The following is a 60000-nucleotide window of genomic DNA, read 5'->3' as shown; positions in this document are numbered from 1 at the left end:
ATACAGAGATGATGTGGTCCGAGAGGTGTTTTGAACCGGAGATGCTTTTGACCAATTGTCTCTTAGCAAGGAGGCCCGCGCAACCCTTTCGGCATTTGGAAACGGAATTTTGGATGAATCGCCAGTTCTTGTCATCAGACCACAGTTCTGTTATCGGAGTGAATGAGATAAGGCGATCCTCTTCTACACCAATGATTTCAAGACCTGCTTCTACCGCCTGTCTCTACCACAGCACAACTGATTTACTTGCCTAGCTGGTATAAGGACCTGACATTATAGGTTGGTATGATAATTGGCTTGCTAAGGGAGATTTCGTCTATATCAGCCGCAGCAGACCTCTTCGTTCTCCGTTGCTGCTTGATGTAGTCAGACTAATGATGATTACCACTTCCCTTGGATGAGTTATTATTATTCGGAATGAGTAGCTGCAGGCTGTTTCCAATTTGCCCTATGTCTGCGGTGATACTTGAATGGTGAGTATGCTTTTGGAGGGTAGGGTGCAATTTAAACCTTAGTTGCTGTATGGTGTCATGTCCTTACATGTTGGCCGCTGGTACAAGAAAGAGCTCATCCGTCATTTAACACGTCTTATTTTAAGTCCGCAGGGGTGGCATGCTACCCTCTTTTCACCAACGAACTCTGGTGGGGGAGCCATTTTAGACGCTGACTAGCCGTCTATGAGGCAGGTGGATATGGGTTACAATGTTACTAGTAGCAGGATTACCCCTGACCTGACCTCCATCATTACAGCGGGGCTCCCGCGCGCGAAGCGCGCGTGGGACAGAGCCCCATACTCATGGAATATGGTCAACCTCTTTTCGTTTGGTTGTCACGTGATTGACCGAGCGTACGTACGTACGTACGTACGCGTCTACAGATTGTACGGGTGGGGTTGGGGAGACTATCAAAAGGAAGGGAGGGGTGTCTCAGGCGTGTCTTGGCAAGTCCACATCTTTAATATAGGATTTTAGGACATTCACAATATGGTCAATTGACAGCTGTCAAAACAGGATAGCCACTGACCAGTATCCCATGACCATATCGCGGGCTCATGTGTCAACTCATCGAGGTGACGTGATTTATTTGGAAGCTGTCCGCTGACCAGTTAATTGTTTTACTAGATGGCGAACAATGTTCAATCTCATACTTTTACTAGTTAAACTGATAATGCACACATATTGGACATCAATGTTTTGATCAATTGACAGCTGTCGAAACAGGGTACCTGCTGACCAGTATCACTTTACCGTATCGCGGTATGTTTTTAACTGTCTTTTTCCACTGGATGTGCAAAATGAAATTCAGCTGCTATCAGGAGTCTTCTGTTATTCATGGCTAGTTTGTTTATTGGGTTTTTGGTTGAGGAATACGTCGCTTGTCAAAGTCGGAAATCCGATTTCGGATGGCATCGTTTTCGTTTTGACTTTGCTTGATGCGTAAGAGGATTGCAAAGTCTGAAGCGATACTGGCTTTTCTTGATACCTTTCAGGAGCTGCATCTCGAATGGTAAGCCAGAGAAATTATTGTATTTGATGTTTGTTTTTTGTATCTAATTTAATGAAGTCGAGCGAGGTTTATGCGGGCATTTAGTTATGCACGTTTGTAAGATTTGAGACAATGATCTGACCGAGTATCAGGTTTGATATAAGCTTACAGAACTTTAAAAAGCCTTTAGACAGTTTCTCACCGCAAATAGAAAGAAAACGTTCCAAAGAATATTTCGTTATAATTCTGACCGGAAAAGAAAGCTTTGAGCGATTTTCTTGCCTAGAAAAGCAAACACCGGGAAGCCGGCTTAAAACATAAACTTAAGCTTGAAGCTTGAAGACTCAGGATTTTTAGGGACACTTTAATACTTGTCTTCCTGAATGAAAATTGTTGTCTCTGTAAATGTTTCACTGAATTATATTTCTTTTAATGATTGTTAGTAGTCTCTCTTGTAATTTTAATCGCTGTGCTGATTGTTTTCAGTCGTTCAGTTAACATCGCTTGCAGGAGTACTCAAAATGCCGCGCGTTAAACCATTAAATAAAAAATAAACACAATAAATTCTTTATAATATTGGAGCGTAACTCTGTTAATGTTCATTCAAACACTCGCCACAGCTCGCACTACAAAAGTGAGAACCGGATGGCCGTATAGGTGATTTTGGAAATTTTTTTAACAGTTTATGAAAATTGAATGAGTGCAATTTGTATTGTGAAATACTGCTTTCTGTCCGAGGTCTGCCGGTATGATAAAACCAGTGCCTCATACTACTGTTTCACCTCAGATGTGATGTATAAATGGTATAAAAGGTTGGTTTACACGCACCCAGATTTGTTGACAAGATTTTGCAAAGTAAACTTGTCGAACGCAAAAAAGTTGGCCTGTTTTTTTTTCACTAATTAATCTACGGTGATCAAGAGCCATTATGGCTCTTAAATGTGATCGAAGATGATTACCTGTTTTTGGGTGTACATATGAGGCTATCAACTCGATGTAAGATTTGGTTCACTACTGGGCTGTTTGCAAATTATTTTTCTCTAAAATCAGGTAGCCTTTCCCTCAAAAGTCACATAAATGTGCTCGAAAGTTAACTGAACTGTGGAATTCGAATACAAGTTTATTGTTTAATTTAGATTATAAATTTATTAATGGGAGCCTCGCTTTTAGCCCTGGCTAAATCTATATATTACCATGGTACAAGAGTACAGAGGTCTTTCTTTTCACGTCTTTGTTACCAGTGGTGCATGATGATCTAATATCTTGGATAATGTTCTGTTGTACAAAGTACCCAAATCTTTAAGATAATCAGTACTGTCTCGACTAAGGGCCGAACACATTATGCAAGAATGACTCAGCGTCAGTACTCCTGATTTTCCAAAAAGCTATCTCCTTGACAATAAACGATGGTTTCTCGAATCACAGATCAGAGTAAATGGACCAGAGAAGTGATAATTTACAGTAGGAGTGGTTGATATTAGCTCATTTACATCCCTTGTAATCACTAGATCCAGGATATGGCAGGACACCTGGGTCAGTTTATCGACATGTTGCCGGTTGCAAACCGATGGACTCTAACTAACCCAATAGGCGTGCATGTTTAATATAACTAGGAACAACAATATGAATTTCAAAATCACCAGCAATTAACAATGGTTCAGGTGTCATTATGAATGATTCCAAGTAGGTAGTGAATTCTTCAGAAAACGTGGCTGTTGTAACCGGATCTTTAGAAGAATACGGTATCCTATAAATAATCAAGATCATAAGTTTACAAGATCCACAGTCCACAATCCATTCCCAACATTCAAATGACACTTTCTCGCCAGCATCTACTTTTTGGAGTCAAAAGAGAGTAATTTATTAATAGTGCTGTTCCACCATTAGCGCGGCCCACGCGAGAATGGTTCATCATTTTAAACCCAGGAGGTGATTCTCTGATCCGATGACCAATATCATGCTGAGAAAACCAGTTCTCAGTCACTGCGAAAATATCCGTTTTCATAATACATGCATAACACAGAAAATCAGGCCACTTGTTCCTGAGAGATTGTACATTCGCACAGCATAGTCTAAGCTGACCTCTCCCCTTGCATATACTAGCTGGCATTTTTAGGGGCTGTTTCGAAACAACAACCAAGTTCTAAACGTTGACACCCTTGGGGTGCAGTGAACTGAAAAAACCTGATTCAATGCTAGTTCTGTCGAATAAATTAACAGATCTTATTCTCATACGACCAGTTCTCCTCTCTCTATATTTTAAGATTCCACAGTCCTTAATGCTTTCATAGTAGGCACGAACAATTTGAGGTGACATGATACACTCATGTCCAATAAACAGTTACAAGAATTATGCAGTTCTCTTCGATCTGCGTAATTCTTTACTCCATACACAGCCTCACTCAATATTTCGTAAATATCCTTTGAGAGTGCTTAGGGTGCTTAAAACACCAATTTAAGATGACTCAGAGTGTGCATATAGTAAACTACTAGTATTATCATTTTTATTATTTTTTGTGTTATGACGTTATGTAGTTAAATTGAGTGAATATATTCGTATTTATTTAGTTTCACCACTTTCATTGTCTCGGTAACTGTGGCATTTGACATTGTTCTACTTATAAAAGTGGATTTGCGTAAAGACACAGGTACGCAGACCGTGATACCTACAAGAACTGCAACGAAGAGAGATCTGCAAATACTCCTGGGGCGAGCTGTTTGACCATGTTGTTCGACAAATCCCTGTAACAAAATATAGTAAATTAATAATTAAATTTGGGAAAACTATCCCTCCACGTTCATATGTCATTTTCTACTTTTAAATAAGAAATATGATTGGGAAACAGGCTCACAAATTTCATTCAGCTTTCATTATTTTTTGCGTTATGTGTTCTGTGTGCATAGTTCAGAAAAGACAATCAGTTCAGTGACCACACAACAGTTCAATAACCACGCTAGTAATTCAATGACCACAACAGTAGTTCACCGAGAATAGGCTACATGCAGCTGCGGGGGAAATAGCCACAAATACGTTAGATCTTTTCTAGTATAAATGTGTAGCATTACCTTAGCTCGAACTAAGTGCTAAATACTCATTCAGCAATGACACAAAAACCAAACTGAGAAATAGCTATGGCACAATGTTATTTACTTCTAGTGAGCTCCCTAAAGTTAACAGGAACATAGACTGATGGCAATTTAAAAGTTAAATAGTCTGCTCAGAAGGTCTGTCATTCTCATCAGGGCACAGTGAACATAAATAAATAAATAAATGATTATTTGGAGGTAGCACATCCACAGGGTGGTTCCTTGTCTACTTGAATCCTGGTGGAATTGGAATTTGGAAATGTTGGCTTTTGATGAGAGGGGAAAACAGAAGAACCAACAAGAAACTCAATCCACATATAGCGTCAACGCCGGGATTTGCGCCATCCCTTGCTTCCCAAAAAAAATACCTGAAAAAGAGAGTCAGCGCTGAAAAGGAAAGTTAACACGGCCCAAAAGAAAACGATATACTAAATAAACCGACAAAGCACGCGCTGAGAGAGCAGAAAAAATAGCGGTTAACGGTGGAAAAAACCTTGTTTTTTGACTGCCTTTGCGCACGTTTCAAGCTGTGCATCACATCACGTGCCTAACATCAATCCATGTTTAACAAATAGATAATCTTTACCGCACAAGTCCAGACTTCCCAACGTTTCCTCTTTTTTTGGCCGTGTTAACTTTCCTTTCCAGCGCTGACTCTCTTTCCAGGTCTGTTCACTGTGCCCCTTATGACAATGACAGACCTTCTGAGCTGACTATTTAACTTTTAAATTGCCATCAGTCTATGTTCCTGTTTACTTTAGTGAGCTCACTAGAACTAAATAACATTGTGCCATAGCTACTTCTTAGTTTGGTTTTTGTGTCATCGCTGAATGAGTATTTACCACTTAGTCTATTCTACATATTTATATTTTAAAAAAATCTAACTTATTTGTGCTATTTCCCCGCAGCTGCATGCAGTCTATTCTCGGTGACCTACTTTTGGTGTCATCGAGCTACTTTTGTGGTCATTGAACTACTATTGTGGTCATTGAATTACTAGCGTGGTTATTGAACTGTTATGTGGTCACTGAACTGATTGTCTTTTCTTAACTATGCACACAATACACATAAAACAAAATAACATCTTTTTCTCAAATACCTATGCTTTCATCTAAGCGTGTACACATGACTTGGTTAGCAGTGAGAATACATTTTGAAGTCTTTTTCGGAGAAATCGATCCCAATCTTTTGAATTATGGTCCTGCTTTTCTCAAAAGGGGCTTCACATCAAGTGTAACGATAAAGCGTTTCAAACCTTTAGGATAGAAATGAGAAAAGGGCATAGACGGCTCATCCTAAACATAGTGACTAAAATACGTAATCTTAAATTGAAATCTATCACTGCATGGAGAGGTTGATGGAAGTCCAGAAAAGTTGTGTTAATGCAAGAAGAGATATCTCAGAGGCGCATTCCACGAAAGCGAGCCATCATCCTCCAGAACCCTCAACAAAATTGCTACAGTACTCTACCAACTGAGCTATGAAGACCCATACTTTAGCAGCAAGCCAATTTTTTTATTTCTTTTTTTAATCCGTGAAGGGAATGAATCATGAAGTAAAGATAATGTGAGCTGTAGAAATACAAGATACGATCATCGCAGGTGTAATAGCAAATTAAGTAATTGTAAATTAACCCAAATAAATCTCAGGGGCTTTAATGCGATTCCACCACTGTTTTGATTGTGGTCTTGAATCCCGATCCAGTTTATTCGTCAACATGAAATTTAACGGAAAGTTAACGTTCGCCGTGGGCGGTGTGGGTCAACGTTATGTTTGAGGTTTTTGCTCTGCAGTTTATTTTTTTATAATGGGGGAAAAAATTTTACTGTGAATTGCTATTGTTATTTAGGAGAATATATATGTCCAAGCAATAAATCGTCACAACCCGTATGTAGCCAAAATTTCTATTGTCTGTGGATCGAGACAGCTACAAATAGAAATGTGATTAACTTACAAAATCTGCAATGAAGAGAGGTCTGCGAAAATTCCATGCGGGATTTCCTCGATCATGCTGTTTGACAATTTCCTACAGCAAATCAAAATTCGTAACTTACATGAATGTGTACATGTTTCCTTATTTTTGGTTTTGAAACAAAAAAAATAGTATGTATTTTAACAAAAAACTGTGCGCCTTAAAAATTCAAATTCAAATTAAATCAAAGTTGTCAATCTGTACAAAGCAATTCGCGGTGTGAAACGGCCGCTCGATATACGAGCTGGTCTTCTTCGTTGCTCTCGCTGGATTTCAAGTCCCCGTTCTCGCTGCAGTAGAGTTTCAATGGTAAATCTTCCCCAGCGAGGATTCCCAGTATTGTTATATGTAACGTTGTCTTGTGCCTGCCGTTCTCTTTCAATTGTCTGAGAAATTGATCGCGATTCACCAATAGTAAACATTGTTCGAGAGACCATGAAAAAAGACATCAGCCCTTCTTACATAAAACGTGATAGTGCAGCACATATGTTGAAGTCGTGTTGAAAATGTACCTTGACGTCACACTGGATGCGGAAACCCAAGAGATATATAGAAATATTGCCAACTCGAGTTTCTGCGTCGCTGTGCGATCCACGCGATACGCAGCGCGACAAATTTATAGGCCGCTCGCTTCGCGAGGAATAATCATATAACCACAAACATTCTGTAATTCAAAATCAGGTTGAGATCGTATAAACTTGTAGACTTACTTAGGCCAAAAAAAAACCCTCATCGACCAAAGGTATACTTCGTTAATGATCAAAGTAATAATGTCCCGTTATAGCTAAAATGCATTTTTTTTTTCAATTTTAATTGATTGAAACCTCGGGAGGCTTTTTTCAAAGCTAAACGATTTTTAGGGCGTTTAGTTTCAAACGTTTTAATTTTTTTCATGCATGATTCACTGCCACTGTACATTTCTATTAAAATCAGCAGTTAAAAAGTCCTTGAGTCAGGAAATTCACTTACAAATTAGTAGTAGTCGTTGGTATACACTTCCAAATATATGTAACATTGCCTCCACTGCAGGTATGATGGTTGGTTACTTGCCCAGAACCATTCAAAAGACCCTTGCTTTGACATAAATGCCTGCAATCTACGAAATCAATGCATCTTTTCTCAGGTAACAGATGACAAGCGAATAGCGAATGAGACAACTGCAAGGGTAGATTTCTAAACCAAATGTGTTCATAAAGTTACGATATGAACTTGAAAACTACTATATTGAAAAAAATACACCTTCAGTGCGTTCAAAAGCAACACAGCTACCTCGTTTAATTGGGAAAAAGGCTGAATATGAGCAAACGATATCACAGTCATTACAGGGTGGTATTGAAATATGGTTCGACATATTATTATGAAAAACCTTACCCATAACGTTAACGTCAACCTTTTTGGAGCTATTTCCTACATAACTTTTTGCCAGAATTGTGTAGTTTCCCGTCTGAATGAATTTGAGTCCTTTCACCACTGGCCCACCCTCCAAAGGTGTAGATGAGTTGTTTAACCAAGCTTGAATGGGTGGGGTGCCTTCCAGCATGAGCCAGGTATAATGCTCTGGTACACTGCGTACTACTGACAACGGAATCCTTATCCTCGGCTTCTCTATAAATTGAAATAAGCAATGCTTGTCTTAATGGCGAGGAAAATTATGCTTTTCGCTATAAAATGAGTGATTTTTGGAGACATCCGTTGTGTTATAAAATAATTTACAAGGAACATGGGCAAACTCATTACGTCTTGCCTTCGAAAAAGAATTATTACGGGAGACCGCGTGAGATACTTAAAGCTGTTTAGGGGATAACCCTGCGATTGACTGGCCACCCGTCCAGGGGGAAGTAGTAATTCACCATTTTCGCATAGCCCATAATGCACCTTGTTTACCCGCCAAAATTTTGCATAACCTTTTTTTCCTATTTCTCCTTTGTTATACAGTCGACCCAAGAGAAATCGAACAGAATAGTTATGCAAAATTTGGGGGGATAAACAAGGTGCAGTATGGTCTATGTGAAAATGGTGAATACTCACAGGCATGCTTCATGATAAGGAAACCGGGATAAGCACAGAAAATTATTTACAAAAACAATACTTAAAACGGTTGCCACGACACTGGTCATAAAATACCCGAAAAGAGTGGGGTGAAGAACACAAGAACGGTTGTTACATTGAGAGACAACAAACGAGTTTCTCCAACGCGATAAAAGTCAACACCAAAATATAGATTAGCCAAGACTAAACGCGAAGCGTCCATTTATATACTTTTAATTACTTAAAGCCAAAAAAATAAAACGAATAACCTTCAACCTATACAAAGACATCCAGAGATTTATACTTAACTGATTAACAAAAAAAAGGAAAAAATATAAATCGAATCCGATCACAGTAATAGTCTGGGAAAAGAATTCTTGCCAATACGCCTGCATCACTAAACAGCCGCAAAACGTGTAACTAGAAGGGTTTCACGTTGTAGTCGTGGAACAAAAACCGCAAAGAAATGTACAAAAAAGAGCGTGCACGTGCAAAGTTTTTTGTTTTTTTGCTAATTAGACCTATTGTTGTTGCTGTTCTTCTCAATCCCATCGCCTTTTAGCATTACACGATTTTGTTTTTATGTGAATAGATTGCATATATAAGTATAGTAACGAGAGATTCGCTTTTAGCCCTGGCTAAATCTATTATTTCATATTGCAGCAGCTCTTGCTTCTTAGTTCAGTGAAATGAAGAAAAGGCTTCAGTTGGCGGTAAGTAGTCTGTCGGCGAACATAAGTTTTCTGAATAAGTTTGCCCAGATGAATTCAACTGTCAAACTGTTGACCAAGGGTGGGAGGGGAGAGGCTAGGTTGTTCCTAGAGCGTGACCAAGCAAAAAGCAAAGCCTTAGAAATTTCTTCCGCAAACTTTTTTCGTCAGTCAAGCACAAGAAAAATCAATCTAGAATTTTTCACTCGAGCAAACCCTTCGGTTGTCCCTAAAATGGTTGATTTTGAGCCACAACGAAACGCAAGATACACGTCTCGGTTTCCTTTTTCTACCCTTCTGAGTTTTTCTACCCCTATCTTTAGAGTTTATACGGACGGTCGGCGTTCGATCGTACGCTGACGTCATAACCAAATTTGCTCGGATCCATAGGTTTCCCCAATTTTCTTTAGCTCTGGGGCTTTGCTGCGCCCTTTTAGCGCAAGCGGACGGTCCAGTACTTACTCTCGACCCAGTGCTTACGCTTCTGACCTCGCGCGTAAGCTCTGGGAAACTCTGCGCTACCGTGGCCAAAATCTGGCTATTTGGCCCTTACAGTGCATGCTCTTCTATCCAACTACTAGCTTTACTTCGAGTGTACTCAACATCTACTTCATTGAAACGATGCCTTTAAAGAATTTTCAGGTACTTAAGGCCCTTGTGGTAACTGCTGAGAAAGGAACGGTTAACGTTCATTGATTTGAGAAGTGAAATTTGCATATGCTCGACAGCTGATTAAGTTTGCGTGGAATACTTCTCGAGGCGGTAAGTGAAACCCGAATGGCTTGTGAAGATAAACTATGGTTATTCTAATAAAATTTTTCAAATTACGAATTTAGCTTCCTTTTATTTATGTTTATGTATGCATATTAACTCTTTGATAACGCTACTTCGAAATGTGATATCGTGGGAAACGAAGACAACTATAAATATGCAGGTCTATGCTAGTCGCATGTTACACGCACAAAGGCATATATGCTTCTGACACTCATCACCGATATACTTTTAAATTCCATTTACCTTTCACTTGCAAGTTTGTTTTTAGAAAATTTACCAGGTGAAGCTAACGTTTTCATTCATACTCGTAATGTGCCGTTGTTTTTCATTTTATTTTTAACGTTTAGGTTTTTTTGTTGGTCAATTTTCGATATGTAGCTAACGTATTTTACTTGAAAATTGAGAAATCTAGTTATTCTGCCAGAAAATAATCACGCAGATGTTGTTTTGGAATCGCTGAAATCGAGAATCGGCAGGGCGTGTTTGCTTCAACATTTCCAGGAAAAACCCGCTCATGCGTTAAACCCCCCGCAAGTTCACCCTCTCTCCCAGAAACTTGAATGAACCAATCAGAAACACTTTCATAATTAATCGCTTTTTGTTGAAACCAATCAGAGACGGTCTTGCTTCAGGATTCCCCAGAGCTCTCCCGCCCTGGCCGTCATGCGCGGAAGAGCTCTGGGGTCTAAATTGTCCGCTATTAAGGTTTTTATAATGGTCTTAGTCTGGGACTTTTTTCCCCACTAGGAAAAGCCTTCTCTATTTCGATGTTATCACAACAATCGAAAATCATTTTGTCAGATGTACCTCGCTTCCTCAACTAAGAAAAAAGTTGCTCATTGGAAGCTCTTTTATAAAGAAGTGACATTATCGCAGCTTAAAGAATATTAGCTTGCACCTATGGCGCTCACGCGGCTGGACACATAAGTTTCTGGCAGAAAAACCAAATTTACTTAAAAGACATCTCCCGCGGTTGTGACATCGGGTTAAGTGTCATTGTCCGAGAAAACCGGGCAGAAGCAAAAGATCGAGGTCTACGTTTGACCTTCACCTTTTTACCATATAAAAGCCACCTGAAAAGATTATCAACGGTGGCATTTTCAGAAGTTGGTGGGTTTTTTATTTTAAGATAAAGATTTCCTTGAAATCAGGGCCCTACACGGGCCTAAAAAAGCTTGATTTTCGGCCAACTCTTGTCGAACCTACATGAAAGAAAGCAAAGTGAGAAAAACTTGCCATACATTTTTTCACATCTCCAACCAACAGTAAACTGATTGAAGTATAACAATCTTTCTTGGGCTTAACTCCATGTTTTCAATGTCGCAGTTAATATTAGCACCGAACTGATAACGAATGTGGGCCAAATTTTGGCCATTTTCGCAGTGGTGTTTTTCAAACGTGCGTGGTTCATTTGTAAAGAAAATTATGGTATCAATAGCCTGTTGTACCTTTATTAAAATACAGCAAACTTAAAATTGGTATCTTTAGGTAAATCGCTATGGCTGGCGTCGAAAGTTACACTAAAATGCCATCAAGCAGAAATTTTTCCCGCGAAATTTTCAGAGAAGAAATAACATACAAAAATATTTGTCTGAACGGTAAGTCGAAAATTTACTAGACAAAGATGAGCTGAGATAATCAGGTTGTTTAGTTACCTGTGGAAGAGTATTTACTTCTAAACATCGACACGGGTCAGCGTTTAACCTCTTGAAACACCCCTTATACAAAAAGGAATTTTTCCCGCCAAAAAATATTTATGTGGCACGCTGCAGTGAATCCCCGCGGATTTATTCTCCGCAAAGTTCGACCTTCACGAGCATAAGAAAAACCATTCAAAGCTAATAATAACGAGGATAATCTGAAAAACTGTGTCAATTCAGTAAGATAAAAAGATAAATATATCAGACTAGCCGTCTTGTTTTACTTGTCTGTAGTGGTACAAACTATTATGACCTATTTTAATGCTTTTTCACTTGCTTTTGCCTCATAATATATGTAACCCAAATGTAAGACTTCAAGCAGTGCTGTGGCAGATATTTCATCGCCCAGTCCATGATAATCAGGCTTTATTCTTCGTCAATCTGAGTAAGAGCGTTCTCTTTTGCTTCTTCTTGATTAACAGAACGAAGCAAATGTGCTTTCCAGGCTTGAACTGTTCGAAAGCACTCCTTATTTTCGAAGTCTATTCTTGCTTTCGTTTCGTCTCTGATGACTAAGGACTCACTAAGTCATCGTTCTTCTTTAATATGTCCCGGAATCTGGAATCAAGAGAAGAAGACTATACACCAGCTTCCTGTAAAAAAATTGTTAGATAATGAATAACCATAACCAGCCGAGCGTAAGTCCAATAGTTGAGTTCATTGAGACGAATTGACTATCTCCGCTTTTATTATACTGCGTTTATACGTATTTGCACTGTAAGCACTTCTCCTATTCTGAACTTTCACTATTGGCCAGTTATTAGATAATAGCAAACTATTTGATGACATCTAACCAGGCAGTGGACTAATGAATCCTAACATCAGTAGCCTGGTACAGGGTTCCGTAGTGGCGGAAAAAGGCGAAAAATAAATCAGCAAGGGCGAAAAAAAGATCGACGAGTGAAGCGAGCTGAGCGGTAGTCTGGGATGGGGAAAGGGTGGCGCCCTGTTTCACCTCGTTTTTTGCCTTTTTCTTCCACTGCGGAGCGTAGACCCAGGCTATAACGTTATTCATTTTGCACAACTTAACTCATGCAAACGAACTCATGTTCTTCACAAGCTAGTCCTTACCACATAAACTCCACTAAAATTATTCGTCAGAAAATACATAATGTAAACTTAAGCGTAAAATATGCAGCAACCCATCAAAGAAGAAAACGTTTGCTTCATTTTGTAGGAACATCGCATCTTCAAGATGGGGTCACCGCCGTTTTGAATTCCGTGATGTCAAATTGTTCACGAGGATTTCTTGTGAAAACAAAATTTATACAAACATGGACTTGGCTAAGCCCCTTGGGTTAGAAATTAGGGAATCGGACCGGTCTTCTGGGACTGCATGGGTTCAAATCCCTCCGTTCACGTGTTTCTATCATTGTAAATATCACATTTTTCTCCAGTTTTAATTTCATCGACAGTTCCAACTATATAATGCAAACTTCATCTAGTAAACTCAAGTAATTAGTGAGTCAACCCTACCTTTCGTCCAGGACTCGAGTGTATACAATGCTACTGGCCATTTGCACGATGGCGTCATTTTACTACTACGACCAGAATCCTTCAGGGTATTGCTTTCTTGTGCAAATTAAGGCTTTTGTTAATTAAACCTCACTGGGGCTACCAAATTTAAATATGAAAGGAAAAACGAAATGAATTCTGGCCTTATTAGTAAAAAGACGTCATCGTTCAAATGGCCCATTGCTGACCTGTTCCATGCCTTCATCCAAATTTAGATCAAAATCACTTTTCTCGCGTATTTTATAGTGTTCCAGCCTACAATTTGTGCAGATCGCTATCAAGAGTGAACAACAACAGAAAACAATCAGAATCGCAGCCCACTCATCACAAAGTGCCACGCCCCTAACCCTCCCTCCCAGACACTTTTACTGGAAATGAACAATGCAAGAATATCACAATTCTTTTTGCTAAGCCAATGGTATTTTTCTTCTTAATTTTTATATTAAAATAGTACATGTTCACTTCAAAGTTTTTGTAAAACGTTTTGTATATAACTGATAATACTCTCACTGGCCCAATTTTTATATGAGGCATAATTCGCAGACTTAATAGAGCACGTGCGCAAACAACTTTAAAATAAGATTGGTTTTTGATAAGTGTAAAATTTATCAGCTTCGCTTTATTGTATTGGCATTTCTTTATTTATTGGCATACATGTTTTGTACCTCGTATAATATTAGTGAATCGTCATTCCATGGTTTTATGCCGTTTACTTTTGTTCAACATTACATGCCTCTAAAAACTAGTGTAACTGAAGACATGAATGAACAGTGCAATGAACCGCACGTATCAGACGTCCCATAACCTAACCCGCACGAGAGTATGCCAGAATTGACTAAATGTAAGAGAAGTCTACACTCACCTGCCCCGATAGGAACAATCTTCTTGAACTCAACAAATATTTCTGCAGACATTTTTCCGTTAACACGTCTAGGGGGACTAAGTCACCTCTTCAACCCTTGATGACCCGGGTAACAGCAAATGTCAGTAATTCTTACGGCCAGGCCAGTCGGTAGTTAAGTGTTTTCTATGGTTGCATTCCTTTTAGCCAATCTAAATCCGGATTTTGTGATCGAAAATTCGATTTTTCGTTCCATTAAAGACCAAACCGATCTAAGATTGCAATCCGAACGATCTACCTCTGAGCGTGGATCGTTCAGATTGAAATCTCAATCTGGTATCTTTGTTCCATTTACTGAAACTGCTTTTCGATCGCAAAAACGCGCTCGTTCATCGGTAAACACGGCGGGTCAAGGTTAGTTCAGGCAAAAGTTATTTATATTCCCCCGTTGTTCTATGCCGCTAAAGGATTGTGGTATATTTAACTGAAGTTCCACTGTCACTCTAAATCCGTTAGGAAGAGAAAACGCTTAGATTTTCTCACTGTAAAACTATACTGTCCAATGTCTTTGTGAGTTTAGAACGCGCTTCTCAGCGCTTGAGAATTCGTAATTGTCTTCTGAATTTTCTTGATTCAAATTCCAGATAATTTTAAGTTGATGAGTTCCAGTATGAACCACTTCTAGTTAAAGAGCTAGTTTTCTCTCCCTCTCTCCACGAGAAGATGCTTAATTTAGCAGAAAGAAGTAAAAAACGATGCGTTGAAATTGAGAAGAAGATTGGAGCGGCAGGCAGCTGCTGTATGGATCAATCTTATTTCAGATTTTTGTTCCGGCTAGCACGAAAATCCAAACAATCCGGATTGTCCAAATCCGAAAAACGTTTGGCTAAAAGGAATGTAACCTATGTTTTGGGCTAATGGTTAGAGCCTCTTTTTCTTCTTCTCTTAAAATACCAATATGTCCCGCCCGGTTTAGAATCAGTTCTGATTCGATGACTTCTGCTTCTCCTCGACCACGCCAGTTTCCACTTATTCCAAGACTGACAAGGCGCGAGGTCATATCTTGTTTGCACCCCAAGTGGACGCCGAATATGGGATCCAACTCCACTCTCAGAACACGACGATTCTTCCGTTGAAAACGAACAATTCATGATTAAAGATTTAAGCTAACCATTATCCAGAAAAGCAGGCAGTTTCTCGTCGGAAGGCTTACATGACAAATTAAATCAATCCTACATGCAAGTTAAAACACACTGATCTTATCACGGTATTATGTAAACAACAGTTTTTCGGTAGACGTCAGTAATTAAACACAAATTTTGGATTTTTCTTCTTATCATTTTACTAATAGTATTGTTCAGCAAAGATAGACAAAGTAACGTCGAATAAATTCACAGGGGTTCGATGTAGCGTGACACGAAAAAAAAAAGATTTCGCGGGAAAATTGGGCCAATTTCATTCCATCAGTTGATATCTGATTTTTTGAATTAAATGCGGACTTTATCAAAATTACAATCTAATAGGCACTACCAAGTGAAGGAGATTCAACCTGATCACCTTCTTGAAGACCCTGCTGAGGATGTGTGAGCTCAATGCCGAGAGAAGTTGATGGACAAAAATTCGTTGGTGAAAATTTGGCGGGAAATTTTTGGCTTCACGCTATTTTAGTGGAACTTTCAGAGTCAGTAATAACGAGTTACTGAGAGGTACCATTCTTAAGTTTGCTGCATTTTAGCAAAGCTTTAATAGGCTATCAAGAAAAGTAACTTTCTTTAAAAATAAACTGCGCACTTTTGAGAAAATAACAGTGTGAAAATGGCAGAAATCTGGGTCTGGTTCATTAACGACTTGGCGGTAATATCAAGTGCGACATGAAAGACATGGAACTGGGACAAGTACTGAAAATTATATTTCAATCCGTTTATAAAAGGCTAAAGAAAAAGAAAGGCAATTTTTTTTCGCTTCGTGTTATTTTATATAGGTTCAACAAAAGTTGGCCGAAAATCAAGACATTTCATGCCCGTGAAAGGCCCTGCTTTGAAGAAAATTTTTATCTTCAAATAAAAAACCCACCAACTTCTGAAAATACCACCGTTGATAATCTTTTCAGGTGGCTTTCCTATGGTAAAAAGGTGGAGGTCAAACGCCGACCTCGATCTTTTGCTCTTTCCCGGTTTTCTTTGACAATAACACTTAAAATAAAAGGAAGGCAAAAGACCTAATTCAGCTTAAAACCGTTAATTACACCTCAGCTTTTACACTATAAAAAATCACCTTACCATGAACGGTAATTTTCTCGCCTTTCTGTCTCGCGCCCTCAGTCACACGCGCGGCCATTTCATGCTGTCCGCGCGTTTTGCAAAACAGACTAAAAAAGGACGCTTCTCGTAGTAGTCTAGGCCTTGATAACCGAAACTATAAAATGATCATACACGGATGTTGACAAGTCGATTTTCGATTATCTCGAAAAATAGTAGGATTTTTTCTTAGTCAGGATTAAAAGCTTGACACTAAAGTAGTCTACTATGTTGTTTTTACGCCTGTTTGGTGCCGGTCATGTTGAAACGCAGACCATGCAGACTGCAGACTGCAGACTGTGCCGACTGAGTTTTTTTTTTTTACTTATACCTTAATTTTCTAGTAAAATTTTTACTATAGTTTCTCGAAGGAGCGAGCACGATGGAGGAAGGTAAGCTGTTTCTTTCTGTAACTGTATTATATTGCCACGGTTATGTAAATTTTTTTAGTAGAAGAAACTTTTTCAGGTTAAATGACTTAAAATAAAACCCTTTTCGGCTTCCTACAACGGCTACGAGAGAGACATTTCCTCAATTTCCTTGATTGTTGATGATCGTCTTTGGTTTCACTCTGTAATTCAAACCACAGGGCTCCCACACAATCTGTTTGTGTAGCCGATTGTTATTTTATAGTAAATGTTCTGGATTTACCGTTTGCTTTACCTATAGCGATATATCGCTAACTATGTATATAAATCAATGATAAATAAACGTTGAATTACCTTACCTGTGGTATATAGTCGTCGTTTTAACTCAAAAGCGGTTTTTTGAGCGATTTTGAAGGAGTTTGATTTCGCCGTTGACTGTTCCTTATAATAGAAGGAAAAGGGTGGAATCCATGTTTTGAAAGGGCTCCAGTACCGGAGCAATTTTTTTCCCCAAAATCGCATCTCTCCGCTTTCAAACTCCGTAGCAAAAAGGTAGAAAGATTCACGTTTCTCCTCGTACTTTCCGATCGAAAATCCATCCAAACAGCCCGGAGCTAGCCGTCGAAGAAAATTAAAATCCCACAGTATTCGAGCGGCAGGAATGCGTAGCAAGATTCATACGTGCCAGCCACAGACCGTCCCGCTGATCGCCTTTTTTTTGTTGGATGTCGTTAACCAAATGCTTAAATAATATCTGATGAAGAAGACTTGGTAAACGTTTGTTGTTTAACGACATCCACTCAAAAAGAGACAATCAGCGGAACGGTTTCTGGCTGGGGGCAAAATCGCTCCGGCACTGGAGCCCTTTCAAAACATAGATTCCACCCTTGTCCTTCTATTAGGGAACTTAAGATAGAGACGTTTTCGGGGCGACGGCAACTTCAACCGGACGTGACATCATCATTTGTTGGATATTGCGCATGCTCCTGCTCACCACCTTGCCGTCGTGGTCCCGTCGGCGACGTGAAACTGGTCTTTTTGGCGTTGGGGCGAAAACGTGAGTATTTAACTTTCATTTCAATCAGGTTTGTTGCGTTTAGCAACCAACATTTTGCAGATTATCGTTCTTAAATTGTCCTTGTTTTCTTTGAGGCACATTTCAAGCTCGATTTCCAAGCTCTGTTATCTAAACTTACATCTTTGAATGTTTCTATGTCACAGGGTCAAGATCCAACTTGGCAAACAGCTAACCGTAAGTGAGCTTGACATGGACAAAATTTTCCTACGAGCCAAATAAAAGTATCCAGACAAAAAATGTTAACTCCGATATTTCAATTGTGTGTTTTTAGTTCGCTCTTTTCGTTGGAATATCGTATAAATGAAAGGCATTGAAAATTATATAGAATAGTAGGTAATACCATGTACTAACAACTAAAGTTGTTGCCGTTGTTGTTGTTGCTTGCAAGTATTTCCCGGGAATTATTTCAAAACCAAACTAAGAATACGGTTTCTTGGTAGCATTTTAATGTTCCTGTAATTTGCAAGGCTTCGGCAAGCCTGTGGAGACCTTTTTTTTTTTCAACACGAAATTCTGCCCTTTAACTCAGCTGCATCCCGCATGTTTTTAGCGTGAACGGATCGTAACTGTCCCGAGGAAAATCGGGATTTTTGGACTCATAATTTTCCCACAAAACGAGAAACTCTTCATCCGATACATGTTGTCTGCATAGCAAATATTTATTCTCTCAATTCTTTATGTGAAGCCATATTTTCCTCTTCGGTATTCTTCTAATTAAAGGCGCCGTCCTTCTGAGTTCACTGCGATCTTAATGTTCTATTTTTGACGGGGAGCGACGGCTGCCTTAGTTCCAGGCTTTCTCTGCCAGTCCGTCGCCGTCGCCCCGAAAACGTCTCCATCTTAATATAAGGAACAGTCAACGGCGAATTCAAACTTCTTCAAAATCTCTCAAAAAACCGCTTTTGAGGTAAAAGGACGACTATATACCACAGGTAAGGTAATTCAACTTTTATTTATCATTGATTTATATACATAGTTAGCGACATATCGCTATAGGTGAGGCAAACGGTAAATCCAGAATATTTACTATAAAATATTAATCGGCTACACAAACAGATTGTGCGGGCTCCCTGTGTTCAAACCGGTGACTTGCTGTCATTTCTTCAAATCTTACAGATACCGATGTCATCGTTGTTTATAGCTCGGACGATTCGAGTAAGACTTTTGTTTACGTTTTTTTTTTTTATTCGATTCTCAAGAGTGTCCTTCTGGACGGGTTTTTACAAGGGGATAAACAAATGTATTTGTTCCATGCATTCACGCCAATAAGCAGAATAAGTGGTGGTGGTTTGAAACCGACAATCTTGTTAGAGTATCATGGTTCTTGTTTATACAGCTCCAAAACTAAATAGTTCATTAGTAACAAATGTATTATTTGTACAACTCGAAGATGTGGAGGGGGTTTTAATGTGTATTGAACTAGATCCCCCGCCGTGTATTTTAGGTATATTGTGTCTTAATTTTCATTGAATATTTAAATCTTTGAGAAGTTTCAAGTCGCTGCCCTTCTTCTCTTAATTCTGACGCTTACGGAACCGCCAAACACGTTGAAAATCAGAATATTCATTTTTAGGTAGATATACCGTTGATTTATTTACACATTTTAAAGCAAGGCCCATGTCTCAAACGTCTCAGTTTGATATCCCGAGCTAACAACGATGACATCGGTATTTGTAAGATTTGAAGAAATGATGGCAAGTCACCGGTTTGAATTACAGAGTGAAACCAAAGACGATCATCAACAATCAAGGCTTGAGGAAATGTCTCTCTCGTAGCCGTTGTAGGAAGCCGAAAAGGGGTTTTTTTTAAGTCACTTAACCTGAAAAAGCTTCTTGTACTGAAAAAAGAAATAATCATGGCGGTATAATACAGTTACAGAAAGAAACAGCTTACCTTGCTCCATCATGCTCGCTCCTGCGTGAAAGTGGCGCCGCTAAAAGCACGGGAAACTGCTTTTACATCTGCCAGTAAACATGAGCCCGTGATTTTCTCATTTCCTACCCATGACCCTTGCAGGTACACATCAGTGCACATAATGAGAGGAAGCAGAAAACTATAGTAAAAATTTTACTAGAAAATTAAGGTTCAAGTAAAATAACACTCAGTCTGCACACTCTGCGCAGTCTGTACGGTCTGCAGTCTGCAGTCTGCTTGGCCTGCGTTTCAACATGACCGGTTTGGTGCCTAGTCAGTGCCTAGCAAGTGCCTAGTCATTGCCTAATCCTGCATACTAATTAAGTGCCTAGTCACTGCCTTCCCGCATACTTATTATGCATATGCCTTGTCAGTGTCTAGCTAGCTAGGTAAAAATGGGTTCCTCCATACTAATAACTGTCTTCCTGCATACTAATTCGGTATAGGTTTACTAATGAGTGTCTCTCTACTACAATACATACATGCTTTATTGTTACCTCCCCAAAGGGGCTTTTCAATAGGCACAATAGGCTTGCCTAGACTTGCCCGGTAAGTAACTTTAGTCCGGTTTGCCGGAACGTCCATTAAAAAGAAATTAGGAATAAGAGAGCGATCACCTAGCAACGCAAGAAACGGCTTATGTCTTCTATTTAGCGCTAAAAATCGGATATATATAAACAAAACACACACATATACACAAAGTGGAGCTGAAAACTCTCTATATCAATTTTGTCTGACTATTACAAAACCGTTTCCTCCTATCTATCTCGAGGAAATGAAAAACTATTAAAGTCTCAGCGTTTCACGCACCGTTAGTCAGGTAATTATCCGAGTTCACAAACCCACAGTTGCATAAAAATTAGCTCTACAGGAAAAACCCATCGGAGCATCTTCGTTACTTGGCCAGAGACTTCGCTTTCTTCGCTGTCTTAATATTTTCCAGCACCTTGTTGAAGAAAGTTCTAATGGAGGTTTTGGCCTTTCTGACAATCTATATAACCTGATCTACCTAGTGTCCCTTCGTTTGGCCTTTTGCTTTGGCCCGTCTGATCTTCTAAATAACTCGTCGATGTAAGATCGATTATTATTGTGAAGGAGAACGCTCAGTTACCCACCTTCACCAATTTTCTATCAAAGAAACGCGTTACTTTCTGAAGTTTAGTTTCCTATCAGAATGCGTGCGGTTCAAACCAAAAAATGTGGAACAGTAACCTCCATTACAATCTTCTACGACAAGCTCCTGGAAAATATGAAGACAGTGAAGAAAGCCAAGTTTCTAGCCAAGGAAAGGAGTCTTCCCAATAAAAAAAAACAGAAAACTAAGAGCCTTGGTGACGCATTTTTAATAAAGCCGAGAAACGCCTTGAGACCCACAATCAGGGACAAAAGTAGTTGACACACTTGTTTAAAACGGGTGCTTTTATCAAACATTTAATTCATTAATTGTTTCACTCCTTTTAAATGCCGTAAACCCCCTCACCCCCGGAATCAATGTTGGGGTAGACAGGGGAAAGGGATAGGTATGTTCACTATGCAAAAAGGGGCCATTTTACGGAAGTGTCTCAACGATTTTGTCCGTCATTGTCTGAATGCAAAATTGTGCTACTGCACACAAGTTGAGCAGTGCATGACAATGATTTGAACTGAATTTAAAGGAATCACTGACATAATTATGTTATTGGTGGTGGGGGTGACATTGACTTATTCACGACCGAATTATAGGGCCAATTAGAATTACGTGATGACGTAATAGAAGGGCTGCGATATCCAGAATTAAAGGGACTGTGACACGCTTCTGCGCATGTGCGGCAACTTGATTTCTGTTCTGGCGAACAGTTTTTCAAGATTGGCGTTTTGGTGAAGAAATCCTCTTCCATCGACCCTGAGACGCCCGCGAAAGCCATAATATCAGTATTCAAGAGCTATTTGGTCCGTTTGGGAAGTTTTAAACGCCATATTTTGTATTTCTGTGCAAGTATTGTCGAGAAAATTCGAAGTCATTGAGGAGAACCGTACGAGGCCATGTTCGTTGTTGTCAGTGTTCCTACAAACGGATCAAATGTGGCCTTTAATGTGGTCATCTGGCTTTCATTTCCGTCTATTAATTTTCTTCCGTCAACGATCTACCTTTGACGGATATTTTTTAAACGATAAATATGTAAAGAGAGTTAAAAAGGGTTTCCTCGGTACAGCCGTGGACTACTAATAGGATGCAGCGGCGAGTGAAGCTGATCTGTGACATGACCTCCGATTGTCTGCAACAATTTAATTTATCGAGTGCCTGGAATCAGAAGGAGAAAACCCAGCAATTCTTTGTTGTACAGGAAGTCGTGTGAGGTTTGAGGAAACAATCCATCGAACATGAAACGTTTTAACAGGCATTCGGTTTATGACTCCGATCCGTAGTTGTATAGCAGAAAGTACTGACACAGGCCGCGAGATCTTTACTGATGTAGTGCACCGGGAATGTTCCTTGTATCTTTTCTGTGTGAGCGAAAATGTTTAAGAATTGATCTTTTAACAATAAATTGTTGCCTGAATGTTCCGTTTAACATCTGGTTTCTTTACGTGTTGAATCGATAACGTTTGTTTTGCGGAACACCCGACGCAACGACTCGGAAGGAATTTTTTTATTTACTGATAAGCAATTGAATTTTATGCCATAGTGATGGGCTCCTGTTTATGCCTTTTTTTGCGTCGTTCTTTAAGAATAATCTTTGTACTTATACGTTATGTGGCTACTATTGCAATGAAAGCGTTTTATGATGAAGCGCTAAGAATTGCTTTCAAACACTGCTACGATTTTCAGCTGGTATCAATCGACTAAGCTACAGTGTTCAAGCAGAGTGTTAATCGCGCTAGCCGACCGCATGGCATGGCTTATTTTATTATAGTGCGCATTTAGCTGGCATTTTAAGCAAAGCGTTTGCCTCATCCTATACTGTGTGTTTTGCTCACCGGTCAGGAGCTATTTGCAGGTATTTCTAAGTTTATATAGGATAAACAGAGAGATCAGTAAGATTTGTTTACAAATTACTTTTGTTTGCGGATCGGAGACTGGTTTTCTAGCGTGGGTAGGTAAATGTTTGTTTCAAAGCAGGACAGGGTTGTTAATCTTATTCTTATCAGCTGCAACATTTATCTGAGGAATACCTGAGAATAAATATGAATTATGGGGCTATATAAAATCGAACACAAACGTCCGGAAGATTCCCGCTTCGCGAACAATAAATCTTGAATTATGTAAATTTCGTCGCGTGCATCTTACTCGCTTCCGATTGGTTCAAAGACAATCAGCTACTGTCACAGCTCACACAAGCGCACTATCGTGACACAGTCCCTTTAATGTCGATATGGTTTACAAGCTAAAAACTGACGCTGAAACTCTCGCACATGTACACCTTTTGGTGAATTTCAACGGTATACGTGCTGAAAATATTTTTAATAAAGTGAATATTTCTCGTTCTTTGCTTTATCCGATTGTTAAGGCGCAAACAATCACAGGTAGGGTAAGGATTGACACGTAATGCGGATAGTCACTGACCGACCAAGGAAATATGGAGCGTTAGTGAGGGGCGGCCGTCACTGCGTTCAATATCGAAACTACGGAAAAGGGATGTTAAATTTATGGCCAATTCCATTAAAAACTAAGGACAGGCAGCGTAGCAAACATTGCAAGTGTACAAGAAAACAATTACTTTCAATCCCACCTCGTGACACCTTGTGTGACATGATAACGCAACGCAAATAGCGTGACATAAGCGCATATGTCTCTGTGTTTGGACCCCGGCCCCGGGACTTGGACTGCATTTCTCAAGACAAACCCTGTGTTTTTGTCTATTGTCGGCAGTAAAAATAAGAGGCCTTTGAAACGTGAACTGGTATTTGACTCTCAAAGAAAACGACAGCTCAAACTGAGGAAAACACTGCTTCCTTCGTGTTACAACTACATCCTGTAGAGCTAATTTGTATGCAACTGTGGGCTTGTGAACTCGCATAATTACCTGATTAACGGTGCGTGAAACGCTGAGACGTTTTTCATTTCCTCGAGATAGAAACGGTTTTGTAATAGTCAGACAAAATTGATATAGAGAGTTTTCAGCTCCCTTTTGTGTATATGTGTGTGTTTTGTTTATATATATCCGATTTTTAGCGACATACGTCAAAGAGTCATTTGAAGTGATGTTTGTACCTGAAATGGTCATTTCTATTGTTGCCAACCTGTATTAAACAGACACTTGTAATTAAATTCCACCACCCAACCGAGACCGGAAATGAGAAAGATTGCCACCCAGAAATTTTTCGATTTTTACATTAAAAAACGTGACTTGACGAACGGCATTTAATTTGCGTCACACATTGTTGAATACAGTACAGTACAGTACAGTAGTTGAGTTGCTATCTATGTTTAAGGTACTATGATCAATTGGTCCACTTTAATAAAGAAATTAATGCAAACGTATATCGTCATAGCGCAGCTCTCGCGCGCGAAGCGCGCGCAGCGGAGCACCATGGGTAAGAAAACGTGGTCAACTACCCATCCGAGAAAATTTTTTAATCAAGTGACCGCACACCGACCGACCGCCCGACCGTCCGTCCGCACCACACGCATACCAATGTAAAATAACTCAATCAACAGGTATGGCAACCCAAATGCAACTCGGGGTTATTTTGACGGGAAATCGCGTAGCCACCCGCGTCTTGTAAAGCAGAGACAACTAGAGAGTCAATGAAGACGAAAACGGAAAGCGGAAATTGTGTCTGTACCCGTGTTTTCTTAAAGCATTAAGCTTAGATTAATTGTCATGTCCACAAATTGGAATATAGAGCAAGAGAAACAGAGAAAAAGAATAAAGTAGGCGGCAGGCCAGCGAAGCTCAACGAGAAAAAGGGCGACAGATAAAAAACAAAGGAGACATTTTTTTTGGAAGAAGAACATGACAATTTTGTAACGGCGGTGACAAAATGAGAAATGTTAGCGGCTACCAACGCAAGGTGAAAATGAGCGGCAGTGATAAAAAAATGAATGATAACGTACGACATTTCCTCCATAAAACGTGTAACTAAGAGGTTTCTGGAAGTTTCACGTTGTGGTCGTGCAAAACAACGGCAAAGAAATATACAAAAAAAGTGTGCTACACATGCAAAGTTGCTTTTTTGCTAATTACACCCATTGTTGTTTTTCACCGTTCTCCGGCGTTACCTTCGCCGCTTAGCATTACACGATTTTATATTTTGTTTGAACAAACTATAAATATTATCGAGAGCTTCGCTTTTAGCCCTGGCTAAATCTATATATTAGTCTCTGAGAGTATTCTAAACGTTTCCATTGTTTATTTGAATGGCATTTGTCTCCTCATATGACATTATCTTTCGAAACCCGTATTAGGCGGACACCCTGCATGTATTAGAGAGATTAAGATTTACGTTTACCGCAAACGGCAAACGTCAGACTCAAAATTAGAATTTCTTAGAATAGAAAATAAGCAGGTAAAAACCCAAAAAAAACACCAGTACCGAACGATTCATATGGTTAAAACTGGCGTAAAACTTCTTACTTGGTCTTGGTCACGTGGTCAAATTCACGTCTGCCGTTTGGCGTAAACGTGAATCTTAATCTCTCTATTAAGCGAACACTACAGCATTCCTCGAGGGTGTTCGCTTAATACAGGTTTCACTGTAGTTTCCTTGGTACATATAGCTCACCTTTTATTGAGGTTGAAAAGTAGACTGCCTTGAAGTTAAAAAATCCAAGTTTATGATACCTTTTAAAGGTTACCATCATGAATTGACCACTTGTTTGTACGATGAATGGGCGTCTTGATCCACTAAAAATACCCAGCAACATATCATTTTTACTTTTTCCATCAAAGACTTTAATCTCGCTCCTGTAGATCGTCAAATAATCGAAGAGGTTAAATATGGTAAAGGTCAATTTCACGGTGTGGTTAGATCGTGCTGTAATGATCCAAGTGCAATTATACATGGAGTTGTTTTTGGTAAAACTGGAGCTGATGACCCCATTGGAGCTACCCACATCGTAGAAGCATGTTTCGGCGTGCACATCTGAAAATGAGTACAAAAATTATAGAGATTATATTTATCATTCGAAATAGTTATTTAAGAAAGCCGTCAATTTACATCTCTGTATATTAAGAGCATAAACTGCTTTGAGGTTACCCTTAAAATGATTGTTACAAGAGTCAATTTCTGAAAATAAAAAAAAAATGTAAAAACTTTCTTTTTGGGAACAGGAGTCGCTCATGCACAGAACTTGTTCCCGTTCCCGTCCTGGTAACTTTTGAGTAGGGTTTTGGAAAGACGATTCCCCCGTGAGGAGCATTTGAATCACATGACGTCACGTCGGCCACACTGGTATACCAAGGATCCCTAATGTGCTGGCATTTGTAATGGGGAGTGGAGTCACAAATATAACAATGGTCGCAAATATTATAAATGTTATGGCTGGGAAGAAAAAGTGAAAGTTTGCGTGTTTAGAGTTTCAATTTAGGAGATGGATAAGAAGTGAATTGCAAGTAAGAAACCGTTATACGACTACAAGTGAAGAGGTGAATGTCCTAAGGAAATACCCCTTAAACGTTTCTTGAGTAGGATACAGTAATCTTAATTGTATTGATGTCATCGATGTTCAGACTACAGGCTTGTTGGGGTTCTGAAACTAATTCCAGTTGTGGCCTATTCCTTATAACATTTGCTGCAATTGTCACATTTGTAACCAATCTGTGGCAACTGCACAAAAACGTCGGTAATTACCTTTGTGACCTATGCCCATCACATTTGTAGCTCGTATTACATTATTTTAACCCTTATTACATTGGCACCAATTTCTTATAACATTTGGGACCCTTAAATTTGGTTTCAGTTATGACATTAATGTGACCTCAACTTAACCGCCAAACGATTGTACCGCTTAAGTGCTACGCGCATCAGTGCTTGTCTACTGTAGGAAGATGATGGAAACTACTATGTATGCATGTCGTAAGGAAAAATTCACTTGCCTTGCCACATTGCGATGAAAACGACTGCAAACAATATCTTTTTCATTTTTAACATGTCCAATCTCTTTCCTTTTCCACTCTGCAAAGGCAAGAATCTGAAAAAAGACAGGAAAAATCAGTCAAAATGGAGACATTATAGCGGGACTCTCGCTCTCAGACTTGGCACCGAGGCTCGGGGGAATAAAACAAAAAGAATCGCCTTGAGGCACAGCAACAAATAACACACTTTTTTTGGTTTTATTCCCCCAAGCCTCGGAACCAAGTGTGAATTGCAATACATCAAAAGTGAATCGCAATACATCGGAATTGGTTTATTTGGGTATCCATGCATATCAGAGAAATTTGGGTAGTCACGTGACCGTACGTATGTCCGCTCCTCCTGTACGTAAGACTGCACGAAAGTTTGATTGGCAGCTTTATGAAAGAAACCCTGAACGTTAATATAAAACGAATTTAAAATCACTCCACATGAAAGGCTGTTGTCCTTAAACTGAAAATAGCCGGACAAGCAGGGGGTACAAAATCATTCACATCACCTGCCATGCAGAAGAGACCTCGGTCGATAACTACGACGAGACAAGCTGTTGTCATCCATCGAGCCATGCGACGTCTTCATCAAACTCGTCAAGAGTAGCCTTCAGCCAAACAAGCGCTTATTCTTTCACTTATCAGTCTTCTAATATCCCATCTCCGATGCCAGTTATCCGTACATCAACACCTGCTTTTTCAATATCGAAAAGAGGGGGGTGAATAGGGGTATGCAAATCCGCCGATCCGTGGTATTTTTAGGCCCGATCCGTCGATCCGACTTAATTTTTGTTCAAATCCGAATCCGTGTTACTTTAAAAATTTTTCGTGGTATATAGAAAGTAGCGTTGTAGCATGAAAAAATGAATTACTTAATATAGTTGTTCAGCTGTAATCGCAGCAGCTGCGGGACTTCATGTTTAAAAAGTTTTCGTTACAGCTTCTCTCGTGATATTGCGTTACATTGTCACTGCACGTTGCTCTGCACGTGCACCCTATCTATCAACCAATCCAGTGTAATCTTGTATGATTATATAACAACAGGCAACATAGAGCCGAGCGTAATAGGCCCACGCGGTGCGACACGGAGGTTGTAGCAACCACTAAGACAGACATTAAAAACCTATTCCTGTTCCTAGAATCGTGACATGGTGTCAGAAGTGGGATTTACTCACGCCTAAAAGATGACAGAAACAGCTGAAGCACCCAGTTTCGCCACCAGCGCAGACACAAGTTTTCATTCCCCCGTCAAATTTGCCTCCGCCTAAAGCGCTTATCTTTGACGACAATTTAGCCACCGCATGGAAGTCGTGGAAAACAGCTTGGCAGCGTTACGAAATCGCTACTGGTGTACATAAACAAGAGGGCATAGTCCGCGTGTCGACGTTACTAAGCATTAGAGACTTTAAGCAACTCACGACGACGGCCGGGTGGACGCCCGCCAAGCACGCCAGAACCTGGGTCGAGGTCGACGTCTTTTGGCGGGAAAAACAATACTAAGCAAACTTGTCGACGACGCGTCGACGAAGCATATTTTTCTGCTTTCTCTGCCGCTCTCCCCAGTTAGAATGGCATCCCTAAGGAATACTCGAGAAGCTTTACTGCTGGGATACAGCGAAGGGTGGCTGGATGAAATGGAATTCCTCGCTTTATATGATTTAAATACGTCTGAAAACCTTGAATTTCCCTATGATTCATATGATCAGTTCAACCTCGATGATATCGACGAAGCTGAGTGCATTGCAGAATTTCGCTTTGAGAAGCGACATATTCTGCAACTAGAAGAGGTGCTACAGATTCCTGCTCTCTTGAAGTGCGACCAGAGATCAGTGTTCACTGGAACTGAAGGACTCTGCTTGCTCCTGAAAAGGCTGGCTTACCCTTGTAGATATTCAGATCTTATTTATCGTTTCGGCAGACCAGTACCTGTCCTATGCATGATTACCAACAAAGTTATAGACTGCATATACGATACCCACCACCGCAAGATAACCAACTGGAATAACGGTATCTTGAACCCCGTTTCCTTACAAATGTATGCAGATGCGATTTCAGCCAAAGGAGCAGCCTTAGATAATTGTTTCGGGTTCATCGATGGGACTGTGAGAGCAATTTCTAAACCTGGTGAACGACAAAGAGTGATGTACAACGGCCACAAAAGAATCCATGGCATCAAATTTCAATCAGTTACACTGCCAAATGGCCTCATTGCTAACATGTATGGCCCAGTTGGTAAGAAATAATCACATGTACAGTTTAGGGAGGGGAGAATATGAAGGTAAATTAGATGTTATTTTGATTCAGGTGTTTACCAGATAATTTTGGCAAGTCCCACCTATACATCCCTTTCTGCATCTTCATCTCCATTTTGGTTTGCTTTCAATGGCAACTTTAATTTTCAGTTAGAAACTAGCGAATAAGAGTCCTTTAAGAATGCAATCACTGGGGGTAAAAGGTAACAGATTGTTTAGAGTGCTGTTTTGTGATTACCTACCCAGCAAGCGAGTCACCTATGGTTTTATGAACACGCCTACTACTCCTTTCACAGTCACAAACACAAATGTTCACACATGATAATTTTTTGTTGAGAGAAGCATAATCTATGATGTAAAAACCTTTTGTCTTTCATGTTTATCACCACTGTAAAGAAGGAAGGAAGCATGATGCAAGCATGTTAACAGAATCTGGCCTGCTAAGAGAACTACAGCGGAATGCAATATCACCCACTGGGCAGCCTCTGTGTGTCTATGGGGACCCTGCGTACCCATTAAGGGTGCATTTGCAGGGCCCATTCAAGAATGCCTACTTAACTCCTCAGATGCAGCAGTTTAATAAGTCTATGAGTGAAGTTAGAATTTCTGTTGAATGGCTTTTTAATGACATCATCAATTATTTTAAGTTCATGGATTTTAAGAAAAATCTCAAGGTTGGCTTAAGCAGTGTAGGCAAAATGTACATTGTATCAGGTCTCCTTCGCAATGCTCTCACATGCCTGTATGGCAATAGCACATCAAAGTTTTTTGATATTCAGCCTCCAAGCCTTGAGGATTACTTTGCCTAAACATGACAACATTTTCAATCAAACGGATTCCTGTAATGTCAAGTATGGTTTAATAAAAAATCTTTAATGTCCAACAAATCACAAGCTGGTACTAAAAAAATATAACAACAACAGCAAAACTATAAAGAACTGCCCCCCAGTTGTTCCAAAGTTGGATAGTACTTTTCACCAGTTGATAGCTGTTAGGGAATCGAAATGCATTATCCAGTGGATAGCACAATTTGCTTTTTGAACAATTGGGTCTGGTCATTTGTCATGAGCTAATAAATGTGATAAAAAACAACTATACTCTATTGTACATCATCTGTTGCCTCTGTAATATAACAAGAATACTTGCCTCCAAGTCACAAAAAAGGTCTAACAATACAATCCAGGGGGGGAGGGGTACTCCAGATGTCAAGTGACAAGGATGGTTGAATGAGGGTAAAACTCAGAACCCGAAAAAATCCCTGGTCCAAAAACTAACCCTAAAAAATATCCCATGCCGAATTTCCAAACCTTGAAAATTCCAGAAAGCATTAAAGGATAAAACACCAAAAATTTAATAAAACATTAAGAAGCCAGGATACGCAGGCACTACCACAAATCTTCAGTTTGTTTTGAATATCAAAACAAATCTTTACTTGAATCAACACACCCCGAAAAAATCCCCCCCCCCCTGCCTGGGCAATACCACTGATATCTTGCACAAAAATGTCCAACAAATGACAACCAAACAATAGCAAACTGTACAAAACTGGTCATTTGTTATGAGTCAATAATCATCTTAGAAAACAACTACACTTTATTGTGTCAATCATCTGTAGCCCATGCTATGTAACAAGAATTATCGTCTTATGCCTTACAACACAACTAATAACTTGTAAAAATCTGTAACAGTTTTTGTGCAAGGAACACAAAATGCACAAGGTGTCAGTACATATCTATAGTGGAGCACAAGGTATCTTTTTAGTTAGTGCTGCCTATGACTCAGTCTTTTTTAGTAAACTTTTCAACAATGGCCAACATAGTTTGGTTTTGCAGTTGACTTTGTTGCATGAATGCTGAGAACATGTCTTGCATCTGCTGTCGTTGATTAACCTGTTGTAGTTGCATCTGGTTCAACACATTGTTCTGTTGTTCTAGCATTTTTTGCTGCTCTGACCGTCTTTGTGCCATTTCCTCTTGCTTCATTGTCATGTCTTTTTCCATTTTTTATCTCATAAAGTCAAGGGTGTCTGATCCACTACGTCTTGCCTTCTTTTTCTTCTGATCTCCAGCTGTTAGCCCTGAAGCTTCTTTGCGCTTCTTGCTCTCTCCAAGTTTTTCCATAGCTTGAAGGCGCATTTCTTCTGCATTTGCCTTGTCTTGCAATTCATTCTTTCTAACTGATTCCTCAAGATCTAGCTGTGCATTTGCAGCCTTTTCTTTTTCTATTATCTCTTCTAAGGCAAGGTCTAATTCAGAGAGTTCTTCTACTTCGATTCCTGAAGCTTTTTCTTCTTCTCTTATTTTCAATTTAAAGTTCTTTAGCAGGATCCTGGCCCTGTCCCTTACAGATTTTTGACTCACTCGGAAACGTGGTGCATGGACAGAATTTAGGTTTGCTGCAATGAGATCCCACGCCTGGCCACTCTCACGACTTCTGTTCTTACATTTATATGGCTCAACCGTTAGCATCTCTCTGGCTAAGAGCACATCATGTTCTTTAGTCCATTTAAAGGCAGGTAAGTTCCTATAATTACAAGAGAAGAAAAATAGCCTGTAATAAACAAACTTACTTGCAAAGAAAAACATATATGATAATACTAATGACGATGATAATAATAGTGATAATATGATAATAACAATAATAATTATGATAATTATAATGATGATGATGATGATGATAAGAATAATTATAATAATAAAAACAACAATAAAGAGACAATAACACTGCACCCTTTCCAGCAAAGCAATGAACAAACCTTCCACTAACAAATCTTAGTTCCAAAAAGGCGAAAAAAAATAAATTCTTCCATACAATTGAATTATATGATGTGCAGACAGTGCAGAGGGAATTTCTGAACATGAAAATTAGATTTTAAGTGAGATCAAGATTTCCAAAAATTTCAAGCACTTGGAAAACCTAAGTATTAGAGAATTGCCAATAATTTTTCTTTCAAGACTTTGAGTCTGAAAACATTCAAGAGTGCGAATTTAGTTAACAAACAATGCTCCATTGAATTTAATGCTTGTAAATGATTAGCCAGCTGGAGCAAACCTAACTTCAGCAACTCATTGCTACCCATGATTCCAGAAACTTAACTCTCTTACTGATAGCTGTTAGTCCGTCTTTCATAAACTTTTAATAGCACTTTAAACAATCCTCTGCTGACAGCTTGCATTTTCGAGTGGTTTTGTAGTCCAGTTTTACCAAGCACACATGCACGCAAACACATTAGCTTACTTGTGCCCGCCAAAACTAAACCAAGCCATAACTTACATAGCAACCTAAAACCTAGTTCACGGCTCCGTTGGAGGACATCGCTTTTCCTGCAATATTCGGTCTGAGACCATATGAACATAAAAATCAACAGAAGGTGCTTACTTACGTTGCTTTTTCAGCGGTCGTGATTTCAGGAGACGCCATGACTATAAAGTCTATAAAAGAGGAGAACGTTCTTCAATGAGTAAAAAGCTCCAATTTCGTCAACTACTGTCAGAAAGATATCTTTGATTTCAAAAAATCATCAGAAACACTGAAATGTGATTGTGCTTCCACGGCATGTTCGACAAAAGGCAAAAAAAGTGAATAAATACTCACCTACCGAAGACGACTTCTAAAACACGCGTCGCCAGTCGTCCACTGCTGAACGACGACTCAAGTCTAGTCTTTCGCATGCGCAGTAGACGCCAATAGTGCATTTTTACTTCCGGTCGACCACTTCGGCGGCGTCGTCGTGAGTTGCTTAAACTCTCTATTATTGGCGAGGATGGCGTCAAAGCCCACGATACTTTCACTTGGAACGAAGACGAAAACGCAGACGACATTTCACAAGTCTTGAAGAAGTTCGACATATTCTGTACTCCTAGAACACAGGTCATATACGAACGCTATCGGTTCAACAACCGAAACCAAGAACCCGGCGAAAACATTTCGACTTATCTTACGGAGCTTCGAACGATCGCGAAAAACTGCGCACACGATACAATCACACCAGATGAAATATTGCGTGACCGCCTCGCACTAGGCATACGGGACGATCGCGTGCGCGAGAGACTTCTCTGTTTGAATGATTTATCTCTCCAACAAGCAGTCGACATTATTAAGTCTTCGGAACAGACCCAACAGCAAGTCAGGCAAATGGCCGGAGGAGACACCGCGGTTTATGCGTTACAGAAGGCCGGATCTGCAGGAAAATTTGAAGAAGAACGACAACTCAAGTCACAAGCATTTAGAAGACCGTCTAGAGAATGTGGAAATTGCGGAATGGTGCACGGACGTCATTGTCCCGCTTATGGAAGAACATGTTTTAGCTGTGGGGGCATGAATCATTTTGCTCATAAATGTCGCGCTAATCCCCGAGGATTGAAAAGCAGAGTTTCAGCGGTCCATGAAGCCGTTGACATGGAAGACGACCCCTACTACATTGGTGCCATTACTAGAAAGAGCAAAGGCCAGGAACAATTGGAAGTGGTCAAGTTTACATTTATAGGCCAGATCCTAAGACAGAAGTCCAGTTTCAAATAGATACTGGGTCGCAGTGCGACATTCTCCCCGCCCAAGTATACAAGCAAATCACTGGGGACACACTTCTTCATCGCCTCAAACCATGCCGAAAGGAAATAGTCTCGTACACGGGAGATCGCCGCAAAATTGCTGGTAAAGCTACCCTCCCCGTGTGGTCTCGTGGACAGTGGAGGTCACTGGATTTTAACATCATAGACGGCGACTATGAACCGATTTTATCATTGAATACCAGCCTAAATCTTGGCTTTGTGAGTTTGCATAGCTGTAATGTCCTAGCATTACACGTTAAGTGTCCCAACGCCTACTTGCTCGAAGAGTATGATGATGTATTGGACGGATTGGGTGCCCTACCGGGAGCCTACAAAATAGCCATAGACGAACAGGCACAACCAGTTGTCCACGCACCGAGGCGAGTGCCAGTAGCCTTGCGTCCACGCATCAAAAACAAGCTGGACGAACTTGTTGACCGTAAAGTTATTATTCCAGTAACAGAGCCGACGCAGAGGGTATCCAGCATGTTGGCCATAGTGAAGCCAAACAAAGTACGCATCTGTATTAACCCGAGAGATTTAAATCGTGCCATACGGCGAGAGCATTACCAGTTGCCGACTATCGATGAAGTTGCCTCCCGCTTAACAGGTGCTAAGACGTTTACACTCTGTGACGCCAAGGACGGTTTCCACCAAATCCTCTTAGATGATGCTTCTAGTTACCTGACAACGTTCAATACGCCTTTTGGACGTTATCGGTGGGCCCGCATGCCTTTTGGTATCTCAAGTGCTCCTGAAGTTTGGCAGCGACGCATGCATGAATTCGTAGAAGATTTAGAGGGTGTTGAAGTTATCGCTGACGATTTCCTCATCGCTGGATTTGGCGAAACGGACGCAGATGTCAACTCGAGCTTTGAAAAGAATGAACGTGCGTTCTTCAAGAAATGTCGGGAGTGGAACCTCAAGCTTAACAAACTCAAGCTGAAAAGAACTCAAACCGAAGTGCGCTTCATGGGACATCTCTTGACTCCTGATGGTCTAAAGGCAGACCCAGCTAAAGTTGAAGCTATTTTAGACATGCCACCGCCGACCGATGTGAAAGGCCTGAAGAGGTTCCTGGGGATGGTTAATTATCTGGCCAGATTCTTGCCTCTCCTGTCCGACATGACAGAACCTTTGCGAAGACTCGAAGACAAGGACGTAGATTGATGTTGGCTTGCACAGCATCAGAAAGCATTCACCACAGTCAAAGAATACTTGGCCAAGGCCCCTGTACTGAAATACTATGACGTTAATGAAGAAGTGACAATACAATGCGATGCCAGCGAGACCGGTCTAGGTGCAGTACTGATGCAAAAGGGTCAGCCCCTTGCCTTTGCCTCTCGAGCTCTGACCGACACTGAAACCCGATATGCTCAAATCGAGAAAGAACTATTAGCCATCGTGTGGTCAACCGACAAGTTCAATCAGTACATACTGGGACGCGAAGTTGTGCACATCGAGTCTGACCATGAACCACCAAGGGCAGTTTTTACCAAGCCAATACACAAGTCACCAAAGAGACTCCAGAGAATGCTGATGGCCCTTCAGAATTACTCTCTGGATGTGCAGTACAAAAAAGGGGAACTTATGTGGATATCAGATGCGCTGAGTCGAGCATACCGCAACACAACCGAAACCTCCAAGCACGATACGTCTGTCTGATTTGTGCACTTGCCGAGATTGATCATTCAGAAAACCTCTCGACTGCACCATACAGGCTCGCTGAACTCAGAAAAGAGATTGCCAACGACCCAGTGATGCAAAAGCTAATCGGAGCAATAAAAGGTGGATGGGCAGTGTCAAGGAAGCTCTGTGCCCCTGAGCTAACGCCCTACTATGACAAAAGAAGCGAGCTTATAGAAGACAAGGGACTAGTATTCCTTGGTGACCGATTGCTGGTACCCCCTTCCCTGAGAAGAGAAATGTTGAAGCAAATTCACCGATCGCATATTGGAATCGAAGGGTGTTTACGTCACGCTAGGGAGGTCCTGTATTGGCCCCTCATGAATTCGGAAGTAAAGGACTTTGTTTCCAAATGCTCAATCTGCCAGTCGTACAGGCCAGATCAGTGCCGCGAGGAACTGCAACCATATCCGATCCCGTCGCGTCCCTGGTCGATGCTTGGTGCCGATTTTTTTGACCTCGGGCAACAACAGTTCTTTTTACTAGTCAATTACTGGAGTGGGTTCTTTGAAGTCCAGGAAGTTAAAGTGGCCACATCTGCTAGTGTGATAGCTGTGTGTAAAGTCCAGTTCGCCCGACATGGGATACCAGACGTGCTAATTACCGATAATGGAACTCAATTTACGTCATCAGCGTTCAGTGCATTCGTGAAAGAGTGGCAGTTTGAACATCGAACTTCAAGCCCCCGTTACCCTCAGTCAAATGGCCGGGCAGAAAATGCTGTGAATACCTGAAAGTCCTTGATGAAGAAAGCGAAAGCGGATGGGCAAGACCCTCTGTTAGCCCTAACTTGACTGGCGCAACACCCCAACAGAGGGTCTAGGAACATCACCGGTACAGAAACTGATGGGACGCCGCACACGCACGTTCCTACCAACCCATGAAACGCTCCTGCGGCAGCCATCCCACCTGGACACAGCCATCAAATTGGCTGTGCGGAAGGCAAAACAAGCTCAACAGTAAAGTGTGGACAGGCCATCAGGATGCGACTCCCTGGAAGGGAGGAATGGAGTCTGGGGACCTGCACGAGAGCCTTGGGGAATAGGTCTTATGAAGTTGAAGTTTGCGGCAGGCGATACCGACGCAACCGTCGACAACTGCGCCTGACCCCTGAAACAGCACCACCTATGAGTCCCGTAGAGTTAAATCCGCCCGAGTCCACCCTCAAACCTGCGCCAAGCCTGATTGAGCCGGGACCTCCACCACCGGAGTTCCACGTCGAAACCGAAGCAGAGAGAGGGCCACCTGACACTGAAATGGGGACGGAGATCGAGCCACAAAGGATTGAAACTCGCCGATCAGAGCGTAGACGTCTACCACCTGTGTGGCATCAGGATTACCATATGAACTGAACATTGAACATTGAGCCGTTGATTGGATTTACTGAACATTGAACGATTAAGCCGCTGAATATTTGTTTTTTTGGTTTCAACCAAGAACAATATTTTTTAATTTTATGTGATTCTGAACAGTGATCGGAACATTAATTATTAATTAATTATTTGAATGCCAACGCTATAAAAAGGGGAAGATGTTGTGATACCGCGTTACATTGTCACTGCACGTTGCTCTGCACGTGCACCCTATCTATCAACCAATCCAGTGTAATCTTGTATGATTATATAACAACAGGCAACATAGAGCCGAGCGTAATAGGCCCACGCGGTGCGACACGGAGGTTGTAGCAACCACTAAAACAGACGTTAAAAACCTATTCCTGTTCTTAGAATCGTGACAGCTTCAAACAGAGCTTATAATGTTTTTTCCAACAATACAGATGTGACTAATCAAATAGCCTGCAAGCTTGAAAAATGAAAGTATCTGGTATTGCGTAAAAGATTTTTCAATAAATTTACTTACTGACATCACTTTGGACATGCTTTCTAGTCGAGCCGCAAAATTCGGAAGAGGCAGAGCTCAACTTCATGGTAATTTGCTTACCAGCAAGTATTTTCCATGGTTCATCTTGGAAGTCTTGAGACCATAATCTCTTTCACATAAACATGTTGCCACTTTGCAACAGACGGATAAAAGGGTTAGCCACGGCAAACTGCATTTGTTTTGCGGTGCAGATACAGAGTTTCATTTACTCGTAGTTCGTTTTGTACTCAATGATCGTCAATCCTAGCATTAAATATAAGGAGCAAAATCCAGTTTATCATTTTACCGATCAATTTCCCTGCTCTCACTCCGCGGCAATAATTTGAAACTTAAACGCACCGATGTTAAGCTTTCTAAGCTGATCGTCAGATAAGGTCTTTGACATCGGTAGCGTAGCTGCGCTGGACGACGCTTTAGTATTTGTGTTACCGGAAGTGTTGCTGTGGGACCTGTCACCGTCTTTTGTGGTAATTCTAATGACTGGTGTTTTCGTGGAGAACACTAGTTTTACTGGATACACCATGACTATTGATAAAAAAAGTTGACAGTCAGTTTAAAGCTTTTAAACGGTATGGCTCCAAAATCGTCTTACTGTCTGTCAGTCTCTATCTGATACCGCTCTTGACGGCCAGATACTCGGATACCTGAACCATGTGTCACCATGCAGGAACCATGCACAAGGTTGCCTGACGTCATTTCCGTCACGCTGTCTATACTAGAATACATGTCTATGCGTCGGGTCACGAGAAAGTCTCTTCCGGAAACCTCGGAAGTGGAACATGGGCCGACAAAACACCAGCACATTGACCAAGGCCGACCGAAAATTGATGATCCGATCCACAATCCGAACTTCTAGACTGACAAAATCCGGAAACCGGGCCAAAACTTTCAGCTGACCCGAGATCCACAGTATTTTTCAAATCCGCGAATCCGCTCGATTTATCGCCGAAATCCACAATCCGTGAGCTTTTTAAGGCCAAATCCGCCGATCCGCGGACCTATTCAGCCCCCTCCGAAAACTACTTTGGGCCACGGCCGATGAATCTAGCCAGTTCTTCACTAGTAAAATATCAGATCGGCGAGATCTAAAGAAGCCGAAAACGTAGACGAGTGTTTGTCAAAATCGTTTGTCGAAAGCGAAAAGCGTAGACGAGCATCTGTCTTGTCCAAAAACGTAAAAAAGCGTACACCATTGATTCTGATGACCTTACGTCTGACTATCCTTTTTCACATGCTTGTTCATTTTGTTTGAATTTAACCCTCGGACGTACAATGGGAGGGGGTGGATGACACCCCCCCCCCCCCCGGACGGTTTTTCTTACTTTCTTCCTAGAGGATAAAACATCAGCCCCTGACGTTTCCAGTAGCTGTTCGCTCATCCCTCGCACAAATTTTGAGACAAGTTTAATGATGGTCAGTTGCTATGGTTACGAGATATGACGTCATAAGTAGGAGAGGGTCAAGCCAATTTTGGGTGAAAAAACATGTTTTTCAACTTTTTTCAACAATTAAAGTAAATATTGTGGCTAAAATCATGCAGTGCTTATTTATGTGTTATTTTTCATTTAAAGCACAAAAAATTACCATTTCTCGTGGTTTAAACCTGATTTCTAATTATTGGTAAAATCAAAGATGGCGGCCAATATGGCCACCATTTTTGTGACGTCAGAGGCTTCCAGCAGCGCCACCACCCCATTAAATATACTTCATCTTGTTAAGAAGAGCAAAAGCTTTCCACTGAAGGTAAAATCCTTTCAAAATACTGCGACATATCAAAAATTCCGGGGAGGGGCTCCATCCAACCCCCCCCCCCCCCTCCCCTATGTACCACGGTGGGGGTATGACTGCGTTTACGTCCGAGGGTTAATGCTTAAAAGTTTTTTGTTAACATGAGTCGTTTCTCGAAATGATGGTTTGGATGAGTGTGAAGAGTGATCTCGTATATCTTATTTGGTAATGTTGAGCTACGTGAAACGAAGCTATCATTTCCGGTTCTGGATGTCGTTTATGTGTCGGTTTCAAATTTTACATCGTACAGTTATGCCTCAATTCTTTGGTAGTTTAACCAAAAGTTGTTGGCAATGTTTTTGTATTGGAAGCTGTAGGGTGATGAAAAAATACAGTATTTCATTACAAAGATTCTCGCATTTTACTAAAATATTGACACATTTTTATTTAAAAATGTAATGTTTTAAATAGTTCATGAAGTGGATCTGCATTGTAATCAATGTTTTTTGTTTGAAATATGTCTTCTGGTGTAATAAGAACTTTGTAGTAATAAATATTCAAATACTGAGATTCTCCCATTTTGTCACTAACACACAATAATTGGTAGTAAGACTTCTTATCGTAGGGCCCGAAATTTCAATGCGGCCTTGATTAACGATGTAAAACTACGCGGCTGATTACTCTGTGAATTGTACTCCTCTCTGTCTTATTATTATCTCTTATTACTGTTATCATCACGTAAAATAAAACCCGGTTTTCCTGGTTAACCGGAAAATTTCCTCGGAGCTGGTTACTGCTAGTAACCAAACAAGGTTACAAGGGTCAAGAATTCTCAGAAGTATTCCTGCATTTCCTTTTCTGCAATTGCTCTGGTTTTATCGTTATACTAATATTCTCAAGCGACGTATTTACACCTTTAGGGATCCCTCCCAAATCTCCTAAAAGACCCGGTATCATATCCACATTTTTTCATAGCCCAAATGGTGTGTCATCTTTCTTTTGATCCCACATGTCAGCTGGTTTGGCCACATCGATAATTTTACAGACTCCATTCTCTTTTCCTCTCACAGCAGCACTGTTTTAAACGAAGGGGTCATACATAAGTTGCTCTTGTAAAATGGTTGACTGCTACATCATATTGGCAAAATAAGAGCGTTTTATGGCAAACTCTCTTTAACGGCATAGCGATTGATAAATTTCTCCCCGTTCATGAAATTTTCTGATATAAAAAAAAATGTTATGTGCACCGTGTGTGTCATCACACTTCGCGTAAAGCCTAAACTTTCTCAAAAGTTTGAAAAATAAATACTTAAATGGACTAATAAACCTGAACAATGATTGTCAGTTTTGTCTCTTTGATTAAAGGGTCGAGAACACCCTCACAAACTCTTTTAGGTTTAGCTAAAGTGGACTTATAAGTTATGAATTAAGAGTTGTGTAATATTATTCAGAGTCGAGGGGAGTAGTTACCACGGTGTCCGGATAAGCAGAAAATAATTACCTCAAACAAAGCCCACTTGAACTTTATTACACTCTTTCCCAAAAAAGGGCTAACCATTTTAGAAACTACCACTGTAGAAACATACATATCACTTAATCCATTGATGTTCAACGGCCCTACAAGGTTGCTTTAAACCATTGCAGCTTTCTCAATCTGGCAAACATTGCCTTAACTGTCAGTTGTGAATATTGAGTAGAATGTGCCCCAAATTGGGATATCCAATAAACGCGAAAAAAAATCAGCTTTTTGGTGATTTTTTTTTTAAATTTGGACAAGAACAAAAAAGACCATTTCCAACATCATAGAAAAACGAAAAAAGTCACGTTTCTTACCTTCAGGTTTTCTTTTACAGAAATCATCGTTGCAAAACCAAACGCCAACATCCACAGTAATATTCAGTCCATTTCTTAGCTTAGAAGTGCATGCTTTTGTTCTCTTTCGTTTCCCGGGCCGAGATACAGCCTTTTGTTCAAGTGCATCCTGGCCGTGCCTCAATTTTCAACGTCACGACTGCATTGCATGCTGGGAAATAGTCAGACTTTTTGACAGGCTTTCGTTCCTTCTCCCAACTTTTGTCATATTCAGTCGCTCCGACCTAGCACGAAAATGTCGCGCTTGTTGTAATTTTCAGTGGTCGCAAATTCAAAAATATGCCGTGACAGGTCAAGACATCAACCAGTAGTCGAGTCCAAAGGCGACCTCGTTTCAGAGCGGCCATTTTTCCAGTTCCACGAGCAACACGCCAAATTCGCAAACGAAGTACATCACCGTACTTCTTTGAGAAAGGGGAGTTGTAGCTACCGTCACGCTTAAGCGATCGCCCGACAAACGGCGAACCAACATGGAATCCGGCTGCCGGCAAACAAGTATTTGGTGGGGGGGAAGGGGCAGGGTAAAGATGTTCAAAATACGATCGATATATCCCATTATCCGTTGAGTTAAAACCCAGCAACAAATAAAGGTCGATACTATCACGTCTATGGTGGGAACATGCATAGTTATCAAATTCAAATTCTTAACTTGGTAAGAACCAGAAAAACTGACATAAAATCCCTTTAAAAAGGAAACCTTTTTTGATCTCGTCGTTGATTCTCAAATAGAAATTTCTGTTCCACCTAGAGACATCAAAGGGATCTCTGGCCATTTTAAACATTTTTGTTTTTGTTTTTTTTTAAAACTGTGCGTTGATATTGTTCTTGTTTGCATCTACTGAATGAGTAGGGGTCAATCAAAACTTCCGCTGTTCGATCAACAGTCAAATTTAAACAACATTGTTCACACACAAGGCATTGAATTGTTCACGAAGTATGAATGCTATCGAGTACGAATATTTTTTAAAGAAAAATACACTGTTTAAAAGACTGACTGATCAACTAAAATGGAAATTATTTTACTGTTATGTTATGAGAATCGAATTGGCACGAGGAGGAGATAAATTCAACTTTGCCTCTTTTATACACTTTGAATACTTTTTTAAAAGTATCCCAAAGTTAAAAGTAATTTATCCATGACTTTTTTGCTTGGTGAAGGTATTTAAACTAACAAAATTGTTGGTATCAAGTAACTAACCTTGCACAAAGCCTGATTATAGCATTGCTTGCAGGAGGAACTTTCATGACCAAAATCCAAGTCTAAATTAACACTGTTTTATCACTTGCAGGCAAACCCTAAATTGAGCTCAAATGGCTCTGACTGCAATAAAGATTAAATAAGCTAGACGAAAGTTTTTTTCAGTAATGGTGAACGAAATTTACATACATAATTATCTTCTCTCCATAGGGGCTTGTCAGGGATAATGAAACAAATAATTCAAATGGAGGAAAACAAAGATGAGAACCCAAAATGATGGAAAGCGAACCAGTTGTCTATTTACAAACATGGCCCAATATTTAAACACAGGAATGTTGGAAACAAATCAAGGAAGCGGTAAGGGTAAGACTTAAACTCCGAACCTCCGGATTACAGGTCCAGCGTTCTAACCACTCGGTCACAGTGTCACCTTCAAATTGCCTCCCTTAAATTGCTGAGCAGGTGAGGCTTGAACGTTTAAATTCAAACGAAGGTAAATATTAGTTTTTTCTATATTGCCAATATTACTGCACAAAACTCGCAATGAATCCCTTTATAAGAGATCGTGAGAATTGCTTAGTCCTTCCTTTTTTTCAAGGAAGTCGGTTGCTAAAAAACGACGGTGAAGTCCTGTTGACTGATTCTAATTTGACATAAACTGATTTGACTGACAGTTTAACTTTAATTCATCGCAAGTTAGATGGCGGTTGCTATTTTAATTCACCCTTTATCAGTAACTTTTTGGATTATTCAAATTTTGCTCAGCTACTCTCCGAACAGCTAAGTAAGAAATTACACTTTTTTTTTTATTTCATTGAGGTATTGCTCGTTCACCCAAGGAAATGCTTTTGTTAGAAGCAAAATATATTTCCTCCTAAATATCGTTGTCTGGTAAGGCAAAGAAAGATCCTCTGGAACAATTTGTGTGTTTTATAATCTTTAAACATTCGCATTGATATGACACAATGTGTGACATTTGCTACAGCAAAGTGGCGTCTTTCATTAGTATTCATGATCATCACAAAATGTAGACGAGAAAATTAGCTCCTATAACCCAAGAAGAATAAAGCATCAAGAAATTGCTTCCAAATAAAACGATCTTTCCATGACTCCAGTCAAGTATAATGTGCCCCAGTGGTAAGCACCAAAAGAACACGTATCTTCCAATGTAATGATCACCGTTTAGACGAACTTTTTTTCTATTCTTTTTGAGACCTTCAGGCCCCAGAGAAAAATAATTTTATAGGACGTGTAAACTTATCGCTCACAATGAAAACGATGTTTCTCCGACATAGCCAAAAATCAATTAATTCAAAATTAAAATCCAAAGGTAGCGAGTGAAAACCTTCGAGAGCTTTTTGAATCCTACTATCTTTGCAATTTGTCAGTATACTAGCTTTCCAAAAAATATATCAAACATTAATAATGTCACACATTGCTATATCTCAATGAAAGTTAAGGAAGATTTTACTTACTGACATGATTTTTTTTTTTCAGAAACACTAAAAACCGAAATAATTATCAAACCATTTTTTATTAACCCTCTCGCAATTTTTTCCCCTACTACTAAGTGGGGCTTTCTAATTTTTATGCAGTTGCTTAATAACCCAAACATTCTGCTGACTTTCCGTTAATGGTAAAACATATAATTAGCGGGGGATCCTTTACAAAACGAATTTATCAGCGAGGATGAAAATGTTCTACAGAAAATACGTGAAGAAAATTCTGCACAAAGTTTTTGCTTACAACAAATTGTGATATAACTTGTTCCACCCACCCAGTTTTAGCTAATGGAAGTGGCACAAAATGACAAAAAAATATATTTTAATAGACGTATCGTTTTGGAGACTATGTAAATAGAGCACAACGGAAACTTTTGAACTTCTTAACTACGCTGTGGCTATATGCCCGGAAGCCGGAAACGGTTTGAAAAACTGATTGCCTGGCAGTCAGAAAATTTTCTAGAATTTCTGAAAATCCCTTTTTATCCGGATGGTTGACCTGTGGTTGAGGTGGGACCCTTGTGCGGGGAACACATGCGCAGAACACGACCTGTGCACAGCCAAACTCACAGGCACAGCTGACGGCAGCGGGCTGAAAGAAGTGAGCGGAATGGCAAAGTAAAGGGTGAGTTTTCTTGGTTTAAATTTGTCTTTTTTGGAGGCAAGTAGATTATGGGAACAACAAGATCAATTGCTGAAGAAATCCAGTCAGAGTAAACTATTAAACATGATTCTTGAGAGTAAAGAAATCAACAAACAACTCGTGATCGTACTGTGTCAGTCACTAATCGGTGCATGTTTTTTTTGAGATACTGGACGTCTAAGACTTAATTTTGCTGAAAATCCTATTTTCAACATATGTGTTTTCGTTTAAACCGACCGTGTTTGAAATGAAATCATTCAGGTTATGTTTTTATATACACTTAAAGCTAGTAAATAATAGTTCTGTTAGATTTTGGAGACGGTTTACCACTTTGATTAATTTTAGCTTAATTTTGTCTGCACAGCGACTATCGGAGATGGAGAGTTACCGCTTGAATTTGCAGTGTTACGAGGTTTGCAGTGTGATTAGTTTCGTAACATGGGCCCCTTGTTTGTTCTTTCGAAGAATTTAGAACTCGGTAAGTCAGAATTCATTTAAATACTAACTTTATCGTTGGCTTAACTTATATTGCAGTGATTACGCTACTTGTCAAATTCGCTACGTTCCAAGTTCGCTCCTACATAAGCTTACTGGGCTCCCTGCTTATTGGCGAAGTCCAAAACTTGCACCTTCGGAGGGGCAAGCGTAAAAGAACACGAAATTCAGTGAAATATTCTTTTATAGTGGGATTAACGAAATATATTTAATGGTTTGTAGGAAGTAGCATCTACCATGGGATGTATCGAACAGGTAGCGAAATGGAACGTAGCGAACTCGACTATCGGCGAAACCCAATGTTACTAAAGCCCTCTCATAGCTTTATAGACCTTTTCACAGTTTTTTCAACTTTTGACATGGACAAGTTGGGGAAAATCTGTCAATGCTACTGGAAAAAGTGCCTTAATATGAGTAAAATTGCCAAACATAAAAGTGATACCACGTGATACGTCTTAACAAAGGCATGGCGTGACCATTTTGGCAAGTACACGCATGGGTCCATATGGTCTCAAAAACTTTGTACAAAATAAGGTTCCTTTCCTTTAATACATATTTTGGCAGTTTACAGGCTTGTTTACAATAGAACATGATATTAAATAAAGCTTTTAGGCACTAGTCATTATTTCTTTAGATGGGTGGAGGGGGGGGGGGGGGAGGGAAAAAAGATGGGAGGGGTCAAGGCTATTTCAGATTAGCCAGAGGGGGGGGGGCTAAGCTTTTTTATAAAGAAGTTTAGGGTAGTCAGCAGTTGGATCACAAGGTATAATTTCCAAATTTATACCTTGGTTCGTTTATCTCTCTGTTCCAGTCATATATTTGACCATTGTTACTGAACTGTTCACCATAACTTTCTTCAGCTGAGACTTTTTCCTTTCAAACCTCTTCTTCCAAACTTGACAATTCTTTGACTCCTTGCTCACAGTTCAGTATTTCTGAAGGACTGGAAAGGGAGGTTAGATATTTGCCAAAGGGAGCATTAATGTCATCAGACAACATATATTTCAGCTTCCTTTCCACTTTCTCTATCTTGTTCTTTATTTCCCACCTCTTGCCATGCTTTACGATTAAATATGCCTCAAATTCTGATTCACTCATCCAACATCTTGCCTCAAACAACCCAGGTGAAAACTGGACACTGGTCCACGCGATACACTGATTTTGTAATAGAGTAGGTTAGGTTGACTGTAACTACTGTCAATCATATTATGATTAGTAGGTTACATGCATTTTAATGATTACTTTGGAGAGTTATGTGGTGGTGGTGGGAGGGGGGGGGGTCATCACGTAAGTATTAAATAAAGAAGGGGGGTCAATTGCTATTTACATGGTATATAGGGGGACCTTACAGAAAATTTGATCTTTCCAACATATTTTTCCCTCCCCTCCCTGCATAGTTAATGACTGGTCCCTTAAAATGTTCTTCTTTGAGCTGGTACTGGAATGTTTACAAGCACAAAGTGAGGCACCTCCTCTTTTGTTATGCAAATTTATAAAATAACAAAATAGTATGTGTGCTCTGATTGGCCCAGAGGAGTGTTTGCATGACAGTATGTAAACATGGTTTGGTTGTGGTGTCAAGATGTATTGGGTTTTGCGTGCTGATCACATGAGCATGAATTTGAAAAAGTTTTTACTTTCAAAACTTGACAAATTTACTTTATTTACCTATTCCTTCATTGGCTGAAACTTGGAAAATCTTTACAAACAAGCTGTGTCAATTTTTTTTTGGTTAAGCTGACATTTTAAGCGAGAAAAATCCCTAATTTGGAAAGCATCTTTTTGCAAAACAAGAACTGATTGCAAGACCTCGTGTACAAGACTTTGCGAGTGGGAAGAATTCATCTTTTAATCAGGGCACAACAAAGAGCTCATCTGTCATCCTAATCACGTAGTGAAGTCTAAAAGCCAAATGAGTGCACCAAATAAACTTCCAAAGTGCTGAATCACTCAGGTGAAATTCAAATAAGATGTTTCGTGCAAATGCTGAACAAAAATTTTTATTATTTAGCAAAACATTCTTATGTTGGGAATAATAGATTACACATGCAGCTCTATTGTCACTTTAGTTTTTTTTGCTTGTGGCTAAGACAAATGACCACTTAAAGTGTACTTTTAGTAGGGAAAGAGCTTTTAAATTTCATTTAGCTCAACATATAAGGATGATGGCAAGGAGTGTGGGTTATTGGCACAAGACAGTGCTGAGAAAATGACGCAAAAAACATGTGCTTTCCAGCTATGGATAACCTGCGACTAGGAGGTTTTTTTTGTAAGTGGGTGGGGGGAGGGGGGGGGGGGAGAACTCCCTAATAAAAGGGAAGAAGGACTGCCTGATCACAGGATGGGCCACGGACTACTTCTTTTTTATGGACCTTCCCTTTGGAGGTATTTGACTGTTTCAATGTTGTGGCTTTACCTCCTGCCAATTGTTGTTTGCTAATCAAGAAAACATGTGCTGTCATTGAAATTTACATTAGAGATTAGGAAATGTTTAAGGGTCTTTTTCTTACATTGGGCACTAAATATGAAAGAACTATTGATGGAAATTATATCTTTGTCAGAACTGAAAGGGATACTTCTTTCAAGCAGGTGATAGTTACTGTAGACCTTCCAGCTAAATATCATTATTCAAAGAACTCTGAAATCATGAAAATCAGTGTGTGGTATCAGCGTGCAAAGAAAGTAGTGTCCGATAGCCTGGGGATAGTTGATTTTGCTATCGGGTTAGTGAATTTTGTTCGCAACTTGCCTGACGGGCAAGTGAAGTTTTTTGAGGAATTCAAATAACAGAAGAACTGTGAAATCAATTCTGCTCATCAATATGTTTTTGGGGCTAGTTGAAATGATGTTTGGGCTAGTATATTCTAGCTTCAGCTTACCTGAATGGCAAGCTTTAAAAATGACTTTCTTTGCACCCTGGTGGTATGGACCTTTCAATAGACTTGCTGTTCCACAACTCTACCTAGCATAAACATAAGTACTGTTTAGTCGGAATAAAAAGTAGTGTCAGAAACAATTTATGTAAATAGAGTTTTGTTAGCCTGAGACTGCATAATTTTTATATGCTTTAGGTTGGTTATCTATTTCTTGTAATTAACCATTTCACAGCATTACACACGTTTTTTGTGTGGAAACTTGCCACTTAGCAAGGTGATTACACGAGAACTACATGCGTGAAATCTGCATGTAAAAAATACATCAGAAAATGCACACAAGTTTTCAGAAACTGCTTGTAAAATTGTTCACATAGACTGCATGCATTTGACAACTTTTGTCTTTGGCTGAAATCTGTGAAGTGATGCACAGTGATCTATCACCATCGAGCTGTACAAGTATACTTTGAACATTTGTCATATTTTGGGGAAAAATCAGACTGATTGTTTCTCTCACCAGGCAGCTGCAAAATGACTGTTATTTACATACAAAATGTTATATACAAAATATATAGCCCATCTAGTTTATCTTTGTTCTTGTAAGGAAAACTGTAGCCTGCAAATATACCTGTTTTCTGCATGTTCCTTGCTGTAAGGGTTTTTTTCACAAGAGAGATGTCCAGGCCAGAGTGACAGAAATACCATACTGTTGAAGTAAATCGCTGTTTACAGCATTAATCTGAAAGTCATGGGGTTCCAAATGTAAATAGGCTTGATTTTGTGCCTTTTCTAGTCTATGTTCGTAAAGTTTTGAGCAGGGCAGCCAAAAAACTAAAATGTTCCTTATGTTACTTGTTTTGTCTTAGATTCTTAGATTGCACAGGAGCAAAATAGTGTTTGCCTACCCCATTCTTCCCATTCGTATTTCTCTGGAAAACTGCATATATGTTTCGGAACACCATCTGGTAAAATGGTATCTTTGTTTTTGGATCCTGTGGCTATTCCATTTGAACCTCTCAACTTCTCTATGAACTGTTGGGATGATGACATATGCTAAAAGCAGTCTGCAAACAAACATAACTATTACATAATGTGAAAAAAATATTACCAATCTTCCTTCTCTTGAGAAAACAAAAGGGAACATACTGTATTTTTACAATATTGAATAATGCCCAGACACATGACATACATGTGTATTTATGAAACTGCTCTCTGTTCTAATGAAATTAGCGTGTTTCAAATGTTATTTTTAGTTACCGGTAATGGTTTATTTGTTAACAAGGGTGATACTGACTACATACCTTCTTAGATCTTATTAGATCAAAATTGACCATACTGTCTTATTTTTATACATCATCAATTTACTTTATAGTGTCCCCCACAGCCGTTTTTGTCTTGTTACGCAATGCTTACAACCTTGGAAGACCATGTGATATCCATCCTAAACTGAGATACAAGTGATTATTTACCACCGTTCCAACCCCTTGATCTTTGTACATGGGGCAGCACTTCACTTCCAATATGGAACCTCTAGTTATTATTACAGTTTGTACAATAATTTATTTTTTTTATTTTAATTGACTTTGAGGAAACATTAATTATATTATAAAAAGAAAATTGCAGAAAAAATAAAACAAAATGAAAAGAAAAGGAAAAAATAGTAAAAGGAAAGAAAAAAAGGAAATAACTGGAAGATTTACACAGAAATTGTCAAGGCAAGGGTGTTTTTGCAATGGCAGTGCTAGGCCACCGTAGAGTCCCAGTCCAGAACCATTGAGTCCCAGTTCAAAAAACGAGAAGCCCAAAATTGAAAATTCTTGGGCCTTTCTCCTTATTACTACTGGTATTTATAAAGTGCTTGAACTGGATTAATGAATTTCTTGCTTCATCAGCATCAATTAGACTTTCTTTTAGATGCATCAGCATGCCTCTTAATGAGTCTTTCTAGGCTCTCAGGACCATGATTTAGAATTCCTGTTGCTGCATGTGTCAGGTAATTTTGCAGCATTGAGAATGGTATGTAAAAAATCTTTAAGTAATTGCATATCTTTTTTAGGAATTGTCTCTTTCCCTTGAGCAATCATGTTTTCTTTAACATTGTCTTTGTTTCTATTGAAACGATTTTTCTGTTCCAGATTGAAGTCTTCCACTTTTAGTTCCTTTGTGTTCACTGCAATTATTTTGTTTCCATGTGGGAAAGTAGTTCTTGCGAATGCTCACCAGGATTTTCTTTCATGTCTTTAATCATTGACACAGTTGCTTCCGGCATTGATTGTATTTGATCAATATCACTCATGTCTGTCTGAAAGACTTTGCTATATTTACTGATAACACCATGTACATCAAGAAGGAAGCAAGTGGTTGTAATAAAAACAAAACATTTTATTTTTTAAATCATACCCTTTGCTTTTGCTGCCCCATCTTTGTTGCTAGATGCAGCGTCATGCTCCATAGACAATATTAACAGTGTCCATGCAGAATAAATGGCTTCTACAGCTTCATGTGTTGACAGCCACCATACCTGTGTAGGCTTCTTGAAGTGTTTTACCTTTTGATTCATCAGGTTCTTCAACTGAGTTCAATTGGTCTTCTTATTGATCCATTTCCCTGAGGTGATAGCTAACTTCTTCTGTCTTCTTAAAATTTCCCTGGCCCGTTCATCCTCTCACTGCACGGTTACCTTTATGGGGATTACCAAGCCGCCTTGAACCAGTGAAGTTTGTATTGCAGCAAATTCTCATGAAATAAAGTTAGGCGCATATTGTTTTGAAAAATTTTGCGTTAATTGATGTAAATCTAACGTTTGGAAAATTCACATTAATTTTGTGTAATGTAAATTTTCTTTGCATTGTCAATGTGCATCATTAATTTCCTATAATAAGTTAATGTGAATAAATTTGAATAGAATCAAAATGGTGCCTGATGCCATAATTGTTAAATAAAAAATGCAAAGCTCAAAAGGGCTGAATTTTTGAGTCCGCCAGTCCATCATGGCAGACTAAAGCAGAGTACCGTGCACATAAGCACTTTTCTGAGGTGATCAAAGCCATCTGTCTGCAGTCTATAAAACTCAGTGACTACAAGAATGAATTCTGTCGTTTCTTATATGACACTTTTGTATCAAATACAGATGCTGTTCTTCTCTAGGGCTACAGGAAGAGCGAACGGTTCAGTTGACTGACTTAAGGAGACCAATTTACTAACATAGTATTTCTGCTGTCTGCTTTGCGGTCATTGACTTTATCTTCCTTATTATGACCTCTGCTATACAGTTACTGCAATATAATCTAATACATTTGCAGATGTTTATGCATATAGATTGTTGTTCTTTCAACATATGTTGCCTTGCAATGATTTCTTAGGTGAAGCTTTTAAGCATTTTTGTGTTAAGCATTTTAGTTAAGTGTCTAGGTTACAAATATTGGCAAGTAATAGTACAAAGTCATTAAGCCATTTATTGCAATTAATGAATTAAGTAATGTATGTGATGTAGCATAATGATATAATAAAATATTGATGTAAGTGACACACTGCATACTAGCTGAAAACAGATGAGTGTATGTGCACAAAACGAGTGACATTTTTTTAACACACATACACCATGCTAAATGGCAGTCTTAATGGGTAGTCTCATGAGCTGCACATGTATCGGAAATCGCTCTCAAAATCGCTTGTTCTGCTCTTGTTTGAAATTTTATTGCTGAAAAATGTGTCGGTAGGCAACACACTACTTTTATGTATTGCACATGGCCAACATTGGCTCTGCATGCACAAGATCTTGTTCAGTTCTGCCATACTCTGCAGACTGGTTTGGGGGCTCAGTAAAACTGGAGAACAACAGTTGTTTGCTAACCAAAGGAACAACTGAATTTAATTTCCCGAAAGCCCCGTTGTCTGACCTTTGGATTTTTGAAAGGTTTTGATAAAGGTCTGGGACTGGGACGAGGACGAGCCTATGGAGTAGACGCATTTCTGAGTTCTCCTGAACAAGCCTTCTTTACGATAGGTTTCGGCGAAACAAATGAGTAGAAAGTCTTTCGTCCAAACACGTATCTTTTTTGAAGAGCAATGCCACCAAAACCGAGTGATAAACGAACGCGTGTGTCAAGTTCCGAGGAAGAAATCTCAGCCCACGTGCTCGTTGACGACGCTATTTTGAAAGATATACAGAAGAAGCTGGAAAAGCTGGATATGCTGGACAAAATCAACAATCAGTTATCCACAATTAAGCAAGATATTACCAATACAAAAAGCAATGTAACTGAACTTGAAAAAGGCTTAAACGCAGTCAACGACGAGGTTGCTGAAGTGAAAGAAAGTGTGAAGCGGAAGGCAGATTTAAAGCAGCTAGAAGACGTAGCAAGAGAAGTCGAAGATCTTCGCAACAGGTCTCGAAGAAATAACATGGAGTTTTATAACATTCCAGAAAAGTCAGATGGCAATAATTGTGTGGCTTTCATCCAAGGCTTCATAGCCTCGCACATGGGCTTGGAAACATTGTGTGGGTTTTCATAGCCTACCCGGCCACGCTAAAGTTTTCGGACTCGAAAGGCAAAGTCATAACTGTAAGAAACGAAGAGCTGAAGAAAATGGAAAACGAAATGGAAAAGTAAAAATGGTATTAGCAGGAGAACATTAAGGATTGACTCAGCTGTGCATGGCAGTTCACCTTTTCATTAATGTACAGTGATACCTAGTTTCATGCAAAAATAGTCTTAATTTAGGATTAGAACAGTAGATTGTTGATATGGTTACTCTGAAGCATTCAAAATGGCTCATGTGCGTTAAACGTGCCTATGTTGTAAGAAGTGATCAAAGCATTGCCTAGTTACCGTTATCTTTTCTGAAGGCAGGAAGAAACAGTTTTCCTTTTTTATGATCTGTGCCCCTGCAAGATAAAAATCACACCCTAGAAAAATTCATGACATGCAAAAGTGCTGTTAAACATCAATAAATAAAGGTCAATTGATAAGTACACTGATATCTTGAGGGATATAAGTCACTTGTATGTGTAGGATCAAACACAAATTCAGAACAACATTTAATCAACTGTGTGGCATTCATAGATGACAATCAGAGAAATGTTATATTCTGAATGGGGTTCCAGTGCTTTCAGGATCTCTGTAAACTTCTTGCATGAGCAGTCTTCAGCTGAAGCGAACATCATTTGAAACTTTCCTTTTGAGATATCTTTCAGACAATCCTCACTGCTTGGTTTTGAGTGAACCAATGTTATCCCAAGGCCATTGATTTCTTTTGTCTGCTCTTCCACAATGCCGTTGAGATTAAGTGGAGAAAATTAATAATGAGGATGCTTACGTTTGCAAATGTTTGTGCTATGCTGAACACTTGATAAATTAAACTTTTCCCAAATCTGGTTGGAAGTATCACAAGTACATCTCTTCCTTCCAACAGGGCTTCACTGCTTGAGTCTGTTCCTTTTTCAGGGATGTTATGAGACAAATTTTTTCCAGACATACCTGAAGTTTGTCAGACATTGACAGAAATTGTGATTTTGTCGAGTGTTGACAGTGGCCGGTGCTTTTTTGACAGATGTTCACAGACTGCCATGGAAGAGATAACCAGAGTCATACATTGTGAGAGCAATGCATAAAGTCAAAAGATTGGGCTTTTTACTGTGGTCTCTCATTTTTCTCTCTCCCTCCACTTCTCGTCTTTCTTGCGTGATGCAATTTTCACATGTGCTCGCATTTCCCTTGCTCTGCTATCCCGGAGGGAAAATGAGGGACTTCTCATAGTCTACTTCAAGGCACACTTGACACTTTAGATATAGTGACACTAACATATATTTTATTTTGGACTGTAATTGTGTAAATTGCAACAAAACATTAATAATTGATTGACTTACCTCCTACCCCTTGTTTATTTTCTTTGATAATATATAAATGATAAATTGATTTTCACTAAAATAAGACTTTTAAATAGGATGTAAATTTTTCAAATATCATTAAACAAGTATTAGAGCCTCTAATGCAAAAGGCTTCTCAATACAAGATATAAATCCCAACAAAGGCAATAAATACAAAAACACGAATGTATGCACAGTAGGAATCAGCATTATGATCTTCACCGTGGCAGTCTCCTATCATGAAATGCTCTGGTAGGTGCTCACTTACACATTCAACCTCTAAATGCTCAACTGTAGCTGCGCTGCAGTTACAAAATTGACCAAATGCCTTAAATTCAACATTTTTAGTATCTTCGTCATTCATGGAAGTGGCACATTACGATCAGCCATGATATCTAGCCCTGAAAAGTACCAGAATCTTGTAGTAAAGGCATGACTACAACAAATTTATTTTCATTCTTTAGAGCAGCTGGCATCAAAACACTTGACTGACATATAGTCCACAGTTTTTCAGCTCAGTAATCTAGCGCTGTGCCAATTTGCAAATTTTGCCTTGTTCCCTGTTAAGGCTATAATCGTTACTCCCCATTATTTTATATATGAGTCTGCCCTCTCTCAGGGATTTCAAATCGGCACCACTTAGCTAAGAAATTGAAAGAAGACCCTTGTTAGGTGTTTTTGCTCAACAAACATAACATCTCCTACCATCTTGTCTAGACTCACCTTTTCTGAATGAAATTTGTCCACTACTTTCTTCCTTTCAGGAAGTTACATACCTGTATGAAAATGTCCAATAAATTTAATTATTTATTCCTTTAATTTTTTTAAAACACAGCTTAATTGCAGTTTCTTCAAGTGGAACTTTGTTCATTCCATTGTAAAAGAAAATTTAGCGTCAAGAAGGATCTTGAGATGCCTTATTAGAATGTGAATGACAGACTACACTTTTACCCTTAACATCTAATAACCTTCAAACCGAGAAAATAAGGGTAAGTAAGATGCAGGCCTATGGTTCCATTTTTTGCAAATTCCATGACAATACAACAAAAAGTTAGACTTAGATTCATCTACGCACAGGTTCAGAGAAGTGGAGTTGTGTGAACGATTTCCATCGCCTCTTCCTTGAACTGCAGTGTTAAATCCAGGTTCATTGCCAATATCTGGAACCAAGCTAGTTCCAAGGATGTTGTTTGCTAATGTAGCTAAATGTACAGTTTCCGCATTCATGGTTTTAAATTTCCAATTAATCTTCTGGTTGAAACTTTTTCTCCCACCCTTACAACTCATGCAATTACTATTATTGAATTGCGTCTGCTGCCGTTATTTTCCTGGCAAATGAAAGGCACATGGTGTTGATGTATACTCTGGATCCCTTTTTTTCGGATGAGGCCACTGGAACAATTATGGCAATTAGTTTACATGGCGGCTGGAGTATTGAACGGAAGGGCTGAAAATGAAAATTATGTTAATTTACATGCAAACAGCACTCTACAAAAGTTTGTCTTGTGCTAAATCTAATACTGTTTTTGCATTTATTCCAACATTACATTGCATTGCTCTTAATGGATGTTTTTTGACCAGCTTGCACTAAGACCTTTGCTTGCGTGGTGGCTGAGTTTATGTCCACAGAAGAAGCAGTGTTCAGTGTCGGTTTCCTTGGTCAGGCCAAGAGTAATGTTGGGGATCTGTACAAATGGAAGCAGAAGAAAAGAAGAAGAAACTTTATTCACCTAGGTTAGAGACATTATAACCTTTACCCAGCAGTTTTCATAAGTTCTGCAAATCTTAAAAAACAACGATGCAACACAATACTGTTTATTGTCTCGTATGCTTATCTATAAAAGAGTTATTATTGCAGACGCCTTTGAAAAGCTGTGACAATAACAAACCAGCTAGTTTATTTACAGGTATTCCACGTAAAAAAATGAATAAAATACAATAAAGTAGAGAAATTTATCATTAATAGTGGAGCATTGTTGCTGTGCATGATTTTAAATACAGATGTTACAATTTTAATGAGTCTTTGGTTTTGAAGTGTTGAGAGGCCTAGTTGCTGTAATAGTTCTTCATAGTAGTGTGCTGGTCTCTAAATACAAATCTGGTGACTCGCTCGTGTATTTTCTCTAACTTGTTAGTGGTGCCTTTGCTGCAAAAGCGCAACATTTTGGAACAATAGTTAGAGTGTGCAACAATGAAAGATAAATACAAATCACGTCTAATTTCGAAGGACTATGACCATGGTTGCGACACCGCCCTACTGAGTCACACTATCTGTGTGACACTTTTCTGGAAACCTCAGACACGTGATTTTCAAACTATACCTGGTTGTTGATATTGACACCAAGCATCTACAATTGAGACGTTATGGGAATGATGGTATTTTCACACCTAAAATTCAGTTTGTTTTGTATTTTACCCCTCACAGTGGCTTGGTGTTTTGAATTGTTTTTCTGAGACCATTCAGATTGTACCATTCTTCTACCAACGCTAGATCTGAGTTGATTGCCCTTTCCACCTCGGTACACTCAGTATGGGCATAGAAGATTTGTAAATCGTCAGTATAGCTGGAAAGATTGCACTGTTTCACAATATAAAATAGATCATTTATAAAAATATTGACTATTAGAGGGCCGACGATTGAACTATTCTTGTGATGTCACTCCCGCTAGAATATTGTCCTCTACTTTTACTCTTTTTTGACGGTGAGAAAAGTAGTTTTTGATAATAGTTATGGCTTTGTTGTCAGCAAAATATTCTCTAAATTTACGAATGGTGAGCTCATGAGGTAGATAGATAGTCAAAAGCTTTTTTAAGTCCATGGAAACAAGGCAGAGTATTTGTCGATTGTCCGCTTCCTTACACCACTGTTCTGTTAGACTCAGTAGGGCGGTGTCGCAACCATGGTGCTTATGGTTGGCAAAAACATTCTTGTGAAAGATCTTGCTAAATCAAGGGCTGACTGGACTGTGAATGAATGTCTCGAAAACTTAAGATAGCGAGGGAAGTATTATCCGAGGCCTGTAGTTTCCTTTTGTCGAGGTACACTTCTTTTTGTGGACTGGGGTTATTTCACCTTTTTCCACATTTGAGGAATTTTGCTTGTGTCGAGGATGAAATTAAATCCTGTGCTAAAACAACAGCATAAGATTTCAGCTGACTCTTCAGGGCGCCTGTTGGGATGAGATCATGGCCAACAGCCTTATTAATCTTCATTTTGGTTATGACTTCTCTAACTTCTGTGGGTTTAGTGTAGCTGAGTGATGTGCATCCACTTCTTATATCACTAGGAATGTGCATGAAGTCGCTCATGAGATCGGTATTTTTAATCACATTAGTTTGTTCTGTGCTGGTGATGTTACTAAAAAATTCATTGAGTGTTTCCGCCACCTCTCCCTGATCTCTAATCATCTTGTCATTGTCTTTGAGAATAATATGGTTATTGTTCTTCTGCTTGCGCGTATGGATAAAAGGTCAAATAGTGCTCCAAAACTTCCTTTGATCAGTGAATTTTTCTTTGCAGAGTTTCTTAAAATGTTTCTGCACAGCTCTTCTTCTGATGCTCACAACTTTATTCCTCATAATAAGTCTTTATTCCCCTTATTGAGTTTTACAAGAGTGCACTGGTCCGCATGTAGGTACAGCTAGGCTTGGCAGGCCAGTCAATTTACGTACATGTTTGTTTATATACATGATATTACAGTGAAGAAAGATTATAATAGAAAAGGTTGGTATCAGTTCATTCTCTTGTTACTGAGGATTTTACGTTACCTCGAAACAAGGCATTGTACTTGCTGAGGCGGTCCTGAAGGGTTTTTTGAACATTGTGTGGGAATCTATGTCTCTACATGAGTGGCCTAATTTGTTCCGTAGACGGCAAGCACTTGAGTAAACAATCCAAGTCCTGAGTTTCTTTTACAGAGAGGTGTCAGAACGTTGTTATGGGTTGCAGATGTGATGAAACCATGCAAAGACTGGACGTCCTTGAAATAGGATGTGAAATATTCAGGACATGATCGTGACTCACTCTATGTAGCATGAGAAGTTTTCTTACATGTATGATATCATCTATTGGCAACCTAATTTATCAGAACGCTTTACAGCTGTTGTTTATGGTGGCATCCAGAATTAATCTCGCACATGGTTTCTGTAATCTGAAGAGCCTTTTCAGGTGTTCAAAAAAGTAGTTTCCCCATACAGTACAGCAGTTCTCTAGAATTGGCTTTACGAGGGCATTATAAATCATTTTCCTACATTCACTGGATAAGTGGGTTCTTGCTCTCTCAAAGAGGCATATTCTAGAGTTCAGTTTTTATGTAAGCCAAAAATCTGGTATTTTTTGGTGCATGGATCCCCAAAGCCTTAAATTCCACTTTAATTGGTATAGGTGGGTTAATTTGCACTGGCATATAAATGGATGAAGGGGATTGTCCATGTGCTGTGCAGCCATCTTCTAATGTCACAAAACAAATGCATATTTTTCTCAAAACACTTTACATCGTAGTCGTCTAGCAGAGTCTTATTTTTTTGGTGGAGTGGCTGCAATGCTGAATTTGAGCCAAGGTGCCATATTAATTTTCATACCACTGTAAAATGACAAACTGCAATTCTGGAGCTGAGCATCTCTCTTTACCATATACAAGTACAAAGAAGCAACTTCATTCTCAGGAAGCAGGAATGAGAGTGTTGTGTGATCAGTGATATGCTCATATGGAGGGATGTGGTTGTGCGGAAAAAACCTTGATATCAAGATTCTTTACACCGGCTGTTTCTAGCACAGCATTTGCTGGGAGTGAGCATAAAGTAACAAAGAACGAAGTAACTGCAGTCAAATAATCATGACACAGCTGAGGAAGTTTTATAAGATCTTCTGCGGTTAGATGATATATTGAAAAGATTGGAGCACAGTCCCTGGGGTTTCTCGTCACTTTTGGCATTCTTTTCACAGTGCATTTGTCCTTCGGCCACAGTAGCTTTTCTCATCTTTCACGATGAGCTATCATATTTAGATAAAACTGTAATTTGGCCACATTTGAAATTAGTAGAAAACATTCCATAAGTGCAGGACCTCTGTTTTCTACCTGCCCTCCATTTGCCTCAGCAACAACTATGTGGGTTTCCAGCTGTCTTTTGTGTGGGCACTTCCCATGGTAAATCGCCTCCACTGATAGACTGAGTGGAACTCATTTTTCTTATTGTGGATGTATCTTGTGTTACTTGGAATGTTCAAGTTCTCTGTGATGGAGCTGCTTGTGATTCAGCTAAATTTTCGCATATCTTACCTCTCTGTAAGAAAGAAAATAAGTAAAGAAAATAAATAGTGTTAAGTGTCAAAGATAATTTTTGCGCTTTACTTTGATTTGATTATGTAGTTAATTTTTAATTTTTCTTTCTTTGACTGGTTTACTTTTTACAACAGGGCTAGTTATTATGCTAGTCGTTTAAAAAGAAAAAAGGACAGAAATTCCCACTTTTAAGTTAAAATTTCGAAGCTTAATAAGATTAGTTTGCAGTTTTTACCAAAAGTGACAAATATGTTACTGCTGTTTTTTCAAAAATGCTCTTATGAAATAGAATTTGAGACTTCTGACTTGCTTAGTGGCTAAAGCTGTTACACTGTGCTTTAAAGGTTTTATTAATGTAGGTTACATTATGAAGGTGTTAGCAGTGAAGTTTATTTATGAAAAGTGTAAAACACTTAATAGCTTCAGTATTCTGCACAAACGTTTGGCAAATTTAATATTCCCTAAGCAGGGGAACAGTGCGGTGGTTATTGGTGTGATTTTGATGCTGGGTTGAGTGAATTTCTTAGGAAACACAGTGTTGGATATCTGTGTATATTCATGTTTGTACAGAGACCTTCTTCACGCTTTATAATGTGAGAAACTAATGGATTGTTGCTTGCATCAACAATACCATTTGCTCAAGAGACTTTATCTTCTAGTTTAAATGTTCTACTGGTTAACTTGTTTATGTGGCTGTTGTCTTTGAATTGTGTCCTTTTCAAGGTGAACTTATTTTGAAACTATGCTGAAATCACGTAAAGTTTACCTTTTTTTTAGCTTGTGCTGAAAAAGGCCAATAAAGCTTAGAATTATGTTGCTTTTTACAGAAAATTGATAGTTCGTCCTTGTGTTGAGCTTTACAAAGAAAGACACCTTAACACCAAACATCAGACTTAAAGTCTTTGGCAGTTTTTTTTAACTTTGCCACACTGTACAAGTACAATAAGTGCAGGAAAAAATACTTGACTAAACGAAGTAAAGATTTTATTAACAAGACTCAGTAGTGCAGAATCATGGAACAGAACAATGCGCATTATATAATTATGGCACTACAGCCCATATAAACTTTGATGATGAAGTAAATGGAAAAAAAAACGATGATGAACAATTATCTTTAGTGGCATCATTTTTTTATATGGGGTACAATATTCTTCATGGCACTTAACAGTGAAGGTGAATACCGGTATAAAGTTTCATAACATATTTATTCTTCCCATATGAATGTGATTCTGTAACTAATTACTTGCTGATTTAACTCGACTAGACAGCTGAGTCGGTGATGAACAAGATAATTCCCTGAAGACTACCTTCTGTTCCTTCTGGTCAGCAATTCTTTCAAGAATGTTTATGATCT

At 39.3% G+C, this 60000-nt stretch overlaps 2 protein-coding genes across 2 annotated transcripts; one reads left to right on the top strand and one right to left on the bottom strand.

The window, feature by feature from the left end:
* Positions 1-28269: 28269 nt before the first annotated feature.
* LOC140946761 (uncharacterized) lies at positions 28270-30059 on the top strand. Its single transcript, XM_073395874.1, has 2 exons — positions 28270-29047; positions 29464-30059. The coding sequence occupies exons 1-2, from the start codon at positions 28384-28386 to the stop codon at positions 29874-29876; spliced, it is 1077 nt and encodes a 358-aa protein (XP_073251975.1). The 5' UTR covers positions 28270-28383; the 3' UTR covers positions 29877-30059.
* Positions 30060-30642: 583 nt separating this feature from the next.
* On the bottom strand, positions 30643-32712 carry LOC140946779 (uncharacterized). Its single transcript, XM_073395893.1, has 3 exons — positions 32662-32712; positions 32450-32489; positions 30643-31590 (listed from the first exon to the last, which is right to left on the bottom strand). Exons 2-3 carry the CDS (start codon positions 32485-32487, stop codon positions 31071-31073), a joined length of 558 nt encoding a protein of 185 aa, XP_073251994.1. The 5' UTR covers positions 32488-32489; positions 32662-32712; the 3' UTR covers positions 30643-31070.
* Positions 32713-60000: the final 27288 nt, after the last annotated feature.

Source organism: Porites lutea, chromosome 1 (genome assembly GCF_958299795.1).
Source record: "Porites lutea chromosome 1, jaPorLute2.1, whole genome shotgun sequence".
NCBI classification, from domain to species: domain Eukaryota; kingdom Metazoa; phylum Cnidaria; class Anthozoa; order Scleractinia; family Poritidae; genus Porites; species Porites lutea.
The sequence above is the reverse complement of the archived record's forward strand: the minus strand, read 5'-3'. Positions and strand labels throughout refer to the sequence as shown.

Bases quoted from the DNA above. Each gene is read 5' to 3' on its own strand.
- LOC140946779 (XM_073395893.1), bottom strand. From the start codon at position 32,487: ATGGCGTCTCCTGAAATCACGACCGCTGAAAAAGCAAC. The intron at 31,591-32,449 runs GTAAGTAAGCAC...TTGTAATTATAG, and splicing joins ACGACCGCTGAAAAAGCAAC to GAACTTACCTGCCTTTAAAT.
- LOC140946761 (XM_073395874.1), top strand. From the start codon at position 28,384: ATGGCATCCCTAAGGAATACTCGAGAAGCTTTACTGCTGGGATACAGC. The intron at 29,048-29,463 runs GTAAGAAATAAT...ACCACTGTAAAG, and splicing joins TAACATGTATGGCCCAGTTG to AAGGAAGGAAGCATGATGCA.